The sequence below is a fragment of the Capsicum annuum genome, chromosome 11, assembly GCF_002878395.1.
Source record: "Capsicum annuum cultivar UCD-10X-F1 chromosome 11, UCD10Xv1.1, whole genome shotgun sequence".
NCBI lineage: Eukaryota > Viridiplantae > Streptophyta > Magnoliopsida > Solanales > Solanaceae > Capsicum > Capsicum annuum.
Window position 1 is genome coordinate 34,920,300 of NC_061121.1, and position 72,089 is coordinate 34,992,388.

At 34.8% G+C, this 72,089-nt stretch overlaps 2 long non-coding RNA genes and 1 pseudogene across 3 annotated transcripts; all 3 read right to left on the reverse strand.

The window, feature by feature from the left end:
- Positions 1-7,039: 7,039 nt before the first annotated feature.
- LOC107847607 lies at positions 7,040-48,082 on the reverse strand. 2 transcript variants are annotated; one of them, XR_007046586.1, is made up of 5 exons: positions 47,609-48,082; positions 47,302-47,361; positions 17,562-17,621; positions 8,185-8,328; positions 7,040-7,533 (listed from the first exon to the last, which is right to left on the reverse strand). It is a non-coding gene; the product is annotated as an uncharacterized LOC107847607 (long non-coding RNA). The 2 variants fall into 2 exon arrangements; XR_001667594.2 differs by lacking the exon at positions 17,562-17,621 and having other exon boundaries at positions 47,609-48,081.
- On the reverse strand, positions 11,618-15,923 carry LOC124888451. The gene is made up of 2 exons (XR_007046587.1): positions 12,529-15,923; positions 11,618-11,896 (listed from the first exon to the last, which is right to left on the reverse strand). It is a non-coding gene; the product is annotated as an uncharacterized LOC124888451 (long non-coding RNA).
- LOC124888450 lies at positions 37,886-47,292 on the reverse strand (annotated as a pseudogene).
- Positions 48,083-72,089: the final 24,007 nt, after the last annotated feature.

Genomic DNA, 72,089 nt, shown 5'->3' on the forward strand with positions numbered 1-72,089 from the left:
GGGAATGTCGGAAAGTGTTTTATTTCTTTGGAACAATCTCCGGGAAGAACTCCGTTGATTTCTCCTTACAAGAACTTGATAGTCTTTGGAATAATCTCCGAAAAAAATTCGTTGATTGCTCCTTGCAAGAACTTGATAGTCAATGCTGACATTGCCAATGCTTGTCAAAGTCCTCTTTTCCGAGTCCCTTTTTTTTCTCCCTTTAGAATGTTATGTTACCCCTATTTATAGTTGTAGGGGGCATGCCTAGTTGCTTGTGATTATCCGAAAACATGTCATTTGGGATACTTGACACCTTTTGACTGGTTGTTGAATTTGAATGAAATTTCCACATCATTTGTACATGTGGCGGCATCTCATTAGTCTTGAATTTGACTGGGATGCCACGTCACTTGATGAGTTTGAGCTTCAAGGTGAGATGGACCTTGATGAGGTGAGGAATAAAATGGACTTATTATTTTTTTAAGCCTAAAATAATTTCAGACCCAATAAAATATGGATCAAATTTAAATTTTATATAAATTTGATCCAATAAATTTTACGTGTCTATAGATGCCCCTTACTTCAAGGTTGGTCGAAGTGTAGTCTTGCCGAAACTTTGCAGCAAGACTTGAAGTACTCATGAATGTGTTTTCATTCTCGTGACTTCAAAGATATTTGTTTCTCATTGGTGCATCCTAGTTAGACCAATACTTGCGAGTGGTCTAACTAAAGTTTTCTCCAGGAACTTTCATGTCGTGAAAGTCCTCATCAAAGCAACCAACGATTTGTTTGTGGTGATCCTCATTTTTCGTCCACAATCAAGTACAAACTCGATATTATTTCAAGAGTATTAAAAAAATGACCAACTTGATTTTTTTTACTCTTCTTGGATAAGTATGAACATGATAAATCACTACCTTATTATTTATTTAAGTAGTTTTTACTTGCACAACAATGTGACCCTCTCAATATATTTGGATTAAAAGGATCAATACAACCCCCTCACTTGACATATTGCACATATGAAGTAAAAAAGTTGCCTTGATTTTTTGTACCAAAAGAAAATATTAACTTTCCTTTTGGTTTCATGTACCAAAGAAAAAATATCAACTTCCCTTTTGGTTTCATGTACCAAAGGGAAAAAATATCAACTTTCCTTTTGATTTCAAGAAAGAATTAAAGTCACCTCCAAAGAAATCTCCTCAATATGGTAATTTTTCAACTGATTGGCAATTTAAAATTCCTAGGGATTCTCATCTTCTAATTTTACCACAACATTCCTTGTACACAAACTAAAAATTCTTCATCGGAGCCTCTATAAAAGGAGATGTTATGAAATCACATCAACCACAATCTTTGAAATCCGTAATCCTTGCAAAGACATTCCTTGGCCTCTTTGTAACCATGTATTTATAAAATACTACTGGTGCACCTCAACCTTTTTGGCAGCATTGGTGGACGTCACGCAAAGTATATAACCTCCTCGCAATATTTACCGAAGAAGTACATGGAGTGTCTTTCTAGATTTTTAACTTCAAATACTCGCAGAGTAAAAATCATATCTGACTGTAGGAATGTCCAAATGTTGAACGACTTAGTTCTGGAGAGACTAGACTTGTATTTCTATGTCATATCCAAAAATCAATGTCAAACTCCTTCTGTATTGACAAGAATCAATTTTTGAAGTTAATGCTATAAGTTGTCATGTTGAATACAGATAGCGTGTTCGTGATCACTCCTCTTTACTTCTTTTTTCGTAGGTTCATGAAAAAATGCAAGTGATATTGATATTACACAAGCATATACAAACATTGTCCAGATGATTGATCAGGAACCACTTGAGGCATCATTTTTTGAGTCGCAGTTTTCAATGAGCAACAACTAGGTGCTTCACCCATTTTCTCAAGGATTTGGAGAGCAATATTCTCTCTCGCAACTTGGAAATAGACACTTGAAGCAACTCTTTTCTATTCTTGGCCAGGAAACTTATGCCTATTTCCTTAAATCTTGGCATAGAAAACTCCTTGCATCTCGACATAGAAGATCAATGGTTGAAAACCAAATTTCATGCTAATCAACACCGATATCAGCCATGTCGAACTAAACTGATGTGTTTCTCCCAATGTTAATCATGCCACATCGAAGTATCATGCCTTTGGTACCAACACTTATTGTTAGATTGAAGTTTCACGTAGTTGGCATCAATCCGTATAAAACCGAAAAGCTTCATCCACTCAACACTGTAGATGTGTTCCCTCTTCATTTTTTTGTGCAAGTTTATACAAATGGTCTTGATGTCAGACCAAAAATGTTGACATGATTGATGTTGAACTATTTGGTGCATTACTTCCTTACTGCTTGATAAGAAAGTGACTTAGAATGATCTGATTTCATCCTTGATGATGCTGCAAGTTTCTCTTTTTAGCTTCAGTGAGCATATACTAGGTACACTTTCACAAAAATATTTATTCACTGATGGGAGAATAAAAATATGAGTTGTTTGATTCATAAAAATGGAATTCAATGTCCCAATACGTCTGTTTTATCAGCTTTGCACAGTGTCACGATAAATTCCATATTTTGTCATAGGAGTATCAAAATCAGAAACTATTTTTTGCGTTGGAAACTAGACTCGGAGAGCTATGTCTCATGCTTGAATCACAATCATATTGCACCCAAACCGTCCCAGATATTGCCCCAAAATCAATCCTCTAATCTTGGTTCGCTAGTTTAATCAGCTTTGCGCAGTGTCACGATAAATTTCGTATCTTGACGTAGGAGTATCAAAATTAGGAGCTATTTTTTTCGTTGAAACTAAAATCATAGAGCTACGTCTTAAGTGGGAATCACAAACAGATTGCACCCAAATCGTCCCAGATGTCTCCCCAAAACCGATTTTCTAATCTTGGTTTGCTAGTTTTATCAACTTTGCACAGCGTCATGATAAATTTCGTATCTCGGCGTAGGAGTATCTGAATCAGGTACCATTTTTTTGTTGCAAATTAGATTTATAGATCTATAACATTCATAAAAACTACACTCAACTCCCTTATGGATTCATATAGATACGACATCAAAGTCAGCTTAGTTCATAATCTGATGGCCTATTTTGCAACTTTTAGCAGCTATGATAGAAAATTCATAACTTGGCGTAGGAACCTTTGAATCATGATCCGTCTTATGTGTTGTATAAAAGTCTCTAATATCTATCATATATGTTAAAATAATGGACACCTATATGGATATATACAAATATATTGTCAAAATCCGTTTTGCTTTGGTCTCTTCACCTTTGAACGTCTGTGGTAAACTTAACAAAGGAACGTCTATCCTTATATGATATCCATGTCAATTCAAAGTGTTATTGCCGTGCTCAAATAATGACACACATTTTTCTCTTTTTTTATTTTTTTTAATTCATACGACTGAACTTAGAGTAAAAATACTCTAAGCTGCCTACGTACCTCGGGAGGATCAAGTCATAATGTAGTTCAGGAATGATGAGTTAATTTACTTTTTTTAAAAAATCTTTTTCTTTATTTTGTTTTTCTTTCTAGAGATCCATTCACAGTTTAGACTCATGCGAGCCAGGAGTGACATGCAGTTTAAGCTCGTTCCTTAAGGAGCATTTTGACTTGTAGTTTAGGCTCGTACATCAAGGAGCATTTTTGATTTTGACTTGCAGTTTAGGCTCTTGCATCGAGGAGCATTTTTGACTTGTAGTTTAGGCTCGTGCATCGAGGGCATTTTGACTTGCAGTTTAGGCTCGTGCATCGAAGGGCATTTTGGGGAAGAATTCTTGTAATATAACTTTCCTTCCAATCCTTTGTAATAAAGTATTGTTGCACTTCAATTTGGTATTTATTGCCCCCACTGGTTGAAGCATATTTGTACTTGATCTTGTGTCGACTTTTGAAAGTTGGAGTTTAGAAGTCCTTTGACATTTTTTTCTTTTGCGAGCGATCAATGTCCAAGTATCACCCTTCTTGATACTGAAGAAGTTATTTTGCATGGATTTGCTCATTATTTTCTTCAAGGTTAGAACCCCAATTGGGTCAAAGCTCCCAAATTGTAGCATGATGATTTCTTCCACTTTTGGTGATTTCACAGAGCGCATGGCTTTTAGAGGGTTTGAAAGTGAACCTTTCATATGGTGCAGTTTGGCGCTAACATGATTTGCATCAATAGTATGCCATCATCAATGACGATCTTTCCCTCGTGCATTAATGTCATGATCTTTTTCTTCAGGATGAAGTATTTTATGGTGTGATGACCAACAATGCGGTAAAATTTACAGTGTTTAAGATTGTCGACTTTGTCTAATTCTTCAGGTCGCTTTGACTTAGGAAGTTTAATGACTTCTTTGGCTAGCAACTCATCAAGAATCCCAGGAATATCAGAGTCGGGGAAAGGATATGCCCTTGCTTGTAACTCTTTCAAGGTTGGTTGATTTTTCACTTCTTGCATTAGTTTCTTTGGAGCTTTCTCTTTTAGTTTTTGTCTTGTGGGGACCTTCGTAAAACTCACAAGTGTCGTCATAGTTTCCCCAATTTGGTCTTCAGATGAGTCTTTTAATTTAGTGACTTATTTCCTAGGATAAAAAATAGGTGATACCATTCTATAACTTGTAATACTTAGCTCCATGTTATGAGCATGCGTAGCTAATTCTTCAAAAGTTTGAGCCTTAATTCCTTGGAGGATATACACAAGGCCCCAACGCATCCCTTGAATGCAAATTTCAATCGCAAAAGTTTCAGAAAGTTAATTCTTGTAGTTGAAGCTCAATGTTCGCCAACGATTTATGTAGTCCACTATAGGCTCATCTTTACTTTGTCTTGTGTTTGTCAATTCTATCATGCTAACCATATGATGGGTGCTGTAGAAACGGTTTAAGAAGTGACTTTCTAGTTGCTCTCAATAATTAATTGATCCGTACTCTAAGTACATGTACCAATCAAAAGCATTGTTTTTCAAAGAGAGAATAAACTGCTTGACAAGAAGATCACCGTACGTACAACCATAGCTACAAGTCTCAATGAAATGAGCGACGTGTTGCCTTAGATTTCTCTTTTCATCAAATTACTGAAACTCTGGCGGTTGATATCCAATTGGCATCGGCAAGCCCTCGATTCACTTAGAATACGGCTTTGAGTATCCTACAAAACTTTGTGGCGGGTTACCATATTATGCCTTGATGGTGTTTGCAATCATATCTTGCAGTTGTTAAACTATTAGAGTAGCCACTGAAGCGGATCGGTTATCGTAGTAATTGTCACTTGACTTGATGAGAGATTCACCATCAACTTTTTCTTGCGGTGTTAGATTATAATTTGACACTCCAGGATTGTACAGATCTAACTTGCTTATAAGTCGAGTGATTTGATGATCTTTCTCATCAACAGACTTCTTTAAGGCTTCAATGGTTTGCTCCACCATTCCAAGCTTCTCATCCATGTCAACTGCATCAACCATGAAGGTTTTGACTTTTATTGAAGTTGGAGAGTTTATTAAGTCTTCAGATTCTCCAAAGTTGCAGACAATTTCAGATGGTTCATCTGATAACATAGATGCAAATTTACCCCAAAGGTTGTAGTTGTAGTTGAAATTTGAGATTTTTTCCTTTTCATCATCTCTAAAAAGGTGAAGTATTGGGATCCATCTAAAGCACAAACGTTGAGATTGAGTCGATTGATGGAGCCAAAAAGTATGATCTAAGTAGACATGGCAGTAGTAGACTTCTTGCACGAAACTTTATTGATTTTTCTAAAGTCCATTTTAGTAGTTGAATTTATGATTTTTCAATTTTTAAAAGGAAGAGATGAAAAGCAGAACTGGTCCCACTGGGCGTGCCAAAATTTGTTCGCAATAAATTTTTGTAGTGCTAAAAATTAACTGCAAATAAAAATAAAATAAATAAAAATAATAATTTTATTTAAATGAATCTTGTGAGTATAATTCTGTCGTTCTCTTGATTCCTCTCTCCTAAACTTAGAAATAGTCCGAAGGCCTTTAGTAGCGTGTTTCTCGAATCATTGGATGATTTGGACTCCTAGAGACATATTTCAATCATTGAAAATATCGAAAAGTGTTTGGTCACTTTGGAATAATCTCCGGGAAGAACTCTGTTGATTGCTCCTTGCAAGTACTTGATAGTCTTTAGAATAATCTCCGGGAAGAGCTCCGTTGATTGCTCCTTGCAAGAACTTGATAGTCAATGCTGACGTTGTCAATGCTTGTCAAAGTCCTCTTTTCTGAGTCCCTCTTTTTTTATCCTCTTAAAATGTTATGTTACCCCCTATTTATAGTTTTAAGGGGTAGACCTAGTTGCTTGTGATTGACCGAAAATATGTCATTTGGGACCCTTGGCGCCTTTTGACTAGTTGTTGAATTTGAATGAGATTTCCACATCATTTGTACATGTGATGGTGTCTCATTGGTCTTGGATTTGAATGGAATGACACGTCACTTGATGAGTTTGGGCTTCAGGGTGTGATGGACCTTGATGAGGAATAAAATGGGCTTATTATTTTTTAAGCCCAAAATAATTTTAGACCCAATAAAATATGAATCAAATTCAAAGTTTATATAAATTTGATCCAATAAATTTTACCTGTCTACACAAGTAAATTCCTTAATCAAGCTTCCTTGTTCCCTACTCCCCTAGCTCTAATGATGATGGTACAGAGGATGAGGAGGATGGAGAGGATGAAATGGATTCTGTTAGTTTAGAGCGCTTGAAAGAACTTATTTTGGTACTTTTTTGCATACTTTTTTGATACTTGTTTGCGCATTGTTTAAATTGGATGAATACATATAAAGTTTAGTTGCTTAATTATAACATTTTCGAAAGTATTTTCTCATTGTTTTATTGATTTTGATTGGTTGTACATCGATTTTCTATTGAAATATTTCATTTTGGTGTAGTAAAAAGCTAAAAAGAATAACAGATTAGCAAGGGAGAGGGATATCCTGCAAAATATCCAAATATCAAATTATTTTTTATTCAACTTAGTGAGGGATATCCCTTAATATATTTAAACTTATAATTTTATTAATTTTCACTTATTAAGGATCATCCCTCACTAAATAATAAATTACTATTGTATATATTTTTAATATAGCAAGGGGTATTCCCCACTAAATAATAAATTAATATGATATATATTTGTAATATAACAAGGGAAGTCCTTTGCTACATTATATTTTTCTGGAAATTACAATACCAAAATAGTGATGACTGAGTGTCGGGGTCCTTCACTACTTTATGAATTCTCCCTCACTAATTATTAGCATGACTCAAATTAGCAAGACACCAGGTAATGACGGTTGTCCTCACTAAATCTTGATTAGTGAGGGAACGTCCCTCACTAAATCACATGGCTAAAACAAGACTTTTTAGTAGTACCGGAGGGTGAACCTTCAAAGTGAGGACTCTAGCAGGTGAGTATCATTCATCGTTTCCAATTTCAAGTTAAGGGTATGTTGTTGTACGATCACGAAAGTTCACAATATTTGCGAAGGACTAAAGTTATACTCTCTGTGCTTGAAGACCTGCCAAAGGAAATAAATCAAAAGATAAATTTGATAAAGAAAAAAGGAGTATTACAAGATTTAGGCAGTAACTTTAGAAAATTATCAAAGAAAATACAAAAATATAATTGATAGTGGTTTTTGTATATAACGTAGATGCTAGTCTTCTTTTCAATACAAAAATCCATTCCTGATTTTGATACTCGTACGTCGAGATACAAAATTTATCGAGACACTGCACAATGCTGATAAAACTAGTGAACCAAGAATGGAAGATCGGTTTTGTAGCAATAACTAGGATGATTTAGGTGCAATATGATTTTGATTCTCACATGAGACGTAACTATGAGAGTCTACTTTTCAATACAATAAAATGCTCCTAATTTTGATACTCGTACATTGAGATATGAAATTTGTCAAGACACTGTACAATACTGATAAAACTAGCAAATCAACATTGGAAGACCAATTTCGGAGAAATAACTGGGACTATTTGGGATCAATCTGATTGTAATTTTCATGTGAAATGTATCTTTGTGATTCTATTTTCCAACGAAGAAAATCACTCTTGATTTCGATGTTCCTAAGTCAACATATGAGAATTTTCGTGAGTCTACACAAAACATAAAAAAGTGACGAACCAAAATAGAAAGTTTAAGTTTAGAAGGATACCTGGGCAGATCCAGACAAAATATGAGTGTGATTTTCTCATATAACATAGCTTTGCGAGTCTACTTTCCAGCACCACAAGTTGTTCGTAATTTAGACCCTCCCATGATGCGTTATGAATATTTTTCCACAGACACTTCAAGCTGCCTGAAAATTCAGTTGTGAAAAAGTATTGCCTAAAAATTCAGTTGAAAAGGATCAAAAAAGAGGAGAATACCATGAGTTGTATTGCGGCTCAAGCTGAATTAAAATGAATTAATAAGGCGATCATGTCCTTTTATAGACTCTGAAGGGCTCTAGTTTGATTTCAAAAAGGAATTTGCTGAACAAGTTATTTTCAAAAAGGATTGGAACGTTCAAGTGTCAAAAATAAGTCAAATTTTTAATCCTTTTTGAAGTAGGATAATGTCGTTATTCAATGTTATTGAAATTCGATATGAGACTAATGCTCAGATCCTAAGTGATTTTAAAATATTTAGTTTTAAATAGAATTTACCCTCATAATCAAGGAAGTCACGTTATTCTACTCGAATAATCATGATTTAAAGGAGTCGAGTTTAGAAAAAATGCTCAAGTATTGCAAAAAAAAAAAGGAGCATTCGATGTGTATTAATTAATTGGCTTTAGCACATCATTGAGGAAATTGAGATACAATTGAAGAGTTCAACTATTTTTTTCTTCTCGTCAAATTTGAATATTTTGCAAGGATTAAATTATGCACACATACAAAAAAAGTTTCACAAAGACTTCAAATCTCGTCTCTAAAAGTTCAGACAAACCAAACACCTCGACAAGCCTTGAAGTAGGGGGTATTTGTAGACGCGTAAAAATTTATTGGCTCAAAATCGTACAAAATTTGAATTTGATCCATATTTTCTTGGGTATAGAATTATTTTGGGATTTAGAAATTAATAAGCCCATTTTATTAAAGTCTTCATCGAGATTCATCTCACATTATGTCACGTGTCAAGTGACGTGGCACCCCAGTCAAATTAAAGACCAACAAGATGGGCCACATGTTTGAATAAGGTGGCAAGCCAAGTCAAGTTCAACAACCAATGAAACATCACCAAGTGTCTCAAATGACATATTTTTTATCAATCACAAGCAACTTATAACACAACATTTGTGATAAGCTTGATGATTTGATGGACCAATCAGAATAATGTAGAAGAGATCATTTACACTTGTACTGCGTACCCCTTACGACTATAAATAAGAGGTTGCATAATTTTTTGAGGTCATTCCGCAAGCATTGGAGAAAGAATCTTCATTAACTACACAATTCTTCAAAGAATTGACTAATGAAATTCTGTCCAGAGATCAACTCGATAAGACAAAGTGGTGTCCAACAATTCCTAGAGATCCAAACGCATTTCTAGGAGGTTCAAATCATCTGAGAGTTATGCTACAAAAGACCCTCAAATCACGGAAAAGCTTCGGAGAGAAGAATCAAGAGAATAATTGAATTGTTTCCGCAAAATTCATTTAAATAAATTTATTTTTGCTTGTAGTTAATTTTCAGCACTACAAAAATTTATTGCGAACACCCGGCTAGCGCCATAAATTTAGAAGTAGATTTCAAAATTTTACCTTCAAATATTTGTTTGGTCATGAAATTCAATTAGATTTTTAAAATATGTTCTTCAAATATTTTCAAGTTCCCAAAACTTGGCTTAGACCAATTTTTGTGAGTTTGACTTACAAAACTTCGAATTAATTTTCAAGTAAAATGTATGTCCAAACACATGTTGAAATTCAAAAAAATCGTAAGTTCAAACTCAAATTTTCAAATTTTAAATTTTAGCTTCAAAATCTACGACCAAACGGAACTTAGATTTGAAAACATAAGTAAATTTTGCCATTATTAATAAGAGAAAGATCAACCGAGAATAAAAATCAAATAATTTATAACTAGCATTAGACGTTGTAGTCTATATTAATTGGTGAAGGAATAAATCATGAAATTGATGTTTGAGAATTGAGAAATAATTTATATTCAGAAAGTAGTAAATTAATTTAGGTGAATTGTTAATTTAGCTCAACAAATTAAAGAACTTTAATGTAAAGATTACGGATCAATATTACTAAATAAAGTATAAAGTGAAAATTATTCTAAATAGCTTTATTAGATTATTTATTGCAAGTTATAGCAACATTTTTCAACAATTACTAGACAAAAGAAATAATTGCAAGTTATAACAATTTTTAAGAAAAATATTTTTTAAAAAAATATTAGAAAATCATTTTTTGTCATATTTAATATTCATATTATATTCTTATTTATAGCCTTTACCATTTATCACTCTTCATTAAATCTTTTGATAATTATGGCAAGTACTGTTGTTGGTATCAATAATTATCTCTTTTTTTATTTTATTTTATTAAATAAGTTTAAAATTTATTCACAATTTAAGGAGTCAAATATGGTAAACATATTTTTTTTACATTGACACATTATTTTTGACTTTTTATTAGTTTTGTTAATTAAGTTAGTAGTTCTATACTTATACGATTTCTAGTGTTACTTTACCGATAAAAGGTTTTCTTCTTTACCATAAATTATATTTTTTATCTTATTTTCTTTTCTTTTTTTATATTCATACGTATAAAGTTGGGTTTTTCATCATTCATTCCTTAGGTCAGATTAAAAATTTCTTCACTTTCAAGGATGAATAACTTTAATTTTAAGTCAGCAAACTTGTTATTTATCAAGTTATAAATCATATGTTGTTTATATTAAGTTGATACATAGGTGGTTAAGAACAAAAGTACATGTAGTCAAACAATAATGATGACAAAAGACCATTCTTATTATGATTAGCAAGATAATTTTCCTAACTTATTAAAATAATCCCAGTTTGCCTTTCTCCTCTGTTAGTATCTTGTATTTAATTGATTCGTTCTTTTAGCTTTTACTTTATTTATTTTAGTTTACACTGATGTGGTGTGTCTGATACCATTTTTTCTAGATAAAATTTAGATCTTCAAGTTCTTAGGGTTAATTAACCGGAGCCTGCTAGCTAGTCAAATATTATGGGATAACACAAATAAGATGTTAAATAATCAAACTAATGTATAAATATTGATAGCTAGTGACATATATGAGATATTATAAATGAGGTACATTAATATCAGTTCAATTAAATATGGTAAACAATATCTAATGTATTCAAAATGCATATATATAAAGAAATTAAAGAGCACTACAATATCTTATTAATGAAAAATGCATGATAAAATACACATACACACATATGTGTGTGTGTGTATATTAATTGAGCATTACAAACGTGAAAACATACACAGTAATGGACATCAACTTAATAAGATGTTTCAATATAACATAACAATTGATATAAACATCAATGATAGTGACCATGATATAAACCAAAAAAACATTCACAAAACATCCAAATCATGATACGAACTTTAACGAAAAAAACATATTTTATAAAGTTTAACAAAATCTTTCATGAATAAAAATAGTTTGAACCTATTACATTTAAAAATTAGATAAAAAATTCATGGGTGGACATAAACATTTACTGCATCCTGATTTGTGACTTGTAGGGTTATGAATTTGAAATTTCAGAATAGCTCTACTGGATCTTTTGAGATCACCATATTTGCTTGTAACATTCTAAAGTATTTGTTGTATCACCAATTATTTCAACACGTTCTTCTTCAACTTCTTCAAAAGCTGGACTTAAGCCTATCAAACGAACGCAATCATTTGAAAACATATTTTCCCGTTTCAAAATTATTTCGTTAAAACTTTGTTTTCCAACATAAACAATTGTTCCTTCATTTGGTTGTATTGGCTCAACCGATATATCCTTAGTTGTAACATACAATGAATATTTTATGAAAAATCAGTAATTGTCTTCTTTTATTCCAAATAGACCTTCACACTTTTGTCATTGTGTATGATCATTAGCGGGAATCTATCACTTATTATGTACTTTATTTCAAATTGATTTGAAGTTGTGTCTATCCTCAGTTGTATTGCAATTGCTTCTACTAATCCTTTGTAATTTGTAGTTGCATCATACATAATCTTGTCTACACCAAAGTCTCTTGGTATACCGTTGCAACAACAAATATGATATAAGTTTGATTAGATCATGCATCTCATAAAGATACACAATAACAATTACAGTTAATCTTTCAAGAGTATTTCATTGTCATATTATACAAATTTCAACATTTTAACAACAAAGAATTGAAGGAAAACATAAAAAAATATTTTAATTATTTTATTCCTAAATTATTTAAAATAAAAATATTTAATTCTTTAAATACATTTGAATGCAAAATATCAATTTGCTAAATAATTTAACATACCTGACGAATCTCATCTCCCTCCATGATGTATCATGCTTGAATGCAAATTATCACAATTAATATTTGTATAAAACAACAATAACGTATGAAAACTTTTCTTTCAATAAAAATTTTCAGAAGTTGCATAATACAACAATAACTTATGAAAGTTGTTTACTGAAACAATATAATCTTTTAGAAAAAGAAAAGAATGTGTATGAAGATGCATGGAAACAGAAACGGACTCTTTAACAAAAAGAGAAATAAAAATGATTAGAGAGAAATTGATGGGTGTGATTGATATCAATTATAAGTTTTAACTATATTTAAGGAAGGAATATGTAGTTTAGTTATATTAAATCTATATTTTCCTTTTCTGTAATGATTTTGATATGCTTATTTTAAAAAACGAAAAACATATTTTTTTTAATGAAAGTTTCTATAACTTGAAAACTAAAAAGAGTTGTTATAACTCGCAATGAACAATCTAATAAGTTTATTTAGTTAATTTTTCCTAAAAGCAATCTGCAATTATTTTTTAAGTAGTTCGATTGCACAAATATTATCTACACAATTCATACACATAACTTAAATCAATATATAATCTTACAGGATTCAAGTTTTATATATTGATAGTATAGTAGAAACTCACTACCCGTAAATTATCTTATAAGTAAGTTGATTGGTAAATATTTTTGCACTGCTAGATTACAGAACTTATCATGGTCCAAAGAAGTAAATAAAGATTTCTTATCCTATTGTGTATAGCAAACTTTTTGATACTTACATAAAATTGTTGTTTGACATTAAGAAATATTTTAGTGTAGTGATTGTTTAGGATATACTATGAACCATGTGGCTTATGTTATGCTATTATATTCTCATCCCATATAAAGATAATTTATTTTATTTACTTAAATTACTAAAAATTTTATTTAGGTGGATTATTGTGTTAACATGTGTGTCCTTTACTTATATAGTAGACAATTTTATGTATGGAGTGTTTTAACTCATGCGTGAGAGATTAAAATTGTTGGTTCTTGTAAGTTATACATTAATGTTCACAATCAAAGATGAGGTAGGACAAATATTTCGATGATTGTAGTACAAGATTAAATATAATTTGATCTTAAATATGGGAGTGGTAATACTCCAACTTCTTATGTTAGTACGTTTCGTATGTACTGAACGAGCCAACTAGAGATATTTGTTTATGTTCTGAATATTAATAAACAATTTCTCTAGTCCATTACATGTACTTAAACTCTTAATCTTGATCTAGTTATTATAATCTATATGATTTGATTTATTTTTTTAATATATTAAAGGTAAGACTCTTTTATGGGTCAATATATTCCTAATAGATTGAATGATGACAAATCACTTAGTGAAATAATATTTAGTTAAGAGAACCATGTCTCGGTCTTGAGATAGAAGATACCCCTTTATAGTTGGTTATAAGTTTCCACGTGAAATCCTGTAGGTGGATTTTATATCCGTCATGTGAAATAAGTTGTGCATATTAATAAAAAGATTAAATTAATCAATGAATTAAATTTTTAGAAAATTTGATTTAATTGATTTGTGTCGGTAACTCTAACATGGGGAGTTAAATAAGATGTAATGATAGATTTCAAAATTAAATCTAGGAGTGCAATTACATATTTTTAGTGGAATAATTTATAATTTATTATGATATGATAATTCATTCATTACCGAATTAATATCATGATTGAAAGTCTCACTTAATAAATCTGCGTCCTTACTATACCTGATTAACTAATCAGTTTTAAACAAGAAAAAGAGCCTACTGGAAGAAGTAATATTATTTATTAGTCTTTTATAAAAAAAAATAAGACTTCTGATTGTAAATAATGAAAAACGTTTGGTACCATTAAGTCATCTTAATGGTCAATAAACATGGTCTTAAAAGGTCGAAAATGTTTTTGCTCTTAACAGGGTTGTTAAGGCTAAAAAATGTTTTGTTCATTGTGGTGCAATTAAGTCATCTTAAAGGCTGAAACGTTTGCCTCTTCCCTTCCCTTCTTCAATGAAAGATTGGGATAAATAGCGGATGATTTTCAGAAAGAAACTTATCTTTTTTCAGAAAATAAAAGTTACTTGCCCATACAAGTGTTGATTATAAGGTTAATTAGGAAGTAGTAGAAGGCTACTGACCTGAATTCTATTGCAGAAAATGAATTTTGTGAAAACTTCAAGAGGTAAGCATTTTTTGAATTCGTTTTAGTTTATGTTATCTAGATTCTAAGTAAGTTATTGATCCTTATTGATTGCTTTCATTGTGCATGTTCTAACAGTGACAAATTTCTTTAGGTTGTATAGGTCCAATCAAGTTGTTGGAATTTCTTAACTCTGTCACTGGTCATGATGGACATGGTATCACTTTAGCATACGAGTCATGGGTCATCCGAACCTCAAGTTCTGTATATGCATCAAAACATTCACAAAATTAGTGCAAAAATAGATTTCTAACCATGGAAATTAAATGGATTGTAGAATTTCAAACTTCAACTCATCAAGTTCAAATGTTGAATCTGCCTCTGCATTTGTTGCTAATTACAAGACTCAGATACCAAAAACATTGGGCATGTAAGTTAGTGCACAATGCTGCTTGTCAAAAGGATGAAAGTATTTTGGATAAGTCTATTTTTGTTGTTCTAGTAATCACCAATTTCACATCAATGAGTCCAAACTTAAAGTGCCTCTTATTGGGATGGTTTTGTTTTCTAAGTTGTAAAAAAGGATAGTTTAGTGCAATAAAGCTCCCTCTATGTGTGTAGTTCAGAGATGAGATGAATCACAAAGATTATTGTATGCAATCTTACTCTATATTTCTACAAAAGGCTATTTTTACAGCTTGAATCCGTGACTTACCCAGTCACACGATCAAGAATTCTCAATGAGAGATTTCATCTACTTTTTGTTCTTGCCCTTAAACTCATGTTACTTTATGCTTGTTACTTTTTTTCTTCACAATCATGATGTTCGAACCAACTTATATGAAGCTCGATTAATTCTAATGATACATATCACCCCTAATCAACAATAAATATCAGGTAAATTCTGTCCACCAAGACTATAAGAAAGATGGGAACAAACCACTTGCTTTTTACTTTATGGTTTTGATGGTTCTCTCACTTGACATTTTTCAGACATTCTGCCACACACCAATTAAAAGTTACCCAAAAATATAGGGTAGGAAAATACAAGGTTCAACGCTTAGAATAATGATAAAAGAAGTGACTGAATAGATCTCATTTAATGAAAATATCATGTTACACCGTAGACATATTACGAATATATTCAAAAAAAAAAGAGGAAAATGTTTTATCCCTTTTCGTATTTATCAAAGAGAAGATAAATTATTTATAAGAAAATGGTTTTTGACTTTTTAAATTATTTCAAGAACTTAGAAAAATGTCAAAATAATTTAAGAAAAAGTATAGAGTCGCCACTTAATTTTTATAGAAAAATCAAGAAAACTTAAGTGAATTCTAAAGGTTCAAAAACAGAAATAAACCTTTAAAATTAAAGAAAATGGGTAAGGGTTCAATTAACGTCTTAAGAAGGGTTTCAAGGCACTTACGAACATCCGTTTTAAAATGGTGGACTAAATTATTTAGACTAATTTAAAAGGCTAACTTTGTGAAAATGTCAATTTTTATATAAAATATCAAACTTGAATTGAGCGATTTTGAAAATCATTTTGTTTCGTCAAGTTTTTAGGCTAAAGAAAATTTCAAACAAAAGTCTATTTTTTAACAATATAACTTTAATGAAAATAATAATTTATTTCATCTTAAGGGAGATTATCATTTTTTTTGAGAAAAGTCTATTTTTATGGTTAATGCTAATTTAAAATCTTACCAATAATAGAATTTAAGAGGAACTATTAAGTAAGAAATATTTACTCGATGGAAGAGTTTAAACTTTTTAATTTAAGAAAATCCATTTCTTTTATTGCTTGAGAAAGCTCACTTCAACCTAAATGAGGTCGATTATTATTTAGAACATACAAAAAGTCCTTGTTATTCCATTTATCTGCTACTACTACTGCTACTACTGCTGCTATTGCTACCATGCTACCACTGCTCTACCACTGCTACCACCACTGCTACGTCCACTGCTACCACCACTACTACCACTGCTACGACCACTGCTACCACTGCTACCGCCACTACTACGACCACTGCTACCGCCACTGCTACTACTACTACTAATAATAATAATAATAATAAAAAGAAAATTCAAGTGTCACACCCCTTTTCTAACCAAAAAGATTCATTTTAAAGTTCGAAAGGATTTTGATTATTAAAGTGACAAAAATGAGATTTTGTTTCGAAAAAGAATTATTTATATTTTTTATTCAGAGTTGCCACTTACATAAATTGGTGTGCCAAGTCACCTTTGGGAAAATCCTTTTCAAAATGATTCGACTCTAAAAAACTAATCTGCGAATAGAGATTCCGGCTAAGGAATTTTGTTGACCGAGGGAAAGGTGTTAGGCACCCCTTGATCCCATGGTTCGACCACGGTCGCTTGGTGGAGCGTGTCGACTAATTTGACACTACGCATATATAAACCACACAAAACCACATAAAACAATCAATCAAGCAAACAAAACAAAACAAATCCAAAGTATAGTGTTCAGATCCAAACAAATTTAGGGTTCCATTACCACTTTATACCATACAAAGTTTTCAATAAAAGTTCAGCAATTTAATAAAAGCATTCTCATACACATTTTATCAAACACATTGAGGGAATATAGTATTCAAAACCAAAATAAAGTACCAATTAACCATTCTATACAACCACATGTTGAAACCACCATTAAATCATGAAAAATCATAATTAAGACACGGAAAACCATAACCTGCCATTTATAACCAAAACCCCCAACATATAATTCAAACCCAAACAATACCACAATTATGACATGAAAACAATACATTAAATCTTGCCTTTATTTGAACTAACAATGAGGGAAGAGTAACATGCCTTAGATTACGAAGAAGACAGAGAGAAATCACCTTTGTAATACCCAAATTGACCTTATTGAAGAAACCCTAGCCTTCCTTGACCCAAGATTCCTGAGAGAATTTGAGAGTGTTTAAGAGAGTTTGATTGACTGTAAATAGGTTAATGAAGCTCCAAAAAGGTGTTTTATGTTGTGGGGTCTTATGAATTTAAGAGGGGAAATGTCCAGAATACCCCTAACTTAAATTATATAAAATTTCTGCAGAAGGGTACGACCACCCCCCAAACCGTACCATACCAAACGAGTGGTACCCGCCACCCGTACCCTAGGCCTCACCTTGGACCCCAACACAATCCAACATCTGACCATCAAGGACAACTCGTATCCAACCATACGACAAGTACCCTAGAACCGTACCTTAGGGAGAATAGACTCCTCTATATTTTACTTAGGACACCATATAGTTTGGCATCATACCACTAGTACCCTAACATACGACTAGTATAATCCATTTGTACCTTTGACAGAAACCAACCAAACCACACTGATTAACATACTACCAAGACCCACTAAATAGTACTTTCTCATATGATAAGTACCCCTAGTCTTATGATTTCCAGAGAGTACAAAACTCAGGAAATTTCTAAGGACCAGAACCTAAGGAGTTTCAATTCTCCCCCACTTAGATCATTGATCATCGAATGATAGAAAAGGCCGTATAAGCATGATTTGCATCCTAACACCCTTATTCCAACCTTAACAAAGTAAGAAAACAAAATGCAAAGAAATCAACCTTACTTTCAATGAAAAACCAAACAACAAGGATGTTATGAAGAACACATACCTTAAGCAAGAATATCCAGATTGGAAAACAAATGCAGATACTTGAACTTCATATCCTTTTCCACCTCCCGAGTACCCTCTTCCACATTAAGGTTCCTCTATAGAACATTTACTGAGGCCACATCCATGGTCTTCCACCGACAAATCTGTCGATCTAAGATCTCAACTAGGATTTCCTCATAGGACAGAGAATCTGAAATACCAATATACTCGATAGGAACCACTTGAGATGGATCACCAACACACTTCCTCAACATAGAAACATGGAACACCAAATAAATAGAGCTCAAACTAGAAGGCAACTCCAATTCATATGCAACATTACGAACCCTTCTCAGAATCATATAAGGACTAAGATACTTGGGACTGAGCTTCCCTTACTTCCCAAACCGCATTACTTCCTTCATGGAAGACACCATTAGGAACACCCTATCCCCAATCTCAAACTTTAAGTCCCTATGTATTATATTTTCATAGGAGTTTTAGCGACTTTCGGCAGCCTTAAGCGTATCCCAAATCACTTTCACCTTCTCCATAGCCTAATAAACCAAGTTCAAACCAAATATATCTGCCTCACCAAGATTGAACCACCCAATAGGAGATCTACACCTCTTCCCATAAAATGCCTTAAAAGGAGCTATTCCAATGCTAGAGTGGTAACTATTGTTATAAGCAAACTCTACAATAGGTAAATGCTCAACCCATCTAGCACCATAATCAATCACACATGCACGAAGCATATCCACTAACATCCGAATAGTCCTATCTTTTTGCCCATCCATCTGCAGGTGAAAAGAATTACTCAAACTAACCTTAGTCCCCAACCCTTTTTAGAACGACCGTCAAAAGTGAGATGAAAACTGTGTACCACGATCAGAGATGATAGAAAGAGGTACCCCGTGAAGCTTCATAGTCTATTAGTGTACAACCTCACATAATCCGCAGCCAAAACATTAGTCCTCACAGGTGGGAAGTGAACCAACTTTCTCATTCCATCAATAATGACCCAAACCAAATAAAATTAATTTTGAGACGGGAAGACCGATAATGAAATCCATGTTGATTACTTCCCATCCATATCGGGCCTCATGTGCTCAACTATCACTTGTTGATATACTGTATGCTTCCCTTTTCATAACATTCCACCAACATATCTCCTTAAGGTCAGGATACATTTTTGTCAAACTATGATGAATAATATAGCATAATTTATACGCCCCAGCTAAGATCATTTCACGCAACCCATCGACATCAGGAACACATAACCTCCTTTGGTACCGCAAGGTACCGTCATCACTAATCTCAAATACCATCACCTTTAGCCCGCCTACATCACCCTTAATTTTTGTAAAGACAGAATCTAACATTTGTTTCTTCTTGATCTCTGGACAAAGAGACGACCACACCACTTCCTACACCAACACACCACCATTATTAGAGTCTAAGAGACAAACTCAAAAGCTAGCCAAGCGGTGAATATCCTTCATGAACTCTCGCTTCTATTTTTCTGGATAAGCTAGACTCCCCATGCAAAATTTGCTAAGAGAATTAGCAACCACATTAACTTTACCTGGGTGGTAGAGAAGACTCATATCATAATCCTTGAGAAGCTCAAGCCATCTTCTTTTCCTTAGGTTAAGATCTTTCTAAGTAAACACATATTATAGACTCTTATCATCTGGGAAGATGTCCACGTGCACTCCAAAAAAATAGTGCCGCTAGATTTTTAATACAAACACCATAAGTAACTGTTCTAAATCATGAGTAGGATAATTTCTCTCATGCACCTTTAACTATCTAGATGCATAAGCGGTACCTTCCCATGTTAAACCAAAACACAACCAAGTCCCACTTGGGACGCATCACAGTAAACCATAAACCCCTCACTGCCTTTTGATAAAGTCAAAATTAGAGCTAAAGTGAGCTTATCCTTCATCTTCTCAAAACTACTCTCAGAAGCATCTAACCACAAGAACTTTACTTTCTTATGAGTCAACTTAGTCAACGGGACAACTATAGGCGAGAAACTCTCCACAAACCTTCTACAGTAGCTAGCTAAACCCCTGAAGCTCTGAATGTCAATTCGGGTCATGGATCTAGGACACTTCTTAATCACTACAACATTTTATAGATCCACCCTGATCCCCTCACTAGAAATAATGACCCAAAAAGTGAAAACACTCAACCAAAATCCAAATTTCGAGAATTTGGCATATAATTGTTGCTCCTTCAAGGTCTGCAATACAATACGAACGTGATTAGCATGATCCACCTCACTCTTAGAATACATTTGTATGTCATCTATGAACACAATGAAAAATAGATCCAAAAACTAATAGAAGACACTATTCATCAAATACATAAATGCAAACAGAGCATTGGTTAACCAAATGGTATCACCAAGAACTCAAAGTACCCATACCAAGTATGAAAGGCATTCTTAGAGATATCGACCTCCATAATATTAAGCAGATGATACTCGAATCAAAGATCAATCTTACAAAAAATTTGGCACCTTGCAACTGATCAAACAAGTCATCTATCCCTTGAAGAGGATATTTGTACTTAACTGTCAACTTATTCAACTATCGATAGTCAGTACAAATCCGAAGGGAACCATCCTTCTTACGCACTAATAACATCGGTTCACCCATGGGTATACACTAGGATGGATGAAACCCTTATCCAGAAGATCCTTAAGTGGCTTTTTAAGCTCCTTCAATTCAGTCGGAGCCATCCTATGAGGGGGAATAGGAATTGGATAATTTTTTGGAACAAGATCAATCCCAAATTTAATCTCCCTATCAGGAGGAACAACATGATGGTCATCAAGGAATGCCTTTGGAAATTCATTCACCACCGTAACTGGATGCAAAGAAGGACCTTTAAAGTTAGAATCTTTAACGCAGATTAAATGATAGAGACACCTTTTGGAGATTAATCTCTAAGCTCTATGATATGATATGAGTTTTCCCTTAGGAGCTAGGGAACCACCCTCCCATTCAATAATCGAATAACTAGGGAATCTAAAGATAACCTTATGGGTCCCATAGTCTAAGGATACATAGAACGAGTGTAACCAATCCATACCAGAATAACATCAAAATCCACCATATATAATTCATACAAATCCACCAAAGTCTTCTTACTACCAAAAGATACCACACACACCCTATAGACTCTTTTAGAAACCACAGTCACTTATCAGGGTAGAAATAAAAAATGGGTCTTAAATAACCTCAAGACCAAAAGCAAAATACCCAGCCACAAATGGGGTCACATAATAGAGAGTGGACCCCAGATCAAGTAAACAATAAACATCCTAAGAAAAGAGTTTCAACATCCCAATCATGATATCATGCGATGCCTCAGACTCCTATCGAGTAGTGAGTGTATATACATGGTTCCAACCAGTGCCATAACTAGATGATACACCCTTTAGTGTCGTAGCTGATGTGAAGTAACTAGAACCTTATTTGTTCCCAAATCAACCTTACCAATCAAATAGTTTCTAAGAATATGGCCTGGCTAACTATATTTGATGCACCTGTCCCTTCCGTCATTACAAATACCCCAATGCAACAAACCACAGAACCTATAAGGACGACATAATGAAGCTGACTGGGGCCCACTAGCTTGATATTGGGCAATCATTACCCTAAATTTATTGCCACCCTGCTGGTGCCAATCTCCCAACTACCTCGGGTAAGAAGCACTACTAGTAGAAAAGAACAAGAACTCCCCCAATTCTTCTTTGGCCACTTGCCACTATCTTTACCCTGTCTTTTCCCATCTTAACTAGCTTTTTCTTCTCTTTCTCTACCTGTTGCATATGAATAACCAACCTAGAGAGGCAGTCTTACTTTCAAGGATCAACTCACAAGACAGTGCCAAGGCAAACTTTATCATCTTAAAGCATACCGATCCAATTGGTGAAACATATAGGCATAATCCTTGACCATCATCTTGCCCTATTTTAGATTAACAAATTTCTTCGATTTTGTTTCCTTCAACTTCTGAAGAAAAAAGCTGTCTAGAAATGTATTGGAGAAGGTCTTCCACAAATTTAACTCCTCAACATCACCCCTTGCCCTATCCTATTGCTCGTACTATTGGTATGCCATATCCTTTAGTTGGTAAATAGCAAACTCCACTTCTTCATGTTTGTTGCATGTATAACCATTCAAATCTTTTCTATCTCATCCAGAAAACCCTGAGAAATCTCCTCCATCTTAACACCAATAAATGTCGGAGGATTCAACCTCAGAAATTGGCCAACCCATATGGCCTCAGAAGATAGAGTAGCAGATACACCAAGCTGAACCTGAAAAGCTACCAACTGAGTAATCATATGAATCGACTAAAAATACTCAGCATTCGTCACATAATCCAGAGAAGGACTAAAGGGAACTAGTGTATCTCCAGAGAAATTAGGGATTGGACCCTTACACCGAGTATGCATCCCATGAGTAGAGTGCGTCCCACCAATATTGTCACCAGTTCGGACAGAGAAGTTTCTAGAACTTCAGATCATCGAGGCATGACTTGAAAAGTGAACAAGCGGAAATTGTAGAAGATTTCGAGACTTAGACTCTAAATCTTAAAAATAGAACACAAGAAAAAGAAATAGTTCCTAAATGCCTTGTAGTCTCTCCCTTATGAGTGTGGCATGCTACACATCTTTAAAAGAGACTTTACTCAACACGATTTTGTGGACTCCCAATTGACCATGAACCCCTGGCTCTGATACCAATATGACGCTACTCAAACTAGGGTCTAGCCGTGTTGGATACCTCAAGCCCAACTAGAATTAGAGACCACCACTAATACCCTACCATAACCATCGTGCATCCCCTATTAGATGAGTTCTAAATATTTATATACATATAAGACAAAACAAAATGGAACAATCATAAATGAAATATAGTCAACCAATGTCAACCCTAATACTAATACCAACACCAAAGCTGACACCAATACAGACACCGCCCATACAAACCCATAGTTGTTCCACAAAGTCTCTATCCAAAAATAAAATAATAACCAGTTGGGATATGCCCCTGACCATAGCCAAAACCAAAGTCTATTAAATGACAAGAGCGTGTAAAGAAATCCATGACATAATATGGAGTCTTTCAGAGTTCGGAAGCTCACCACTTTAATCCAACACAAGCTGATCCTGAATTCGATCGCTGAGCAGGAGGAGTAGAACAAATATTTCCTCCATCGCCAAGAAATATAGTTGCCCAATGACGGGTTAGCTGGTTAACACTAGCCATTACTCAGAATAAGGATAAAATAATGCCAACCTTTGGAACCAAGTAAACAACCATATGCATTCACAACCATACATATATATAGATATATATATAATCCATGCCAGAAAAGGGAATCGGGTTTAGCATTCTTTAAAAACCATTAACCTGGATATGTGTAGCTTAACCATCCTAAAATCACCCATGGGCTATATGGGTCCAGTGTTTCCCCTTGAACGAGCCACGATGGGTGTAGTCGCACTAACCAGAGATAGCATAGGAGTAGGGGATTCCCTTATACCATTCACTCTCTATGATACATATATACATATGTAACTTACGGGATTCTTGTGTACCCTATAAGCATAGCATGTAGTCTCTTTGACCAATCATCATGTCGGCAATCATAAGTTTCCAGTGTCCGGTCATTGGACTCATACCTTCACGATTAGCTATAACACTACGTTATTATAGCCCAATTAAGAACATTAGCACACAGCTAAACCACAAATTCAATTTATTGTTAACCAAGGCTATAAAAGTGGAATCATCATACCGACTATAGCTTGTAAACAATGTCCTTAGACAATATTTTTTAAAAAGGGATTCACATATACCCATAGATTCTATTATTAAATTTACTTGGGGGATTCCCATGCATCCCACAAGTAGTTCATTATTATATTTGCTTAGGAGATTCCTGTGTACCCCCCAAGGTATTAAATTATACCTTAGCCATGACCACCAAGACCTTACCCTTTCACCATTTAGAACCATTTAAAACCATCCAAATAAAATTAGGGTTTGATTACCACTTTATACCATGCAAAGTTTTTAATAGAAGTTCAACAATGTAACATAATCATTCTCATAGGCATTTTTCAAATATGTTGAGGGCATAGAGTTTCCAAATTCAAATCCAAGTACCAATTAACCATTCACATGAAACCACATGTTCAACCCACAATTAAAACATCAAATACCATAATTAAAACATGGTAAAACTATAACCAACCATTTATAACCAAAAACCCCAAGATATGATTCAAACCCAAACCATACCACAATTATGCCATGAAAACCATACATTAAATTATGTCTTTAGTTGAACTAACAATGAGGGATGAGTAACATGTGTTAGATTACAAAGAAGATGGAGAGAAACCACCCTTGTAAGCCCCAAATTAACCTTATTGAAGAAACCCTAGCCTTTGTTGACCCAAGAGACTCGAGAGAATTTGAAAGTGTTTAAGAGAGTGTGATTGATTGCAAATACGTTAATGAAGCCCCAAAAAGTGTTTTATATCGTGGGATCTTAAGAGGTTAAGAGTAGAAATATCTCGAATACCCCCAACTTAAACTGTATATAATTTCTGCAAGAAGGTACGACCTCCTCCCCCTCCCCCCCCAAAGATTAAAAAACTGTATGAGTGGTAGGCCACACCTTTGACCCCAACACTATTAAACATACGACCATCAAGGCTAACTCAAATCCAACCATACGACAAGTAGCCTAGAACAGTACCTTAGGTAAAATATAATTATAGGTTATACTTAGGGAATCATACGATTTGTCATAATACCACTAGTACTCTTACATACAACTATATGATCCATTCGTACCTCGAATAGAAACCAACCAAACCACACTGATTAACATATGACCAAGACCCCTTAAATCGTACCCTATCATACGACAAGTACCCCTAGTCATATGATGTGTAGAGAGTTCAAACCTTAGGAAATTTCTAAGGACCAGAATCTAGGGTGTTACATATAGCCTTGAAACTAACCAACTATGGTACTATCTCAAATTTGATACTTTTGATCTAATAGACCTAACAAAACTTTTAGTGGATGCTAAGATCACAAAATGTTGACAAAAGTCAACTATATAACTTTACAGGCTACTCAAAAAAATTCATATAAAACACTTTCAAATGCTTTAGAGACCATTCCAACCATCCTCGCCACTCATAAATGATATAAAGCAACAATGGCATAGGAAAAATGGTCAAAATACAAAAAAACTAAAAATTAGCACAATGATTTTTAAAAAAATAGGATTTCATTGAACTCAATAATATCACTTAATATGTATCATAGTGCACGAGTAATTCAAGTACACAAGTTAACATCATAAAAGACTTAGTCAATTTCATACCTTTTATCTTATTCATACACCATTATCAATCAAGCTCACGCATCACAATTATGCACAAAATCAAATTGACAAATACTCAACTTATGAATAGGTACGAAGTCTAATTCAACTCTCCAACAACAATAAAATCACAACCTTCCTCAAATATAAGCTTGAATGCAACTAATCCACGAGAGCCTAGACTTTCCCTTGAAATTTTGAATCATTCTCAATCTACCAAATGAAAAATAAAAAATATTCAATAACATTCTCTTTAATTCTAGGCTTTAGGGACAGTAACTGACCAATTTTACTATAGTTCATAGCCTAAATCATCACTTCCAAGTTTTTCAGCCATAAAATTATCAAAAATCACCATATTCCATGTTAAAGACAAGGAATCTATGCTAAGAAGTATAATCTAACAACCTAGAAGCATTATCTAGTGATTTACACATATCCAATTCTTACTAGCTTATCAATTTAGCACTTAAACTCTTTTTTTAAGTCAAATATGAGCATCTAGCCTATTTCTAATAAAAAATAAACCCAAAAAAATTACAAGAAGTATTGACATTGGCCTAGTAAGACCAAGTCCATACCCAAAAAATCTAAAACCAAAAAGGAAATATTTGTACACTAAAAAGAAAAACCTGGCCCTATCATATCCACATGCCCTTAAGCTCCATCTCCATCGAGGTGACTTGATTCGGTGAAATCTCAAAGGTAAAACACAAGTGAGTATAGACATTATCCATGAGCTTAAGTGAATGCAATTTGATGCCCAAAATCTCTCATGGACATCATGAATTTGAGCTTAATAAAGACTTCTTCAGCTCATTGCTAGTATATCATCTATATATGGTTATGTTAGATCAATAGGCATCCTATCAATAATAATATCTGAGAGTTTTCTCACCCTTTTCCACACTTTCTATAGAATTAGCTCAACAAGCTAATACCACTGCTAAAAAGTTAGAAATGAGTCATAAACCTTCTCCAACATACAAACTACCTCTTTTCCTAGAAATTGTTTAATTGATTTGGTATTGTTGTATCAATTGATTTGTTATTTGGGTCTGCCTTTGCATTAGGTTAAAAGTTTTGTTGTGGTACTTCATTATTATAAGATAGGAAGCTTTACTTTTGTCTAACATTATAATATTTCTTGATGCCTCTATAACTTCCTGAATACTATTAAAATGAAGATTATTTGTTCCTACAAAATCAAAAATTAGATTAGTAAATAGGTTGGCCAACTGATTCCCTTCTCTGGAAGTATGCTCCACCTTCACTATCTTGTTATTTATTAATTATTGAATCTTCTTGATCTCTAGATATATTGACCAGGGCACCTCCTAAATACCGTCAAGAATTTTCTTAAGAATTAATGAATTTATTTCCATTGTTAGTGGAAATAAACTATGTTCAACATAATACTGTAACCCTAACCTCATTGCTATTACTTCAGCATAAATACATAGACCTTTCTTTATTTTCCTTGATTCAGCATAAATAAACTCCCCTTTAACATTCCGGATGAAAAAACCACTAGCACAAGGACTTGGATTTCCTTTACTAATCCCATCGGAATTACACTTATATCCCCTCTCTAGATGCTCCTATTTGATCATAGTGCTGCATATGAGTGGATAGTACTCTTAAAAGAATTCCACCATCATTGACCATGTATCTTGAATGTCATAAACCCAAGGATATTTTCTTTTATCCATCATCTAAATATTTCTATTGATCTCAAACACCATAGAATTTCTTGACATCTTTCCCCCATTTTTGATTTTGTTTCTTGTTATCCACAATTGCCAAATTATAAAAGTTAGGATAGCTTTGTAAAATGTCTTTAATTTTTCTCCACAATATACATTCCACCATATCACCATAGTGTCTTTAAATTGAATAAATGGTACAGCTATTCCTGCAACCCCAAAAAATATTCTCCACAAATTACTAACCACTAGACTTGAAATAAATGGATGGTCAAAAGTTTTTGGAACATTATTGTTAAAGAAAAAATAGGTAACCACTTAAACTATTTTCATCTTGACTAGTACCTCTCTAATAGGAATTCTACCCCATTATATCATCCATATCAGAATAAAAATTTTGTAAGGTATTTCTTTTTTCCAAATATGCATAATCATCTCCAGTGGTGTACTAGTATGCCTTAGTAAAACTCAAGAATATTTTACAGAGAACATGAAAGAGTTTGTAAGAATCCACCATGGTTTATCCTATCCCTCACTTTTATGAATCTTCCCAATCACTTTTTTCACTTGGTTGATAATATCTTCATTCAACAATTCTACAATCCGTTCATTATTCAAGTCTCCATGATTTATCAATTGGTTTACCTTATCAAAATTTTCATTGATGTTATGATGAATAGGAAGACAGTACTGTACCACACCCAACTAAGTCCATTTATCCAACCAAATATTAGAATAACCACATCTAGTTTCCCATAAAATCTCCTAATTTATACTATCTCTAGCCAACAACATGTGTTTCTGGTATTGAGACCCTCTCCTCCACTCTACTACCTAGGTATATGTCTTTTGCAATATTTAATCAACAAAAAATTATCCCACAAAGATTTTTTGATCCTAAAGTTCCACCATAATTTTGCAAACAAATCCTTTGATTCATCAAACAAAGACCTGAATCCCAGTCCACCCTCACTCTTAGGCAAACAAATATCTAACCAAGCAACCCAGTGTTTTGCTCTTTCTTCCTCTTTAAAATTCCATAAGAATTTAGAAAATATTCTATGGATATCATTGATAACACACTTAAGAGGAATAATAGCAGACAGAAGATAAATATAGATACTTTGTAAAACATGGTAAAGGATAAGAGTTTATCTTTACACACATTTAGATTATTCTGGACCTTTATCATCAATTCAACAAAATCATGTTTCTTGTTCTTTTCATGACTAATAGGACATCTTAAATACATCATCAAAAATTTACCCCTCTGAAAACCAATGACTACTTTAACCTACTGAGTAGCTTCATTAGAAGCCTTGTTATGCATATAAAATAGACCTTTTTCCTTATTAATCTTTTGCCCTGACTGCAATTCATGCATCTCTAGCCAAAATTAGGGTATTATCTACATACTTTAAGTTATTCAAATCATCACTCTATTTGGGCATGCCAAAGATCTTAAAATCCCTATTATAAAATAGTTGATTAAGAGCTCTAGAGAGAACTTATACTGATAAATGAAAAGAGAAAGAGAAAGAGGGTTTCCTTGCTTAACTCCTCTAGTGGAATGAGAAAAGCCACGAGTCTATGCATTAATAAGAAAAGAATACCAATTTTTTAGCAAGTAGCCTCAAGATCTTATCCACAAAAAGTCTGTTGAAACCTATTTTACATAAAAATGCAACTAAGAAGTCCCAATCCACTCTATCACAAACTTTAGCCATATCAAGGTTAATAACCAGATTAGCGGGATTTTATCTATTTCTAATGTCTGAAATAATCTCATGAGATAATAATACCTTTTCTGTAATGCTTCTTCTCTTCACAAAACCTGACTGATGAGGAGAAACAAGATTAGGAAAAAGATTTCCATTCTATCATGAAAATGCTTGAGATAACCTTGTTTAAAAAATTACTTAAACTAATTGGTCTTAAGTCTAAAAATGTTTAAATGACTTCTTTTTTAGGCAGTAAGACCAAGTTAGTATGAGTAATAGATTTAGGCATGGTAGATCCACCAAAAAAAGAATGAACAACTTCTATAATATCCCTACTATATCCCAATAGACTTGATAAAAATGACTAGTAAAGCCATCGGGACCACATGAACTCTAATTATTCATCTCAAAGACAACTTTTCTAATCTTCTTCATTGGGTATAACATTAAGCCTAGTATTTGCCTCATCGATGACATAGGGAGAAATATTCTATAATAATGAACCCTGATCATAAATGAATTCTCTGGAGAACTAATTCTAAAAAAATAACACTACCTCACTAGACATTTGTTCATCTTCTTTAGCCCATTAGCCATCTTGCTTCCTTATTCTTTTCAATTGTATTCTTTTCCTTCTTCCTTTTACCAAATAATTAAATAACTTAGTGTTTTAATCTCCTTCCGAGAACTATTGGATATTATACTTCTGCCTCTATAATTCCTCTTTATAGTGGATATACTTCTTCAATTCGGCCTGAGCTTTTTTGTAATACTCGTTCTTTTTCTTAGCTTGAAAATCATCTCAAAGATATTAGAACTTGATTTGAAATAAGAATTCATTCTTATACATATGGTACTTCCATAATTTTCACTTCCTATCACATGGTAAATTGAATAAGCTTTCCATCGATATATAATTTGCCTAAATCCGACACCCGGGCGAAGAGTTAGAGCCTTTTTAGTGAGATAGTGTTTGACCTGAGCCTTCAGCGCGGTGCGAAGATAGCTCAAATGGCAATTCTTAAATTCCAATGTTGCTCCACGATACTGGCGCATCGCACCAAACTTCCAAGTTGTAGACAAGGTGGCAACACAATAGCTCCACGTCACACCACCATGCAGTTTCCCATTTGTCAATTTCCAGTGACACGGCATTATAACGCCACGTCGTGCCAAGGGCCCAATTCGAGAAATTTTACTAAAAATTAAATTATGTGTCCAGGGTTAAAAGGGTCAATTTGCCCCCTATATAAGCTTCCAAACACAGAATTTAGCCCTTATTCATTCAAAATATTAATGTTTTTTCTCAAATACTCTCAAGAACTCAAGCTAGGGTTTTCATAAAAGGTCCAATTTTAAGAAGCTTTCACTATCAATCTTCACGAAATAATGATCTAAGGTATGCATAGTGTTCATTCATGGACTCCTTTCATCCATGAAGTCCAAGAATCCCTTTTCTAAACTTAAGTTATGGATTTTCTATATGTTTTCATACTTTGGCTGCTCATGTTCATGTTTTATAGATGTGAAATTGGATTCTACTCCATGATTGTTGATAGTTTCTATGTGGGTTTAATTACTATAGCCATAGATTCATGCAACCATAGTATTTAAACCCTTGAATGATGATATTAGAATTGAATAATGATATTTATATGTACCATACCTGTCGTATGTTTGATTAAATGCCTAGATGAAGGACTATTGTCTAACTAGCATGATATCATGAAATCCCCATGTATGTACAAGATCATGCCTATTACATGTTTGATGAAATTCTCCTATGAAGGTAGTATGTATTATGATGATAGTCAAGTTTTCAAGTAAATCATGCTATGTTAGTTTCTTTCTATCCAGTCCTGGGGGTACTCGTACCCAAAATATTAGTTGTGTGCCTAGATCTATGTCATGTTTTCATTATAATCTCAATCAAGCAATGAAATCTTAGACTTCAAATAGTCTTATGACTCAGGAAAAATCTCCATGATCTCATGACTTAGCTAGTTATCAGATATCAGTAGTATTCCGTCAGCCACGAAAATTTAGTGACTCAGTCCATGCTCAGTTCAGTTCAGTAAATCATGTTCAGTGTCCATTCAGATGGGAGTAGGAATTAACATTGAGTGAACCCAAGGATGGGGACTCACCTGTTATACAAGGATGTGATTCCTAGAAGCAATCCTTGTGTTCCAGAACTATGTAGCCAGCATAGGTTGAGACATCGTAGCCTGCTATATGAGGATAGATAAGGTTGATTAACCTATTATGTAAGGGTTACCACCGTTCTCACTAGAGTTACCTATTATATGAGGGTTACTCACATGTTGTCTTTACCAGTGGTGCAGTATTGACACCCTTCCAATCAGGGCATAGATTGGACCCTAGCTCAGCTATCATAGCACCTTTGGGGCATGTCGGTTAGACACTACTTCCCATAGTTTCATGTTATAGAATTAGGACTATCAGATATAGTCAATCAGTCTCAGTAATAGAAATTAGATAGTTCTTCAAATTTCAGGACTATCAGATACGGTGAACTCGGATACAGTACAGAACTCAGATAGTTCCATCAGATTTAGGACTGTCAGATACAGTCACCCATGTTATCAGTATTATTCAGATATAGTCCTTTATGTTATCAGTCATATTAGTTACTAGTATGTCACATTATCAGTATACAGACTCAGAAATCATGTTGTCAGTTTCAGTTACAGTTACGTATTTATGCATGTATTCTCACATTCATGTTAGACAGTCAGTTAGCATTATTCATGCATGGGAACTATTGCATATAGCCTACCTCACATGTATACTCGGTACATATGTACTGACGCATTCGCGTTATGGTGCTTTTTTATTTATGTTACACCATAGGTTCTGAGACACGAGTTCTAGATCAGCAGTAGATTCCAGATTCAGTAGTCAGAGTAGAAGTGAGTCCTCATCCTTCGAGGACATAATGATTTTTTTTGTATCTCATTGATTAGCTTATTAGTTGGAGTTAGTTGGGGACATGTCCCATCAACTCCTTATTCAGATTTTTCAGACAGTAGAGGCTTTCAGACTAGATGCAAACTAGATACAGACTATCATATTTTAGACTTCAGTTTTGTCGTGGGTATTCTATTAGCCCATACAGATCTTACGTTATTCATTTATGTTCATGATCGAACCTTATGGCCTTGCAGTGCATGTTTCCACATTATTATGTTATCTTATGCAGTATACAGGTATAGATATCAGTCATGGGTTAGCTTGTGGTCCTTCGGGGTCATAAGCACCATGTAGCATTCTGGTTCAGCAAATTAGATCATTATATTTTTGTAAGATGATCCTGTTGTTAGTAGAGGGAAATTCTTCAAACCTTAATAATCATAATTGCTTCCCTTATAGTCAATTATTTAAACATTTCTCCAAATTATTTCTTGCTCTACTTAGTTAATACATTTTTTAGTCTTCTTCATCATTTCTTTTAGTCTGCAAAAGAAATCACCAGATCCTTCAGCAACCCAACTTTTTCTTACCACCTCTCCAAAATCATCTCTTCTATCCAGAATTTCTAAAATCTAAGGGGTTTTATGAAATTTTGAGCATCACCACCATAAGAGAGTAATAAAGGAGCATGATTAGACCCTGTTCTGGCCAAGTGTTGTATTTATATTCAAAAAATCCAACAAAGCCTGATTAATGACTATTATATCTAGCCACATAAAAATGTAATCTTCATATACCCTAGCATTCACTAAGTAAAAGGGATTCCAGAGAAACAAATATCAAAAACCTCACAGGAATTAATACAGAATGCAAAATCTTCAACCTCTTGAGGATAAATAGGCAAACCTCTAATTTTTTCTTCTTCACTAATGATAACATTAAAGTATCCCCCACCAACCAAGGCAAAGAAATGTTACTACCAAGAGAGTATAAATCATCCCATAAACCCATCCTATCCAAATCAAAACATTTAGAATACACCATAGTAGAGATTATCTATTTACCATCTTCCAAGGTAAGAAGCAACGTCAATTGTTGATCAGTCCTATAAATCACCCTAACCTAAATTTTCTCTTTAATAAACACCCATATCTACCCATTTTGATTATAATTAACATATCTCATCCCCATTCTCCTCTTAAATCTTTGGATATGTGTAGTATCTTCAAATGGTTTTACCAAAGCAATAAGAAAGAATTTATGATGTTTGTTTAACATTTGAACTCTACGGAAAGAATTTTGAGTTTTCACTGACCTTATTTTTCAAAAATCTTTTTTGTATTTTATTTTATAGTAGATTTAACTCCTCTTCTTGCCAAAATTCTTGTTGGTTAGTTACTAGCTTCCTCTTTGTTTTTACCTTTCTTTCCCTTTCCCAGTGGAAGCCTCTTATATCTAGTTTCCTCTTTTTACATATTTACTGGCTTGGCACCAGCTGTAACTGGATAAGACATTACTTCTCCTGAGCTTGTAGACATTTGAAATTGACATTCTTCTACTACTTGCAAATCTTCCTAGTAAGTTTCTTCCTTAATTTCCTGCAATAATCTACCTTCAGTAATAGCCAACATAGTCTAAGAACCTTGTTCATGAACCTTGTGTACATCATATGTTGCTCCCATATTTTGATTATCATTTTCGTGCAATTTTCCAATCTGGATGTCATGAAGTTGTTGATGACATTGATCACGTTTTTTAGGTTTCTTTATTCCTTTATTTCTAGATATTGTCTCCTGTACATTGTCATTTTGACTTGTCTTCATTATTTATTTGTTCTGCCTAGCCATCTTCTCTTCACTATTTATCCCTTGACTTATATTTTCCTGCTAGCATGGTCCACTTGCTTACCTCTTTGTACAGATATAGCCTTTTGCACAATTTTAACCTTACTTTTTTCCTTTGTGCTATAATATTCCCCACTATTAGTATTTTCATCCTCTTGATCTATATAATTCAAAATACCAAATGTGTTACTAGTCTCTACCTCCTATTTATGTGACATCTTCATGGAAATATTAACATCACTATTAGTGTATTCAGACTACTTTGATAACTTTTTTGCGGGATTCCATGCAAACTACCCACCATTTCTTCCTCTGAAGGCATGGGGATGCAAATCTTTTTTCACCTGTTTCTTCTACTCCTCTTTTATATTTTCAAATTGTTTTTTCAATTCAGAATGAAGAGCTCTACTTTCATCCACATCATGACCTTACTGTTTACAAGTCATATAGTACTTGGGTAAATAATCACACTAAATCTTAATCTTTTCAACTCTGGTTTTTCCATCCTTGGCATTAACCAGTTCAATTTCTACAATTTCAAGCAATTTGGCGAGCAATTCAACTAACACCTTCACTTTTGCATAGCTTGGCCTAGTCTTAAACTCATAAATTCAACTAGAACTCTTATTCTAGCTATTCTGTGGATTCAAAGGATTATCCATACATTAAACGAGTGTAATAAACTTATCTCAATAGTACAAATTGCCAAAGCATGAAAGAAGTAGCCTCTCATAAGCCTTAGTTTAGAAATTTAATTATTTAGGAGAAATAACATCAGAAATCAAAAAATAGGCCTTAAACGCTATATAATGACTGTTGTAATAGTACCTTGTGTTCTTTGGCAGTACCAAGGTAGTGTCCAGAGGCCTTCAATAACGGTCCAACATAGAACTTGTCGATCTCTATGGTGGTACAAGAATTTCTATAGTAGTCCTTAACCAGTAGATCAGGGGACTTTCTAGAATCTCCCCTTTTACAATACTCTCTTAGTTTTCCACAATACAAATTTATCTTATTATGGAAAATGTCACAATGGGAGTTTACAACCCCATTCTCATTCTCAAAATTCCTATGGATCACTATATCTTATATCTATAATGTTATATCCACAAAATTGTCAAACATTACACCTCTTAAATGTAATATCTACACCACCCAACACCTAATTTTTTATCAAAACCCACTCTAACCTGAGATCTTAACAACTCTCATCCTAGGAAAAACTCTACCTAGGTATTTACACCCCAATCAAAGCTATAATGATGGAATGGGTTATTGTACTATCCATTCGAGATAATTCCATATAAAATATCTAGGCTTAAATCCTTTATGGTACATATGAACATAACTATATCTGGATTATAAAATTCACACAGTTGCATAGACCACAAGGAAACCTAACTAATCCAACTTTGAAAAAAGTGAAGTGATATTACATGGTCAATACATCTCTAAGACCTTCAACAAATTCATCTCCAATGATTATATAAAGTTTCATTAGTTGCACCTTTATCATACATAGAGAAACGATGATTTATCTATAATAATTATAGATATTCAATTATAAAATAAATGATTTTGGAAATTCTAATCCTTTGATTTGATTTCAATAAAAAGTCCTGATAATTTAGTGCATCAAAGAAATAATTTAAAGAATCTCAAGCACAACAAATTGCATAGTGAAACCCAAATCCATTAGAAATTAATTTTGAGTCTTTCCTAGGATTCTCTATGTTTCTTCTATTCCCTTTTATGATTCAAAATATGTTTCTTTGGCAAAGCTTTTTGATATTTTTCTATTATTTTATGCAAAGTGTAATGCCCAATAAGTTTCAAGCCTAGGCTAGAACCATGCTTTGACCACATGTAGGGTAAATCATCAAGTTTCAATAGTATGAGAAGATATTTGGCCATGTACCAAGGTAACAAGAACCCCTAGCCCATAACAAAGCCAATACCTTCATTACTGATTTATTCTTAAAGGTGTAATCAGCTTAAAACAAGCATAACTTCCAAATTCAAATGTATATTTGAGATTTAGTCTCATAATATGGTAGATATTTTGATTATCTTTCCAATGCATCTAGTTTACTCCTAATCCGACTTCGGAGTAAAAAGTTATAGACTTCTTAGAAAAGCACTACTCTATAGTATGATACCACTAGTCAAACCACGGACATGGTTACATTGTACGACTTTTTAATGCTCTATTGTAGTCAAGACAACCCAAATATACAAAAGTTTTCAAAGTGTACCCACATACCAGGAGAGGGAACCACAATCGTTCTTTGAAACCATGATCCCCTAGAACGATCGTGAGTCCTATAGATGCCCTTGATGTAGCCAGCAAAACCTATGAACCAAGGTACAATAGTAGGTAGATATCACGGTAGCACCAAGGCTCATCTAATAATGTTCATAGAGCTCTCGTTTACCTTCCAACTATGAGTTCAACCTACGATCATAGGTTTTTCCATGATCGTGGGAAGGTCTCATAATTCCCTCCTCGCAGCTTCTAATTATGAAATTTTAAGGGGTATATTAGTCTTTTCCTACTCTTTTAACAACAAAACTACATAATTTTGTGAATATAAAGGGTCATTATTAGGGTTAGTATGACCCTAAGCTCTTGTTACATAGAATAACATCTGATACTTAGTTTTAAAATAGAAAAGAGGTAATTTTTTCCCAAGGTAGAGCTAGGGTTCATCTTCCTCAGGCATCATCTCTAAGAAATTCTTTAGGGTTCTCATCTCCAAGTATGTGGAATTTTATCAGTGGATTCTCTTTCCCCCATTAAGTCCCAAAGTTAACCAAATTCTCCAGTACAATTCTTTTTTCACAATTTAGGGTTATAGAAATGAATAAATTCATTAATATATTAGTACTTTGGTGTCGTTGAGTTATAATACCTTTTTAGAATAAATTTAATTATTATTACTGGGAGAATATTCCAAACCCTAGTTGAATTGTAAAATCCATGATTGTTGGACCTAATTCATTGAATTCTATAAATTCGTTCAACTTACAAAATTGATGTTGGGTATATTTGTGCACTCTAGTGTGGTTATCCTAGCTTAATAAGCCTTGTTATGAGGAAAATTCATATGCTTTACGCGTTAATAATGATATAAATATGCATCTAAGTTTTCAAGTATGTGTTTACAATGTTTAAAGATGTTTTCACACGAGTTTGTGTTCGAATTGAGCATTTAAAGTCTAGATGAGAAAACTAGTGTTCTAGCTTGAGTTACTATTTCATCGTCTTGAATGTTGTGTTTTTTTGAGCTTTAATTTGCAGTGTGTAATGTTATAGGTTACTTGGTGAGTTGATTATGATGATACGTGAAAGATTTACAAGCCTCAAATCAAGTGGAAACATCATACAAAGGTTTAGAATGGAAGACACAACACGAAAAAGAGTGGTGTGTCATGGTAAAAGACTCATCAAGAATTGTCAAATTCCAATAGCTTAACGTGATTATGCTGCATCGCGGGGATATAGCAATGAGCACATGGGTTTGACGCGATGAAGCTCAAAAGCGGGAAATCTGTGCCTTGCTATAAAAGAAAAATGTGAAATCCTATTCCTACATGGCTTATGACTAGTCTACTATAAATAGAATGTATTAAAGCATATTTTGGAGATCCTTGAATGGCTCGGACAATAGAGAAGGATGCTACAACTTTATTTTTAGGTTTTTCATTCTTTAATTTAGCTTTTTTATGGTTTTGATACTTAGTACAATTATTTGGATGATGATTATAAACATGAGTGGATAAAAAAATCCATTTCCTAGGTTAAATCCAAGAACATGACTACTATAATTTTGAAATCTGATAATTGAATAACTGATAATTGTATGCTATGGTCAATGCAAACCTGAATTGAAGTATACTGAATACTAATTGACAGTGTGGGAGCTATCATCTAACCGACGTGCCACAATATGAGCTATTTGGGGTCCAACCTGTGACCCCAGTTGGAAGGGTGTCAGTACCATGGCACAAGTTTAAATACATGGCTGCGTGGATCCACTAAAGTGTTGTTCTGAAGGACGAAGGGTAACCCTCAACTGGCAGGTACTCATGTGAGATCAACCCTCAACTAGCATTTTAACATCTCAAATTATGCTGGCTACATAATGATGGAATACGGGGACTACCACTAAAGATCACACCCTCAACTGGCAGGTAAGCCCCCATCCCTGGGTTCACTCGGTGCTAAATCCTACTCCCAACTGAACTGACATAGAATACTAAATTATTTTAAGTTTAACGGATTATGATAACTGACAAAACTGATAATTTTTGTAACTTATCTGAAACTATTCTGAAGATACTGAGACTAAGTAAACAGTTATGTTTTTGGATATTCATAAACCTCAGGACTCGATAGCAATAATAGCAAAATAGTACTAAAACTTTGGAAACATAACATGATAGCATTATTAAAAATTCATTCTTGTACGCACTTCATCAAACATTTGCAATGTATGATTTAAGCTAAGTATGGGAATAGTTAAAAGCCTGTAGGAATAGCATATTTCAACACCAACATCACTAATTATGGATTAATCAGTGAACAAAGATATTTAAATATGTGGGTTTAATACCAACAACAAAATTTTATGGAAATGTGATATAGAATCAAAATTCATGGGGATTTATGGTTAAAATCACAATAGCTTGTATAAAGCATGACTTTGAATTCGAAATTGGGTTCTTGAACTCCATGGGTGAAAAGAGCCCATGGATGAACATTTAACATATCTTAAAGCTTTGATCTTGAAACATAATTAACTCTTCTTAAACTTTCTTGGATTGGGAATTATAATTTCTTAGCTTTCTTGTAGAAGGTCTTGAATCTTGTTCTTGGGAGATGATCTTGAGAGGAAACCATAGTTTTCATGTTTTTTAGAGTGGAGAGGATTATGAGTGATGAGAAACTGATATTTTATCAGTTAATAGGGTTTAATGCATGATTTAAGTCATGGGGGTGGGGTTTGAGGTAAGGAAAATACAAAAATACCCCTAAATAAACCAAAAAAATTTGTAGAAACCTTTAGTTTACGACCAAGGTTGACGGCTCATCACCTAAGTCATCACTTTTTGGCTAAAATATCCCCCTACCTCTTTAGGCTGACGAATAGAGTTGATGGGTCATCACTTAGTTGATGGGTTGTCAGTTTGGTCATCACCTAAGTGATGGCTCGTCATCTTGGTCGTCACTCGGTTGACAGATTGATACTTCAAAGTAAAATGAGCATAACTTTCTACTTTAATATCAGATTAAGGTGAAATCAGTTGCGTTGGATAGAAGATTCAAAGATCTTTCTATTGGTATATAGTAAGACAACTGAATCAATTTATGCTAATAGATACAATCATTTAAATTTGATCCTTACTGGAGCATTTATCAAAACTCTATCGATAGAAAAGTCTTTAACTTATCTTTGAGTTAGGAGGATATTATGACCTCGATCAATACACAAAGATATTAACACATCATATATAATAACACATGTATAAACATATAATAATTGGGTTTAAGTTTGTACACATAGTTAGGTCCTGGGTTTCAACCAGGATTTCGTTAGAGTAATAAGCCTGGGATGGACCATTACTAAGAAGAACCAAAGATTATGGTGAGATATTAGTGTGATGAACTTTCAAAAAAGATAAGAAAATGTCATTTTAACTTCTTACTTTCAAGAAAACCCACCATCACATAACCCTTACCAATGCTCCATGTGACACCAGTAGGAAAATGAAACCTAAAATGATAAATTGATTTGTGCTCATCCTTTTACGGGATATGGGGAAACCCCTCTCCCTTTTGAAGTTGTTACTCCAAAATGATGTCTTCCTTGTATTGTATATAATTTAAATAAAAGCTAAAGAACTTTCTTTTAAGAATATATCTGGTTCCATCTTTCTTTTGTTAGTTAAGCCACCTTTTTCTAAAAAGGATTGTAGTAATTCTGGTTTGACAATATTTGGAATGGCTCTCTCATATTGAGAAATTCTTTCTAGTGGCATTCGATCATAGAATCCACTGACAGTTGCATAAATGACTAGAATTTGATTTTCAATTGGTAGTGGTGCATATTGTCATTGTTTTAGTACTTCTATCAGCCTTGCACCTCTATTGAGTAATGCTAGAGTCGCATCATCAAGGTCTGAGCCAAATTGAGCAAGGGCGGCCACTTTACGATATTGAGCCAATTCCAGTTTTAAACTATCGCAGACTTGTTTCATAGTTTTCAACTGAGTAGTAGACCCGACGTAATTGACAGATTAGTCGATGTTAATAGCAGGTCTAATTCTACGATAACATAGCTCTGTTTCCAAACAGATTTGTCCATTAGTAACAGGGACCACATTGGTGGGAATATAGGTTGATACTTCTCCTGCTTGTGTTTCAATGATGGGCAAGGCGGTCAAGATACTTGCTCCTGTCTGTTCCGATCGTTTAGCCACTTTTCTAAGAGGCGGGAATATAAATAGAAAACATCCCCTGGGAAATCCTCATGACCCTGTGGTCGGTGTAACAATAATGACATTTGTTGATATGCTACCTCCTATTTACTAAGATTATCATAGATTATTAATGTGTGCATTCTATTATCGTGGAAATATTCCCCCATAGGACACCCAGAATATGGGTCCAAAAATTATAAAAGAGCAGGATCCAAACCAGTGGCTGCTACAAGAATAGAATATTCCAAAACAATCACTTCTGAAGGAATTTGAACTAATTGTGCCACAGTTGAGCATTTTTGTCCAATTTCTACATAGACACAATGCAATGTCTCACTCTCAGAGGTGGCCCTTGAGTTCAATTGCTTTTGGTTTAATATGGTATTGCTAGCAATAGCCATTTTTCTAGTTTGTCGTTCCCCAATTATAAGTTCTTGTTAACCACAACCTATAGGAACTAGGATATCTACCACTTTAAAACCTGTTTGTATAGGCTCATGCACTGATTTATGTTCAATAATCCCAGGGGATTTCACTTCCACACATCTTCACTCGTGATTTCTTAGAGCCCCCTTCCATTAATAGGTACTCCCAAGCCATCGACCACATGCCCTAGCGTAGCCTTTCCCATAGGGAGATCCAGTGCACTTGACAAGATCTCCTTCCTTAATAACAGCATCACTACAAAGGACAACAATCCCTACATTCTCATTCTCAAGATTCAAGGCTATTCTTGTTACACCGCTGGTAAATCCCACCATTTTCCTAGCTTGAATCTCATTCAATCCATAAACACGTGCAATCTCATCTCTAACTGAGACACTCAACAAATTTTATCCACTTGAAAATTTATGTAAAAGTTGCTAATTCAACTTTCTAATAGACTTGTTAGTTCCGCAACTCAGGGAGAAAGTTCCACAATTCAGAAAGATAAAAGGAAGAATGCCACTAACAAAGAAAAGCTCTACCAATATCTCTTTCTTTTGATTAAGTCAAAGATATCTCTTTCTTTTGATTGAGTCAAAGACCAGCGCTAAATCCTGCCGAGCAATCACTCTCAAAACCCTTTTATAAGGCAAACTGCAGTAGGTCCCATAGTTTTCTATTTGAGATAGGTGGTCTAAGTAAGTGTCCAAGGATAATGGCTTCCTAAACGGATAGAAGAGTTCCCCCCTAATCTGGTGCATTTTCTCAAAAAAAGACTCATCGTGCACTCTATCTGAATGAAGGACTTTCTCTATCTTTAGTTCCATTTTGAATTGAGCCTCGATAATATCAGAGAAAATATGCTTAGAAAGGAGACACCTGAAAGTATAAAAGTAAAGTCTCTCATTGAGCTCCCTTAGCCTCTCTCCATCCTTCTGTAATGGATAATAAGTCTTAGCAATAGGAGGCTCTATGGGTTCACCAGGGTTGGGAGAGTCCAGGGTCAGTTGGTTGAGACCGGATTCAAAATTTGCAATGGAACTACTTCCAAATAAATTGGAAAATAAATCAGTCAAACTGAATCCCCTTCCTCCAGATGAATTATCATCCATGTACAAGTTGCTACAATCGCCAACTAAAGTGAGCAGAGAAGAAGAAGGCAGATAGGCACTTCGGAACCAAAGAGCCTAAAAAGAGCACGTAAGGCTTGGAGGAAAAATGAACATTTGACCCTCTCCATAATAAGTTAGGAATCAAATCCAATCAAATAAAATAAGAGACGAGTAGTAAAAAAAGGATAGAAAGGAGAATTATTGAATGAATAAAAGATAGAGACAAGGGGCAAAGGATATTCATGATATTCAGAAAGATTTATGTTCATTCACTCTGCTTGTAGAGCGGTATACCAAAAAAAAAGAGACTTGTCAAAAATCGCCGGTTGGGTTTGTTTATCCAACCAAGAAAGGCATGGGGATTTTGGGTATGGTAACTAAACACTCAGTTAGCGTTAGCTTCTCTTTTGATTTCGCCAACTCAGGTCTTATATTGACATACGATATTATTTTGCTAAATCACAGGTATAAGCGTTATAGTACAGTGTTGACTGGTGTGCTTTAGTGTAATCAGGGAGCTGGAACCAAAGAAAGACTGTACCCGGGGTCCCTTTCTCTCATTAGGCAGCTATCTCGAGCTCATTGAACACTAACTTTCTTCTTTTTCTTTTCTAATATTCGAAATTCTCTCAATTGTGCCCCCACTGCCTAGCACTCTCTGATACGTGTTCTAGAATTATCCAATTCAGTGGAGTGTGGCTTACCTTTCTCAATTATGACATATTCGGTTAGGTTGCCATCAGTAGTATTTTCTATTTTTTTACTTCTTTCTCTTTCTATTTTTTGGGTTTTTTCGTGTGATGTGTACCTCTGCTTTAAATAAACAGGGAAGGGGGACTATTTTAGGATTCACATTTTTTTGATTCATTCATTCATAAGGGTGTATGATAAGAAAAAGTACTCTTACTTGTTCCAGAAAGAAAAGTAGCATTTTACAAATAGATTTGATTCATTAAGATGAAAACTTCACACAGGAAGTGTATGTCACATATATTTGTTAGTATATTATTTATGGGTTTTATGGCCTCCATGTGTTTGTCTGTGTGTGGTTTCTGAGCTAGGAGCGCTTGGAATTTCAGTCCTACTCTATACTATAAAAAAATGGCTCTCCTTCGCTTTTTAGTAGTCGAAGATAGAGTTAGGTTTCGAAGGAAGAATGTATGCACTTAGCCCCGTCGCTCATGAAATGACTCTAAGACAAAGAGACGGTCTATGGCGTTAACCCTATCCAGTCATGGACAGCGTGACAAAGAATAAGACATCATCCTAGCAAAGCCTACCAAAAGGGGAAAAAAACTTCCCGTCTCCTTTGGATAAGCCAGTCATGCATGATCTACAGCGTCGAGAAAGCATTCCTTATTTTTAGTTAGGAATTTCATGTTCGCATACCTCGGGTAGTTTTCTCCAATCAAAGAACTTCTCTACGCTACTTAGCCAATCAAGAAAGTCCTCAGGATGCAAGGATGCAATCGGCCATGGAAATTAGGAACGTCCACTTTGATCTCACGATCTCCTTGATCTCGATGCCCTTCTAAGACCCGGATCAAGCGCTTCCTTATCATTCAAAATAGAAATTGGATCAAACTTCTTCTTCTTTCTTTTACAAATTCGGCTTCTCTTGAGTGATTGTTTGAGTTAATCTTAAGCCTTCTTGACTAGTTTTGAGTCCCGATTTTCAGTCCTTAGATGATCTTTCGGGTCTTAGTTCTAAGTACAATGGATTCCATAGGTATTTCCCGTGTTCTTTTGAAAGAAGCATCTGGAAATGACTTGTTATGGGCTTATGCGATGAAGAATGATTTGCTCAAGAAAAAAATTCTTGTGTTTATGTGGATGGGTCGCTCAATTTCCCAAGATTAGAGAAGGGGATTTTCCTACAAAAGATGAAAAGTGCTTAGCTTCAAAGGATGACTTGTTTACTTCCTTTGAGTCTCATTACCTCTTTTACGACTGCTAAAGATATTTGGTTTGACGAATGTAATTGCAAGATCTTTCTGGATACTGTCTCTGTATCCTTCCATTAGGTGGAGTCCACTTGAGTGTACTACTGTGCGATGATATGCCGGACTTGTTCAATTGGTGAACTTGAGAATGTCGAGTTATTGTTGTTTATTTTGTTTGAAATCCATTTTCAACCCTCGCAAATTGCGAATATGGGAGTTGCTACTGACTACTGAGTGAATAGGCGAAAGGAGATTGGAGATAAATCCGTTCCACCTTCATCGCATATAAATGGCTTAGAGAACTCAAGAGTACCTTTGTCAGAGACTAGCTACTTTTCAACAGGTATAGTTAGTTTGCAGTCCTATCAAGGGGCCGTATACACTGTTGCAACCTTTTTGTTGGCGATAACAATGTCGTCACCGAGAATGGCTTTTTGAAAACCTTTTCCCTCTATAAAATTTATATACTTTCTCAGCTGCACACTAGCATACTAATATATAGTGAGTTAGTTTAAATGCAGGCGTCAAACCATTTAGCTGGGTTAAGGATTGGTGAAGTCAATATTTATGAAGTAAGAATGCTCTTATCTCCCCTCGCTGTAATTATCTCTGGAAGTCGCCCCTGCAACCCTTTGACTCTTGTAGGCTACATTCGAACGAAATAAGAGTAAGGCTTTCTCCACGAGAGAACAGATTGACTACTTGCAGAGGGGCACCTAGTTAACGGAGTTCACGAGGAAGCGACTTTAGTTAGTAAAGCGAGGCCTCACACATCAAACCATATCGTTATCTTACTAAACCAAGTGAGGTATAGACAGATTATACCACAACTTATGTTGTGGCGAGACGAAGGGACGAAGCTAGAGGCTCTCTTGCTTGCTTTTGCTTACCAGACAAGAAGGATTATTAAACCTATTAATTATTAATAAACTATAGCAAACCATATGAAAGACCCTTGTGGTCTCCCTTTGACTTGCTAGGAAACTGAGATCACACTCTTTCCTACTCTAGACAAATAGTACGAAATACGGACTATAACTCAAGCCTATTGGTCCGTATAAAGTCAGGATTCAGGGATTTTAAACACTCTAATGGACTATAACAGCTGAGTAGTATAAGTATAATAGCCCTGAGTGACTCTTAGCTACCTTCATGAATAGAGACCATAGAGGAAGGCGTTGTCATGAGACCCGCCCTCAGGGATAGAAAAATCAAAAATCCTAAGTGGCTTCTTGTTTGGGGTATCTGAATCGTATTCTTGTTTGGATACTTGAATCAAACTCTTCTGTTTATTTATGGCAAACCTTGACCATTGTTTCCAATATTTCCAAGGTAAATTAATTGAATGCACGATCATGAGTCATTTCTACCGACCCATCATGAGGTCACATCTCATGAGTCTATCGTGCCAAAACTACTAATGCTGATAAATGCTTTGCCCTGACTAGCTAGTCTAGGAAGGTAGGTAATTAAAAAGTAGATCTAGGGCTTGTTAGACTTCTTATTCATCATTGAGATACTCCCAATCTCCATCAATAAGTAGCACCGGAGTGAATCATAATGTTTCGATCTGGGGGTCAGGAGTAGAGGTTGTAGTATCGTAGCTAATTCTCTTTAATCACCATCACGAGATTTGACTATAGCTAATCAATCTCCTACTTTCATGGAGTTTGGAATCTTAATATTATCTTAGAGCGGATCTAGAAATCCGCAGGTAGTGGTAGTTTGCTTGGTGAAATTCGATTTAGAAAGGGAAAAGACGGCTTGCCCAACCTAGACATTGTAACTGAATTTTAATTACCTACCTTCCTAGACTAGCTTGGGAAAGACCCACGGGCTATGGATCCCACTAATAGAATGGGACTATAACCAACCTTCCATGGTCTAGGTTCAAGGACAATACAGATAGTGGATTTGAGTATCTAAGGAAGGGTAGTCGTTTAGTGCAACAACACTCTGGCTTCATGGACCTAATTTTCAGGATGGACTCACTAGTGTCCCAGGGGTGACACTACACACTGAATTACCCACAACACTATTTTTCCACAGGACTGAATCCATAGAAACCTTGGCCATTACTTTAAGAGGCAGAAGATTGGTATGCAGGATCGGTAGCAATGGTTTTATATAAATGTGAATCAAGAGATTAGGTTGAAAGGCTTTCCAACTAGACATAGTACCATTGGGAGTTGTCCTTCTTCTTTAATCGGTCGCACCAACTTGTTCCCACTTTGGGAAGGGAACTTAGTTGGAATTCCAATTTCAAAGAAAACACATACGAAAGGCAAGACATTGAGAAGGGCTTGTTCTTGAATTATATGGAACATTAGCGGTCTTAGGTGATTCTCTAACAAAGGAAATAAAAGAATGACTATTTATATCAAAAGATAGGCTTACTAACCTTCGGGCATAGTGAATAGTAATAAGAGAAGTTGCTTAAGGACCTACGAAAAAAGCGGCCGAAGCAGAGTCAATTCATATTTAAAAAAAAAAAGAGAATTCAATGTCAATCGACATCTCCTTGGCACACGTGATGGATCATACTTTCTTGCCTTAGACCACTATCGAGGCTATGAGTTTTCATAGGATAGATGATTCTTTACCGTGAAGGTAGTTTACTAGCTTACTTGTTAAAGTAAGGCAGAAAGAATACCTGTTGTTAACAAAATAGAGTCTTAAAAGCTCATTTATCGCAGTGGTCTCAAAAAAAAATTATCGTATTTTAGAAAAAGAGGTCTATAAATGTCATTTAAGAAAGATGGCGCCTTTGCGAGGATGTCTTGAATCAGCCAATGCCAAGGCAACAAGGCTAGCATCAAACCTACCTGCCTAGAACCCTACAAAATTCCTACCAAGGTTTCCATCCCCGATGATAGAAGAGGACGTAACCGGTGTTAAGGTTAAAAGGGTAACTGCTCTCGTAGTCGTAGTCGCTCTTGGGACTGATATCTTAAGGAAATGGAATTCTTCCAAAATTCTCATGGAAAGTGTAGATGTTTAGGCTTGCCCCTGCTACTGCTAGAGAATAGGTCATCACTTTCTTTGCGGTTGATATGGTTAAATCAACTAGTAGAAGGAAGGTGGCACAGTTCAACTAGTAGAAGGAAGGTGGCACAGTTAATCAACTGAATCTGCGCTTAGAAAGAATAACATTGAAGCCACGTTTAGAATGGTCAGAACCTTTTGTGAAGAATTTCTCTTTGGAGAGCTAAATATAAGGGTGATAAAAAAGGGAACCTAAGATAATCACGTCAACCACATGGTCATGGCGGAAGCGATTCAACTAGTAACTAAGAGAAGAGCGATAATGTACTACATTTAAATAAAAAGGATGAAATAGAAGACGAAAATAATTACTAACCTTCTCCAGAGCAGCGAACTTAGATGATAAGCTGGAGAACAATTTCACCACATACTTTGACTTTGAGTTCAACCAACGAAGGGAAATAATGAGAACGACGTGAGGAAAATAGAGAAATTAGTGAATGAAAGAGTGAAAAAAAATCCCTAAATTCTCTACTACTTAACCTCTATCTTTTTTTAGGAGTGAATCAAAGCCCCTTTATAGGCAAAATTTGGCAGCAAAATGGTTTCTTTGAGAAGCTTTGAAAAGTTTAAAAATTGAGTGAAAAAAGTGACGGTTTTCAGTATTCAAGGAAGGAAATTACCTTTTTGGAACTGATTTGAAAGACTTAGACTTGGTAGAGATTTGATTTGAACCATTTGAGTTCTTCAAGGTGAACAACTAATTGTTTGTTGAATCAAAGGGACAACACTCCAAGGACCATTGAATGCTTACATATTTCTCTTTTCAGAGGTCTATAATGGAGAAAAGGGAGTCCCTTTTAGGATCTATATTTTCGGAAAAAGTAAGGAAGGGAAAGTTATCGAAGTGATTTTGACGGAGACGGGAATAGAGTAGGGGAGAGAGGAGAAAGAACCATCGGATTTCTCATTGTCTGGTGGTCCGAACGTTGATTGGCGTCGTTGGATGTTGTTGCCGATAGGAGTTGGTTTTTGCCGTGTTGTTGTTATGTGCGTATGTATGTTGATATTGTGGAAGTTGTTGTTTGCTGTAAAGGGAAAAAGGAGAAATAGAGTTGGGTCGGGTCAGCTTGTTGGCTATTGGGCTGGTTTGGGGTTGATTTTGAATCTGCTGGGCTGCTGTTGTTGTTTCTTAAAGATGTTAGACTGGCAGGTTGAATTAGAATTAGGATAAATATCATAAATATCAACCTTTTGGAAGTAATTACACTCTCTTCCACTTTTTTAATTACTTTACTCTCTCTCTATTAATATACTTAATATAGCCGACATATACATAGCATTCTGTGTACATGTTGAAATTATTATAATATGTTTAGGGAGTTGAAATTTTTTGTAATATTGAAATATAAGTAGTGTATTTGTGTAATTTTTAGTTAGAATTAAGGTGGGGGGTTTTAATTGTTGTTGGGCCGTCTGGATCAGCCAAGATTTGGGCCTGGGGTGGATTTACACATTTAATTGGTATTGGGGATTAAACCATTTAAGAGATAGCCTAATGAATTGAAATTTTAACCAATTTTTAAAATCTAGCCAAATTAATAAATCCATTGTCCAATTGCATAACAATTGTGGCCAAATAGATTTCAATTATGACCGAATCCAATAAATTGACTAAGTTGAATCAAAATTCGAAACAAATTAATAATAAATTTTATCCCGAGTCTCTTGACTTAATAATATCAAATAAATACTTTCCGAATAATTAATTTTAAGAACAACTACACGTTTAATTCAAAATTTTACCCGTTTGAGTAAATTTTCAAGGTAGCCTTCTATTAAAAAATTAATTTTTGATAAATTAATTGTTTAGGCAACCAAATTTTTATGATCTCGTATACGTGAATATAGAAATGTATAATTTTTCACCTGAATGACAAAACTTATCCAAATGAGAATTTTTAAAAACATTTATCTGAATAAATAAATATTTTGATTTTATTTAAAATCAAAGAAATTCAAAATTAAACTTAGTCGTGAAGGACAAAAATTCGATGTCAACAGGAAAAATTTCCAATTCTAAGCTATTGTTTACAAAAGCAATAGAATGAAGAACGAACTGAGTCTTATAGTGATCATCTTCTCAACAAAGGCAGACTTACCCGCGTTAGTCATATTTTATTTTGACAATCCCATTTTAATCAGCTTCTCCATGTTTATTTTTATTACCACTCTATTTAGTTTTAGTAATCCTAGGATTTTAACTCTTTTTATATATTTGTAGGCATTAGGATAGGTACAAATTATTTATATTCTTTTTTAAAAAAATAAATTAAATGATAATATGTCTATATTTAGAGTATAATAAGTATATAATTAATGTATAAAAACATGCATATAGATTATACATAAATTATTGTAGTGATTATTCATGAATGATACACTGTATATCTATGTATAAAGTTTTCAAGGAACCTCGATAAATTAATTATACTCTAAATATAGTCTTGTAATTATTGAGTTAAAGAAACTATTTAATTTACCCTGTTTAAATGAATATAAATATAAATAAGATTTGTACATATCTTTATCTCTACAAATATGTGGATAGAATAAAATAAAAATAAATATGTGGATAGAATAAAATAAAAATAAACATGTGGAAGTTGATTAATATGGGGCTATCAAAATAAAGTATGGTTATTTTAAGTTCAAAATTTATGTTGGCGGCAATATGAGTTAATTTTTAAAAATTATTCACACCACACCATATTATTATTGTAAAAATTTCATAAAACCACAACTTAAGTTTAATAAACTACATAAAATTCCTACCATCTATTAAAATTACAAAATTTCTTTTTTAACTCTTTCCACTCAAAACACCCGATACATCTCAATCCCTATTTTCACGGTTATAACTTTGTGAAGCGGAAACTGCTCCAACAACGACACAATTCAAGCATCTACATTGTGCAGTTACTCCACATTATGCATTTTCTTAAATTTTTGTCGTTTCCCTCAATTTCATCTTCATTAACATCTCATCAGAGTTGAACAACTACAAAGTGTTAGTTTCCCTCTTCATTTTTCTCTAATTAAGTTTGTTAAATTGGTGTTAAAAAGTTGTATACTTCAAAAAATTAAACCTTCATCAGCTCAACTTTTTGTTACAATTTCAATTTTTACAATGGATTTAAATTTTCTACGTTCTTTTATCCTTGAAATTTTTAAAATAGACAATATCAAACAAAATGAAGATGTTGTTAATTTTGTTTTCGTTGTTTTTTATAATATCTCTTAATACTTTTATGAAAATAGATCTAAACACGGCAACGATCTAATAAAGATGAATAAGTTGACGGAAAAGTTGGCAGCAAAATCGAAGAAAAGGGGAGTTGATGATGCTAAGAAAAGAGAATCTAGCACTTCTAGATGAAAAGGTGGTGTTTCAAAATGAAAAGTTATTGAAGTCACATCGAGAGACATCATACCAAAGGTATATCAATTTTATATCTGAGCATTTTAATTTGAGATACATGTTTATCAACTAAAGATACATAATTTAGCTTAGTTCTATATGCATATTGCATGTACATATTCTTGCATCTCTACGCCTGATACATTTTTCTGATATGTATCTCTTTTATATATACATATATAGTTAGAATGTTTCTGTATGTACATCTTTTAAAAATACGTATATCTACGTATGATATATATTTATGTTATGAATCTCTAGTTATGTACTTGTAAGGTCCTTTGTTGTGCTAATACATCATGTCTTACATGATACATTTTTAATGGGTAATCAATATTTATATCTCTTTTTCAGAATATGAAATATGTAATTGATGAGATTCCACAATATCCTCTAAGGTTTGGCTGTGATGTACCATGATTTTATTGCACTTTCAATACTTAAAATTGGAAAATTTGCAAGTACTTAGGTTCATTTTGTTAGATATGATGTGTTTTTTTGTCTATTTTACATAAAACTAGGTTTTGGAGGTTAAAATGAAGAAAAAGAGCTAAGATTGCAGAAGGGCACCACTCACGATGCCACTTGCGGCACGTAAGTCCCACTTATAACTCATATGTGGCCTGTCGTAGGTTTCAAAAGATCCAAATTCAGAGAACCTGAAAGTGAAATCTTGATCGAACACTAATGATGGGACACCTATGGCACGCAAGTGCCACTTCCCATGGGGCACCTATGGCATGTAAGTTGCAAAGAATCGAAGTTCAGAAAAGCTAAAGATTGAGGAGATTTCTGATAATGATGATGAGGCAACCTACGGGATGTAAGTACCAATTACTCCCCCTAGGAACCTTTTCAAGAAGAACTAATGCAGATCCAATATTAGAGGCTACTTACGGGGCCTAAGTGCCACTTACGGCTTGTAACTAGGCCCATAAGTCGCCCTAGACCCAAGTTTTCCTGTTCATTTTGGTTTGAATTTTTAGGGTTTTTATGTAATCTATAAATACTCTTTTGATGTTTTTTAGTCAATTTACGCACTAATTATATTCTACAACATATATTTGATTCTCAGATTGACTTTTGTTGGAATCTTTTTGTTCTTAGTTTTTGGTTGATTATTAATTTGAGACTTCGGATTTTATTTTTCAATTGTTGTGAGATTATTTCTATGTTTTCTTTATGAATTCTATGGAGTTTCTTAAATCTATGAGCGGCTAAACCCCATAGCTAAGGTTATGGGAACCCTGGCAGAATAATGAAGTAAGGGAAGCGTGAGGTTCTTCTAGATCATTGATTGCACATGCATTGTGATCTTCTTTATTTTGTTTGCTTCCTTAACTATTGTAGAAGTTAAGGACTTTCTTGTATTCGAGATCATCTTCAAAAGAGAATTTGAGATTGGGAAAATAATATCATAACATTGATTCGAGGCTAACAATCCTAGTCTAATTATTGGGAAAAAAATTACAATAGTGATTTAAGGCTACCTACCCTCGTCTAATTAACTTGACGCTCACAAAGTAATAGTTAAACTGGGATTGAAGACAAGGGTTTGAAACGAAACACTCTTAGACTCATAAAGTAAAGAATTAATTTACTGAAGTGTTCACAAGACGGTTGGTGATCCCTATCTTGTCAGGTTCTGCATGTGTAGCATTGAGATCGTTGGATTGAGCATGATAAACCTATAGAGTTAGGAAGCCAGGGAGAACATAGTCCTAGTGTTCATCTTAGATTGATTACAACTGAAAGCAATCAAGACTTATTACTCTTTACTATTTACTACAAGTTTCCCCTCGTTTAAGTTTCTGCACTTCCGACTACTTCAACAAGTTCATGAGACATATTCGACCTATTCCCTCTCAGTTCTACCCTAACCTAGTTGGTTTAATATAATTTGATATAAACTGCAATGTATCTTCATAAAGGGTATAATTTGGGCGCCATCAAATCTTGGCGCCGTTATAGGGAAATACGGTTATAGATTTATTAACTAAAGTTGTTAAGGGTGTTAGGTTTTACTTTTCTATTTTTCTTGGGGCATACATTGGTGTATGACCAGTACTAGGAGTCAAGAAAATCTCTTGATCCCATTTGATCGAGAGCTAGAAAGAATCCTACAACAAAATTGTAGGATGTCGGAACACGATCAAGAAGCTCACCATGAGGGGCTTCAAGATGATCCACTTGACTTGCCTCCCCCACATCTACGTGGTGTTCAGGATATAGCTACATAAACTACTACGCGGCTACTAGTAAAATAAAATGAAAGAGGGATCATGACGTTGTCCATTGTGCAGCTCAACAGGTGTGACGGACATTGAAAGCACAACGTTAACCAGAACTTGATAGAGGTAGGAGAGATATATCTCAAGTGCTCCCATCTTATCAGTATTTGCTAGGTTATGATGATTTGGAGTATGACTTGGGTATGTTAAGACTATCAAGATTGGAGCCATCATTCCTCCTAAGTTTCCCCAACGGATAAAAATTTATATTACTAGTACTATGATCCTATTGTTGAATCTGAAAGGTGTGTTTACTATCTTGCCGAATGATGACTCCAACGATGCACATCATGAATTTTGTTGGGATCTACACTTTATATAATATGCATAGGGTGAGTCAAAAAGCACCGAGACTCATGTTATTCCTATTTTCTCTATCTGGTAAAGCTATATTATTGCTAGGGGAATTACTTCATAGATCCATCACTATATGGATCGAGTTGAAAAATAGTTCTTAGACTGATTATTTCTGCCTTCGAGGATGCTACAATTAAACGATGACATGTATAATTTCAGGTAACTGTAGTCTGAACCAATGTATGAGGCGTGGATAAGGTTCAAGAAAAAGTTAATGATGGTGCCCAATCACAGGATTTTAGGGTGAAATTTACTTGAAATATTCTATTGAGCTCTGATGCTTAGCCTACTAATCCATCACTGATCGCACCTACTTCAGACTCTATACACGTCTGTTATTCCCATAACTGAGATAAACTCGAGATGGTGTGTAGAAGGGATAGCTTTATTATAGAAGCAGGTTAGCCTAAAAGGAGTATTATGGTTGAGAGGAGGATAGATTTGTTAGGGATAGCAGGGGTACCAGAACTGCGGGCCTCATTTGATCGATACCAGTTAGGGTAGATGGGTAGACCACAGGGTTCCTATAATCAGGCCTTGGTCAGAGAGTTCTATACTACATACCCCTTCTTTATCTATCTGGTTACACCTAGGGGGAAGGGGAATATAACAGCCCCAGTTGGAGCACACTTTGGTTAGAAGAGTTCATGTTGATATTTCTGTGGCGGCCATCCACCGAGTTCTATTTAGGCCTAAGTATGTAGCCCCAAAATCTACTATAGTATGTGATTTTAGGATGAGATTTACATGAGATATGTGTGCCATAAGAGATGTTGAGTATAGACGAGAGAGGTTGGATTTGGTAAGGTCGGTCGCCAATAAGATTTTGAATTTAGGAGATGATGCCCCCCGAATCGAGGTACAGAAAAGATTAAAAAGGAAGTGCTGCACTTTGCAGCCAAGTTTTAGTGGATGGGGGTACACTTTAGATTGAATCTAACTACACCGAATAATATTTTAAAATGGTATAGGGTCAAACTAATTGTTAGTTTGCTTCCAGGGTATGAGATTGACTTTGCCGCCCTGATCAGATTTGAGATACATGAGCATGCATTCAAGTACATGACTATTCTTCCCTTCTCTTGACTCATCTAGAAGCTATGTAATAAGGTAGGGGTGTTAGAGATTCCAAATAGTGATAGAATGCTCGAGGTAACGAGAATAGCATATATTATCTTGATCAAGGATCTGACAAACTTGGTCCTTTCCCAGAGAACTCAGGCACCACTAATAGTGATTCCGATCCATTTTGAGGGACCTTCAGCTCTGGTAGAGCATGTTTATAGGTTGTATATCAATGTTAATATTGATATGGGTGAAGAAAATATGTTCTCGAGGTTGCTATAGAAGGGGAGGGCCCTCTAACTACTTCTACTTCAGCCCCGACCTCCGCTTCTGAAGCGGTTGGGGCATCTTGTGCCCCTTCAGCCCATTCTCACTGCCATATCTATAGGGGTTATTGGTGTACCGTAAGAGTTCTTATAGCTTCTAATGGAGAGGTAGGATGAGGCTTCTTCCCACCTTACTGATGTAGAGTCTGAGCTTGCTTTTTTATATGGACAAATCCGACCTTGGGTTTGGATGACTTTAGAGAGTGGTGAGACTCAAATATGGGATGTGATTTGGGATGAGATATTAGAGTTCATAAGTAAGTTACACTCCCAAATCAATATTTTTTAGGGCTGAGTGGCGGAACGATTTAGAGATATACAGGCTCTTGATCTAGCAAGGATTCGGGAGTAGATGGCCACGCTACGGATAGAGGTATGCACTCTTGCTGAGATCTAGGTTCTGGTTATCCCTACACTTATTCCTTTATTCACTCAGATGATGTCTCCACATCTTCCTAGAAAGTTTATCCTGTTTATTAAGGAGGAGACGATCCTAGTGATTGGGACCAAGAGTGTCACGACCCGAGACTACCCCCTAGATGCGACAATGGTGATTACGATCATAAGTGACCATAAGCTAACCCATGAGCTGGAACCTGTTGTGAGCACTGAATAAAGTAACAAAATACATATGTGCGGAAGTAAACTATCAATGCCATAAGGTTTAAGTACTGATAACATAATGTAAAACTGTATGCTAAAATACGTATCAAAACATGTCTGAATGAGTGAAAACATCTGATAAAACCGACTGACTATCTAATTGACTAACTGTATGTCTGAAAGCCTCTAAACTAAGTCAAAAGAGTTGATTGGACAGTCCCCAACTAACTCCAAACTAAACTAACTGAAAGGAAATGTGGAAATATTGAAATAACATAACAGGTCCTCGACATATGAGGACTCACCACAAATGCTGCTGCTGATAAGCTGAACTATCTATGCGCGGTCAGAAAACTGAGTGTTCAAACTTATGTATAAGACATCATAGCATGAAAAAAAGTATACGGTTAGTACTTTGAATGTACTGGTATATGAGATGAGGTTAGGCTGAAATGCATGGGTTATATGCGTGAAGTAAAGACTGGTTGAATAGCATAAGATTACTGAATATAAATACGTAAAAGCTGTAAAGTCTGAGAATGCATAACCAAGCATATAACATGTTCTGAAATAGTCTATAAACTTAAATACTTAAATTTGATAACTGAATAACTAATAACTGTACGCTATGGTCAAGCAAACCTGAAATTCTATACTGAATACTGAACTGACACTGTGGGAGGTATCATCCAACCGACATGTCCCAATCTGAGCTAATCGGGGTCCAACCTATAACCCTAGTTGGGAGGGTATTAGTACCTACCACGAGTACTAATAATGGCTATGTGGATCCACTAAACTGGTGTCCCAAAGGACTAAAGATTCATCCTAATCAGGTAGGAGTACTCATGAGATATGTATCAACCTAAACTAGCAGGAAGGCATCTCAACCTATGCTGGTAACATAGTTCTGTAACTCAGGAATTGCTACTAGGGGTTAAACCCTAACTTGGTAGGAATGCCCCCATCCCTGGGTTTGCTCGGTGCTAAATCCTACTCCCAACTGAATGACATTGACTACTGGACTAAACCGAGCTTAACTGAGACAACAACTGAACATGATACTAACTGAATGACAAGGCTCATGATTTATTTGAAACCATTCTGAAAATACTGAAAACTATGTAAACTGCTAAGTAAAGGGTGTTCATAACCCTCCAAGACTCAATGGAATCACAATAGGAATATATGAAATCTTTTAAACCATAGAAGGGAATCATTGTTCTAAATTCAATACTTAGGCATTTCATCAAACACATGAGGGTCATGAATTAAAGCATGGGAATGGTTTAAAACATGTAATAATAATGTATCTTCAATATGAAAAACCATGAATCAAGGATTTAATATGAAAATTTCATCATTCCAACGTGTAAGGGTAATTCCCTCGAAAAACAATTGCAAACATAATGTATAACCAACATTTATAAAACTTCATGAGATAATTCATCATATAATTTCATAATTTAAAATATAAAGATGGATTCTTGGACTCCATGGGTGGAAAGGGCCCATGGATGAACATCTCACATACCTTAGACCCTTAAACTTAAAAGGGAAACACAATCGTGAAAGCTTTCTTAAAGGTTCTTGGATTGGGAAACACAAATTCTTGGTTTTCTTGGAAGGACGAGGATTGAATTTGATGAACTTGGGGAAGGAGAGGGTTTGTATTTGAGAGAAATTTGGATAATTAAGGAAAATAATGCCCTAACTGAAGTTTAATCTCGTGTTTTTACGAATTGGGTTGGTGGGGAAAAGACATGGTTGCCCCCTCAGAAATTAAATTCATAATTAGAACGTCGATTAGAAGTGATCCACAATGCGGTAAGTTCCTCATTGTTATAAGAAGCGCAACGTGATACAATCGCGTTAAGCTGATGGAATTAAAATCTAAAAATGACCCAATCCTTGTTCGAAAAATTTGAAACTTCCTCGAGACATGTTCATTACACCCCTGAACATGAATTAACTCAAAAACCTATGTCTCGGTCGGGATAAGAGGCCAAAAATAAGACTAAGTCCCCAACACTTAGTGAAATTTCCAGGATTTAAGCCTGTTATACATGCAACTAGGAGCTGAACTAAGCTAGAAAAAGTATGAGGTATTACAATATCTCCTCTTGGGAATATTCATCCTTGAAAGAGACTGATTAGGCTGAGAATTGAGAGTTCTGAAGAAACAGAGATCATATACTGAACATGCATAACTGAAAGCATGATTACATGACTGATTCTGAAACTTGATACATGAAATGAATATCATGAACTAAAATAACTCCTTTAATACATGCAATGACATGAGAATGGTTATAAGGATGAGATAGAAACGAGAGAGTCGTCTTATGAGTAACTATTGCCTCGGGATGGACCTGGTTTCGTGAAAAAAAGTTGAGAGGTTTAAGACATGAAAACTCAGGGTATTATAACATCCTTGGGATCATGCATCCCCCGAATGATACTGACTTGTCTGAACTACTAAAGAAAGACTGAGAAAATGTACAAGGCACTTATGAACTAAATCATGAATGAATACCTAAATCTGAATCATGATGCATAAACTGAACTGAATTCATAATTTATATGGATGCAAACAAACTATCACTTGGAATGGCAGTATTCATGAAACTTCTGATAGTAAGACTAGATCAGAAGATGAAAAAACCCATAGAAACTTATTTGTCTGACTACTAAACTAAATTGCTAGCTATACAGACTGAATTATACTAAAAGCTTACACTCAACTGGAGTATTTCTTTAACACTCTTTCTACGAAGTTATAATAATAGTAGGAAGCAAAGAACTTAGGCATGATCTGAATAAGATGTATGAGTAAGGACTCTTAATAAGGTTATAACTCTACATCATGGAATATAGGCCTATGAAATATAAACTGAAATTTCTATGCCTTAGCTAATGCAACTGCTACTCTCAAGTTTAGACATACTCCTCAGATACTCCCTCAACTATATATTCCACTTTAATACCGTACTTCACTTGAGGCTACTAAAAATGTTCACATGGGTATTGATAACTCTATCTACTGAAGTCTGAGCTAAACTAAATTCTCTTACTATGCTCAAGCCTACTCGAATCTACAAAGTACATCCATAACATTGTACTACTAGTTGGAATCATTAATTCAATACACATGCATTTCCACAACTCCTCATCTCAATAATAATTCTTCTTACCATTTCAACAACTAAATTTAACTTGTTTCTAAGAATGCACTAAAACACAATGCACCCATCTACTTATATACACCAATATGACATTTAAGCGTAGTATACATGAACTTCTAGGCAAATAACCCATCAAAGCATATTCTCTATCCTCTCTAATACTTCTATCATTAATAACTTTTATGCGCTATTCTTAGGAAAATCACACACAAAATTTCAACTAACCATGACATATATCAAAACTTGGCTTCAATCTTACTCTACACTTACAGCCTTAGCTAAAACAATCATACCACAATATTTCCCAACATGAAACATTTACCCTCTTATATCTAAACAACTATTTATCACCACTACCATTTCATAAGGAGAGGTCACTGAAAGGTTAGAGCATGAGGACCTGAAGCATGAAAGAATACTATGCATAACTTGAACACTTATCTGAGGCCTAATAAATAAAGTATCAATGACATAAATTCATCAAAGAGGTCTAAATTGAGGACATACATGATATAAATCTAATTTTCACTGATCATTGGGAGTGTTGCATGAGTATTGGAATTGAACATACTGTAAAGCATGAGTACAAAAGTCATGACTACATGACCAGAGTTTGGAGTTCATAAATTTCATGGAATATGATTTTTATAGCTGAGAACTGGAACTTCTTATACTAAGAACTCAAAAAGTACATGATTTTCTATAAGGTGCGTGAATATGAGCTATGAGCATAGAGCTGACATGTAAGGCTTGAGTAGACATCATGATAACTAAAGTACAAATACTGAAATAAGCATGGGTCGGGCATCATCCTCCCTAGTGTTGTTCTTCAACACACTAGCTACACTACTAGAATCTGAGAGCTTAACTTGGTTACTGGTCCTATCATCTCCCCCTTAGCTTCAATCCATCCCCTTAAGTTAGTAGTACAATAATATTCATAAGGATAAAGTCATCCTGAAAGACTATGCTTGATAATGTAAGACCCACTGCTGGTACTTCCTTCTAATATACAAATTTCTAGATTTCTATAGCCTATAACTTAGCTGGTAAGAATGCTAATTACTACATTACTAGCCCCATTCAAACCTAGCACTCAAGGATACTACATAAGCACGCCCACTGTTAAAACTTAGAAATAATACAATCCCATATCACCTTAGGTACAGCTCTAGATCATACACACATAGTTATACTTAATCTCAAAGCAACAACTTAAATTCTTGCATGCGTTGTTCCAAGCCTACTGATTCACCTTCATACAACTAGCTCCATGGATACATAATCTGCTTAATTCAGACAACAACATCCCAACTCTACTACTGCTAAATTTCTAAGTTCATGTTTTTAACTCTAGGTTATATGCTATCATAGGATTCTGAGAAGGGATCTGAAAGTACATCCCTTAGATATCATTTTTCTTGCTTTAGGATATGAAACAATCTGACCCCTAAGTGCTGAAGTACTATCCCTCCATTCAAGAACTGGTTTATTTGGAAGCTTAAAATGAACGACTCTATTTTTACAATCAACTAAAGAATAACATGATTAGAGCCAATCTATGCCGAGAATGACATCAAAATTAGTCATCTTTATCTCCACAAGGTCTACTAAAGTTATTTTCTGGGATACTGTAATTGGAAATTTTTTGTATGCCTGGCTGGCTATGATATATCACCAACTGGGGTAGACACTAAGAAAGGCTCTACTAGAGAGGACTGACACGGTATTTGATAGCTATATAGGGGTTACAAAATAAAGTAAAGCTCCATGGTCTAGTAAAGCATACACATGAAAATGAAAGACTTGTAACATACCTGTAACCATATCAGGAGAGCTTTCTTGATCATAACGGGAGTGGAGTGCATCTGGCGCTGATTGCTGGTGGCACTGGAAGTGGCGTCTTACTGAGTCAGGCAACCTACTGGAGATGGCAGATGATTGGGCTGGCCCTGTTGCCATAAATCCTTTCTTCTCTAAGCAACTATTAGACACTCTCTAACTCTATGTCCTCTGCTGGCCATACCTAAAACACACACCACTACCAGCCTTATACACACCCTAATGATTCCTACCATATTTCTGGTAAAGTGGATTAGTATGACTATTTCTCACGCTACTCTAGGCCCTAGATCCTAGTGCTCTATCCCGACTATCATTTCTGAACTTTGGAACTAGTATACTTACGGAAGAAGGAGATGGGGATGAAAATTTTTGACAAAACTAGGAACGGTTACTACTCTTTGACCTAGACTTAAAACTACCTGTTCTGGCCCTCTTATGCTTTCTCTTTTTCTTTCTACTCTTCTCCCCCTTACTCTGCTAAGTATGAACCATAAGCCTAGATAGGAAAATAGCCTGTTAATTATTCTGAGCAACTACTTAATAAGCTAAGGTAGTAAAAATAGCTATAAACTCAGCGTGAGATACGTACTCATTCAGGGAATCTTCCTGAATAGGCGGAGGTGTAGGCTGATTCTTATTCCCCCTTATGTTGTTATTCTTAGGAGGCATTTTACGTACATGAAATGAAGGATGAATTACAAAAAGAGTTTAAATAGAGAATCATGCTCTTTCGCATGACATGAATACTGAAAGAAGGGAAACTTTTCCTAACATATCTTGTATCCTCTTGTCTATAAGTGTGGCACGCTTCACACCCATGCAAATAAATCTATTCAAAGCGGCTTTCAAACTCCCTAGAATATTGTAAAACCTTAGGATCTAATACCAAGTTTTGTCACGGCCCAAGGCTACCCCCTAGTTATGACAATGGTGCTTACGGTCATAAGTGATGAGAAGATAATCCATGAGCTAGTACCTGTTATGAGCACTAAATAAAGTAACATAATACATATGTACAGAAGTAAATTGTCAACACCATAAGGTTTAAGTACTGATAAGATAATGTAAAACCACATACTAAAATATGTATCAAACGTGTCTGAATACTTATAAAATTTAATAAAATTGACTAACTATCTAACTGACTGACTGAATGTCTGAAAGCCTCAAAACTGAGTGAACAAAATTAATAGGACAAGTCCTAACTAACTCCAGACTAAACTAACTTAAAGGAAATATAGAAATACTACAATAACATAACAGGTCCTCGATATATGAGGACTCACCATAACTATTGTTGCTGATAAGTTGAACTATCTATGCGCGATTGGAAAACTGAGAGTCCGAACTTATGATATAAGACATCATAGCATGAAGAACAGTATGTAGTCAGTACTTTGAATATATTGGTATATAAGATGAGATTAGGCTGAAATGCATAGGTTATGTGCATGTAGTAGAGACTGGATGAGTAGCATGAGATTACTGAATATAAATATGCAAAAACTGTAAAATCTAAGAATACATGACAAAGAAATAACATGTTCTAAAATAGTCTGTAAACTAAAATACTAAAATTTGATAACTGTACGCTATGGTCAAGCAAACCTGAAATTAAATTCTATACTGAATGCTAAAATGAGACTATGGGAGGTATCATCTAAATGACATGCCCCAATCTGAGTTAATTGGGGTCCAACTTGTTACTCCAATTGGGAGGATGTTAGTACTATGCCACGAGTACTAACAATGTTTGTGTGAATCCACTAAACTGATATCTCGAAAAACTAAAGAGTCACCCTAATCTGGAAAGATTACTCATGAGATATGTATTAACCCTAAACTGGAAGAAAGGCATCTTAACCTACGTTAGATATGTAATTCTGTAACTCATGGATTGCTACTAAGGGTCAAACCCTAACCTGGCAGGAACGCCCTCATCTCTGGGTTCGCTCGGTACTGAATCCTACTCCCAACTGAATGACACTAACTAATGGGCTAAACTAAGCTTAACTAAGCCAACAGCTAAACATGATACTAACTAAATGACAAGGTTCATGGTTTATCTGAAACCATTCTAAAAATACTGAAAACTATGTAAACAGCTAAGTAACGGGTGTTCATAACCCTCCAAAACTCAATGGAATCATAATAGGAATACATGAAAGCTTTGAAACCATAGAATGGAATGATTGCTCTAAATTCAACACTTAGGCATTTCATCAAACACATGAGGGTCATGAATTAAACCATAGAAATGGTTTAAAACATATAATAATAACGTAGTTTCAACATGAAAAATCATGAATCAAGGATTTAACATTAAAATATCATCATTCTAGCGTGTTGATGTGTGAGCAGATGCTAACACATTTGAGGCTTTTAACTGAGAATAATTGCAAAGTCTTAAGCAACTTTTGTCATTTATGATTGTTTTATTTTTTATATTGCAGTAAAAGTCAAGATGCAAGAGAACTAGCAATAATGGAAGTAAAAGAGTTGATTTCTGTGCAAGTAGAGAGGGAAGCATAGCTGTCAACTTATCTGATAAGTCGCCCTCCTTGTGATAAGCTATCAAAGTTGCCGTCAGGCTTAGGCAGTGTTTGAGAACTTGAAGTGAAGAAGTGATGACAACCTATGATAGGCCTTCAGAGTTGCGATAAGTCATCAGGCTTGTCGTCAGGCTTAGGCAGTGCTTGAGAACTGGAAGCTAAGAAGCGACGATAATTCTAATACGTCATCACAATCTGATAAGCCATCAAGCTTCATCGTCCGCTGCAGACAAGATTTTTTTAAATATAAAGATGAGCTGGCGACATTCTCGATAAGTCATCAGACTCCTGATAAGCCATCACACACATCATCATCTTTCTAAGAAAATACTATGATCTGTGATTTTTTTTCCATAATTAGGATGAAGTACTTAAAGCATATGTTAGGGTTTTTAAATTATGATAGGGTGGAACATCTTGAACTTATTCCAAGGGAGTTTACTTTTCTTTTTGGCTCTTAAAACTTAGAATTCAATTTTCAACTCTTTGATTTGGTTGTGGGAATTTTCTCTTGAACTTAGAAGAGAATCAACTGCAGACTTCATCTTTTGTAAGTTTAATTACTTTGAATAATGAATATAATTATTGTTATCGCTTTTTTTCTCATGTGGAACTAAAATCCACAACTAAGGTTGTGGGATCTATGATTATTCCTCCATAAATTTAATAGTTGGTTAGGGTTTGAGTGATTGTGGGGACATCTTGACAATTCCTTGTTATGATTGTTATTTATTGGTTGTAAACAATAAATCCCGCCTTATGTTGATTTGCTCGAACTAAGAAATAAACTAAAGGTAGTGAATTATCAACAAGAATTTAAGAAGGTTAAGCTCTCATCTAATGATTAATGTTGTAACAAGATTGATCAACTTGAGATAAAATCAGTATGAATAGAATGATTTCCTAAGTTTGAGAGAATTAGGGAGTTCAACATCTAAGTAGGTTGAGAAATACTTAGATGGACTGTCGAAACTGATAATTTTGTGATTCCAATAAGTCATGAGAATTCAGTACCACAACTATTATTCAATGGAGGAATACTAATCATAGTGATCACAACTCTAGTTTATCTATATCATTGATTTAAAATATTGCAGTTTTAGCTTCTAGTTCTAAGGCGAATTGAAGTGTTAATAACTTTTATTCAATCATTAAAAAAAACCATTTTATATTTTCATATCATTTGTTTGAATTCAATTTATAGCTATAGTTTCAAATTAATTTAATCGCCACTCACATTGTTCCTCGTGGATTCGACCCCGACTCTAAAGTTGGGTAAATATATTGACGACGACTGACTTGCACTAAATTGGCGTGTAAGTTGAGCGTTATCAAAAATGCGCTGTTGCCGGGGAACAATTTGGCGTATTGAGTAATTCGGAATTTTAGCCTACTTGCTTGAATTCAAACTTGTAAATATTTATTTTTAGTTTTCTTTTATTTCTTGTGTTAGGTAGATTTTTATTTTAGTTTACTTATTACTATGGCATCATGGAATGAACATGATCTTGGTGGTTGAAAATCTTATCTTGATAATCCATGTCCATATTGGGATGGACCTCACTTTTGGCAAGATTGTAGATATGCTCCCTGGAGATAGATGTGTGCACCATCTCAATCCTACCGGGAGTATGATTGTTCTTTATGTGGTGGTCAAGATGGAAATTAGAGTGATTTTCCAAATGCCCCTTTCCTCTATTGCGCTAACCCAAATTCTAGTTTTTTTTATGAGTTTGATAGGTCTTATGGTCAAGAAAAAAAAGAATAAAGCATCGGTAAGAGTGCCATTAAAGCTATGTTTCAATGAATGTTGGATATCCAGAAAGAAATGTATGATATCGTATATGATATGCATCAAGACATGAAGCCAATCATTCATGAGGATATAGATATAGAGGTCAATCATTTAAAGTATTCTTCTATATTATGTTTAGATGATATCTTATATGTGGAATAATTTAAAATAATAAAAGAGTGTAAAGATGAGGAGCAAGAACCCTATATTGATGTTGATCGTGATGAGGAGCAACCCTCAGTTATTTCCCAACTAACCAAACCAACCATGAGAGATGATACCAAGATTGAGGAAATGGTGCTAGAGGCAAAAGAAGAAACCAAGCCAATCTCTTATAAAGACTCTAGCCCAATTTGGGTGAAGAGGTCGAGAAGGATGCAACTCTAAAATTAGGGAGAAAACCTCACTCGAATCACTTTTCAACATTATTCTTGGTGGATGTGATGAAAGTTGAATCACCCAAGCAAATGATGAACGTTGGAAATGAGGAGGAAAATTCCTACATTTTGGAGTTTGTCTTTCCGAAAGGGTATAATACAACCCCAATCTTAAAGGAAAAGAATCTTAAAGATCAATGTCCATTTAATGGCTTTTTAAGATTCTCACTATTGCCAAATGAGCCCACACGAAAGTTCAATGCAAAATTGGGCAAGCGGTTCAAGTCTTCGAAGTGGCGTGATAAAACTTTCCTTATCATGCCCTCACATTTTCCCAATGCACGTAAAAGATGTAAAGATCAAAATATGGGCCAACAATTCAAATTATCTAAGTGGAGGGATAAAGGATGAAGCACTTTTAAGGTATCTTGATGAATTCGGAGTAGTCAAGATAATCTAGTCGTGCCGCAGCATTAAATCAGGTGTTTCTTAGGAGGCAACCCAAGATATCATGTTATTTGTATTCGTATTATGTAATTGACATCAGAACGTTGCACCCATGGTGCCACGGGTATGTTTCTAACTCTCTTATTTTTGTTTGACGCATTAGGGACATTGCATGATTTTAAGTTAAGGGTGGGGCTACTTATGGGTATTGATGTCCTCTTGGGGTTTTTGTTGTCGTGCCTCTTTTCCCCGGAGTCTTGTTCCTAGTAGAGTCGGCATGTTTAGGCGTATTATGATTTGTTGTAAGATATTGTAGTTGACTAGGAGAAATATAAGTACCTTAGGCAGTTAACATGTTTTTGTTGATTTTTAACACCTCTTCAAGGGTCTGTTTTATAACTGTGTGATATGTATTTATGTGTGACCATTGTGCATCTTGTTATGGCATTAGTACTAGTGGCATGATAACCATTGCTAAAAAATTGCATGAACCGAATGGGTAGTAGCTTGTGATGTACCTTTGTGCCATGTGTGTGTGAGATACTACCTAGTTCCCATTGTGTGTTAAATCCAGAACTTGCCCGGTTGGTCTTGCCTTGGTTGTAGGATAGCGGTTAGGAGAGGATCATAGGCCGTTGTTGATATTAGTTCACTTTTAGCCTAAATGACCTTCCATGTGTGAATAATATTCCTTAATCCTAATTTTGAGCCTGAATACCTATTCTTTTTATTATACCTATCACCTTCCCATTTGTATCATAATGAACCTGTTTTGGCCCTGGTCCTCCTTGGACATTATGTACTTTGACTTATTCAAATAACCTAAGTTTAGGATGGCTATCATAGTGGTGCGTGGTGTAAAGTGAGTATGAAAAAGGGTAAAAAAAAAAAGGAATAAAAAGCTGGATGCAGTGGAAAAAGAATAAGAAAAGAAAAGTTGTGAAAAAAAAATGATTGTCAAAAAAGCCTACCCATCCGGACGATGTGTGATCAAGAAAGGAGAGAATTAGGTAAAGGTAAATAAGTGAGACCCCAAAATTTAGTGTAGTGCCAAGGAGGCTTAGTTACCTTAAATATCATCGAGTATCATACCAGCCTTTAGCCTATGTTACAAGCTGAAGAAAAAGACCTATGGTGATCTTAGCTTAACTGTCTGAAAGCTTCGGTAATGAAAATAAAGGAAAGCTTATGGTATTTGGCATACATTGACGAGAATTTCTTTCTAAGAGTGAGTGTCTCTTGACCGTCCTCGCATTGACATACTTGAGTTCACATATTAGTGAGGAGGGACCTCTTTGTTGCAAGGGCACACTGGTTACATTGTTAGTTGCTAACTTGTTTGGATAGTGTAATCTTGGTACATGCATGGTTGTTGTTGCCGAATTAATGCCATATCTTGATTCTTATGTGTCGCATTGTTGTCCTTCAATAATATGCACAATTGTTTTTTAAATTAATTGACCTTGGAGATGGTGAAGATGTTTTAAGATAATATGGATGGTTGACTGCCGAATGTTCTTTGTATCCTCTTTGTTATGTTTTAGTTGCTTTAGGACAAGCAATTGTTTTAAGTTGAGGGTGTTGATGTGTGAGTAGATGCTAACACATTTGAGGCTTTTAACTGAGAATAATTGCAAAGTCTTAAGCAACTTTTGTCATATTTGATTGTTTTCTCTTTGATATTGCTGTAAAAGTCAAGATGCAAGAGAACCAGCAATAATGGAAGTAAAAGAGTTGATTTCTAAGCAAGTAGAGAGGGAAGTATAGCTGACGACTTATCTGATAAGTTGTTAGCCTTGTGATAAGCTATCAGAGTTGCCGTTAGGCTTAGGCAGTGTTTGAGAACTTGAAGTGAAGAAGTAATGACAACCTGTGATAGGCTGTCAGAGTTGTGATAAGCTGTCAGGCTCGTCGTCAGTCTTAGGCAGTGCTTGAGAACTTAAAGTGAATAAGCGACGACAATTCTGATACATCGTCACATGTTTGATAAGCCACCAGGCTTTATCATCAGCTGAAGACAAAACTTATTCAAATGTGAAGAGGAACTGACAACATTCCTATAAGTCGTCAGACTCCTGATAAGTTGTCACACACGTCGTCGTCTGTTCGAGAAAATATTGTGATCTGTGATTTTGTTTCCATAATTAGGATGAAGTATTTGAAGCATATTTTAGGGTTTTCTAATTATGAAGGGGCAGAACATCTTGGACTTATTCCAAGGGTGTTTACTTTTCCTTTTGGCTCTCAAAACTTAGAATTCAATTTTCAACTCTTTGATTTGGTTGTGCGAATTTTCTCTTGAACTTAGAGGAGAATGAACTTTAGACTTCATCTTTTGTAAAGTTAATTACTTTGAATGATGAATATAATTGTTGCTATCTCTTTCTTTCTCATGTGGAACTAAAACCCACAACTAGGGTTGTGGGATCTATGATATTTCCCCATGTATTTATAGTTGGTTAGGGTTTGAGTGATTGTGGGGACATCTTGATAATTCCTTTGTTATGATCGTTATTTATTGGTTTCAAACAATAAATCCCACCTTATGATGATTTGCTCGAACTGAGAAATAAACTAAAGATAGCGAATTATCAACAAGGATTTGGGAAGGTTAAGCTCTCATCTAATGATTAATACTATAACAAGATTGATCAACTTAAGATAAAATCAATATGAATAGAATGATTTCCTAAGTTCGAGAGAATTAGGGAGTTCAACATTTAAGTAGGTTGAGAAACACTTAGATGGACTATCGAAACTGATAATTTGGTGTTTCCCACAAGTCATGAGAATCGAGTACTACAACTATTATTCAATGGAGGATTACTAATTATAGTGATCACAATTCTAGTTTATCTATATCATTGATTTGAAATATTGCAGTTTAAGCTTCGAGTTCTAAGGAGAATTGAAGTGTTAATAATATTTGTTCAATCATTACAAAAATCCCATTTTATCTTTTCGTATCATTTGTTTGAATTCAACTTATAGCTATAGTTTCAATTTAGTTTAATTGCCACTCACATTATCCCTCGTGGATTCGACCCTGACTCCAAAGTTGGGTAAATATATTGGCGATGACTGCGTTGAACTAAATTAATGTGTAAGTTGAGCGTTATCACGTGTAAGGGCTAATTCCCTTGAAAGACAATTGCAAGTATAATGTATAACCAAAATTCATAAAACTTCATGGAGATAATTTATCATAAACATGTAATTTCATAATTTAAAATATAAAGATGGATCTTGAACTCCATGGGTGGAAAGGGTCTATGGATAAACATCTCACATACCTTAGACCCTTAAAATTGAAAGGGAAACACAATCTTGAAAGCTTGCTTGAATGATCTTGCATTGGAAAATATAAATTTTTGGTTTTCTTGGAAGGAAGTGGATTGAATGTGATGAACTTGGGGAAGAAGAAGGTTTGTATTTGAGTGCAATTTGGAGAAATAGGTCAAATAATACCCTAACTAAAGTTTAATCCCGTGATTTTACAAATTGAGTCGGTGGGAAAAAGACATGATTTCCCCTTAGGGATTAAATTCATAACTGAAACAGTGATTAGAAGGGCACCGCGACGCGGTGAGTGCCTCATTGCTATATGCAGTGCGACGCGATGCAATCGCGTTGAGTTGCTGGAATCAAAATGGAAACACGAACCAATCCTTGTATGAAAAATCCAAAACTTCCTCGAGACATGCTCCTTACACCCCTAAACATGAATTAACTCAAAAACCTACGTCTTGGGGTTGGGAAGGCTTATTTAAAAATCCTCGAAGTTAAGATTCCAAAAATAAGACTAAGTCCCCAACACTTAGTGAAATTTTTAGGCTTTAAGCCTCTTATACATGCAACTAGGAGCTTAACTGAGTTAGGAAAATTACAGGGTATTACAAAAAGAGGTAGAGATAAGGAGCAGCAGGACCCCACTATTCCATATGATCAGACCTGTAAAAGGCCACTCTTGATCTAGGGTGTTCGTGGCTAGTGATAAGGTGAGATTCCATGAGATAGCAGTGGTGCATCCTCTAGCCACGCTCCTCCATTACCACCCCCTCTGCCAGTTGAGATACTAGATGCCTCGAATAGGGGTAAGCATGACACAGACGCCAAGAAAATACCAGGTATATTCATATTCCCTTTCTTTTTTTATAGTTATGCACTGGGGACAATGCGTAGTCTTTTAGTTGGGGGTAAGGGTGTACCACAGCCACTGAAGATTTTTGTTGTCGTGTTTATTTTTCATCGGTCGCGCTATCATAGTAGAACCATTATGTCTAGGACGTATCATGTTTAGTTCATGTTGTTTTATGTTTTTTTGTTTAACTAGGAGAAAAATAAGTACTTGAAGGCAGTTAAATTATTTTGAGTTTGATTTTAAGTATTTTTTAGAAAAATGGATACCCCTCCTAAAAGTTTGTTTTGAATTCTATAATGTGCTTCTATGTGTGATCGCTGAGAATATTACTATCTTATTAGGATTAAGGACACAATAATCATATCTAGCATTTGCATGAATGGAATAGGTAGTAATTTGTGAAACAACCCAGTGTTATGTCGGTTAGGAAAGGATCATAGGCCATTCTTAAATTATTCTATTTTTAGCCTAAATGACCATCCAAATGAGAAGAAGCATCCCTTGATCCCTACTTTGAGCCTGTATAAACCTATTTTCTTATTTTCACCTTTCACCTTCCCAATTTAACTACAATGGACTTGTTTTGGCTCTGGTCCTCCTCGAATACTATGCACCCAAGTTAGCCAAATTGCCTAAGTTGAGGGTGGAAATCATAGGGGTGCATAAATATAATTAGGTATGAAGAAGGGCGTAAAAAAGAGAAAAAAAAGTAGGGTTGGGTCTGATAGAAAAAGAATAAAAGAAAAGATAAGATAGAAAAAAAATAAAAAAAGGATAATTTGAAAAAAAAAAAAAAGAATAAAAGAAATCGCACCTAACTTGAATGATCAATAAAAGAAATAGGGGAGAAATAAAGGCGCAATGAAAGAAAAGTTGGGTGATAAGTGGACCCCTCCCATAACTTTAGTGCCAAGGAGGCTTAGTCACTAAATTCCCAAACATACTATACCGGCCCCTAAGCCTACATTACAAGCCAAATAAAGTCCTATAATGATCCTAGTCCAACTATGTGAAAAACTAAGGTAAAGAAAATAAGGGAAAACCTATGGTATTCTATGAACATTGATTGGAACTTCTTCGTGAGTGCGAGTGTATCGTTATCGTCCCTACATTGACATGCTTTGATTATACTATGGGAGTGGAACTTCTTCGTTGTAAAGGTACATGGGTTATGTTGCTAGATGCTTATCTATTAGGACAGTATGATTTCTACATATGCTTGATCTTTGTTGCTAATTTAATGACATAGCTTGATTCCCTTGACTCACATTAATGGGTTGCATAGAGCTACACAGTCAGTTTTGATAGTTAAAAAAATAGGAGGAGGTGATGGGTTTTGAACTAAAATTGAGATTGACTATCATAGCTACCTTAGGTTTCTCTTGGTTAAGCATTGTGTTGTATTTTTGTTATATTTTGTTTCCTGAGTACATGCAAACTTTCTAAGTTGAGGGTGTTGATGTGTTATGGTTTCATGGCACTTTCGATGCTTAAAACTAGAAAATATGCAAGTAATTAGGTTCGTTTTGGTAGATATGATGTTCTTTTGTGTCTATTTTGTAGGAAACTAGGATTTGAAGATTAAAATTAAGAAAAAGAGTTAAGATTGCAGAAGAGCACCACTTACAATGCCACCTACAATATGTAAGTCCCACTTATGTCCCATATGTAGCCTGTTGTAGGTTTCAGAAGATCCAAATTCATAGAATCTAAAAGCAAAGTCTTGATCTAACACTGATGATGGGATACCTATGGCAAATAAGTGCAACTTATGATGGGGTATGGCACATAAGTTGCAAAGAATTGATGGTCAGAGAAGCTGAAGATTGAGGAGTTTTCTTATACCTACGATGAGGCAACCTATGGGACATAAGTACCACTTATTCCCCGTAGGCACCTGTGCAGGATGAACTACTGCAGATTGAAGATCAGAGGCTACTTACGACACCCACTTACGGGGCGTAAGTGCCACTTATAGCCCATAAGTAGGCCCGTAGTTGACCACCATCCCATATTTTTCTATTTATTTTGGTTTGGATTTTTAAGATTTTTATGTAATCTATAAATACTCTTTTGATGCTTTTAGTCAATATACGCACTCATTATATTCACAAACATATATTTAATTCTAAGATTGACTTTTTTTTCTTGGAATCCCTTTGTTCTTGGTTTTTGGTTGATTATTAATTTGAGACTTTGGGTTTTATTCTTCAATTGTTGTGAGATTATTTCTATGCTTTCTTTTATGAATTCCATGGAGTTTCTTACATTTATGAGCAGCTAAAACCCTTAGCTAAGGTTGTGGGAACCTTGGTAAAATAACAAAGTAAGGGAAGTGTGAGGTTCTTCTCGATCACTATTTACGCATTCATTGTGATCTTCTTTGGATTGTTTGCTTCCTTAACTAGTGCAAAAGATAAGGAATTGTTTGTATTCGAGATCATCTTCATAAGAGAGATTGAGATTGGGAAAAGAAGATTACAACAGTGGTTAGAGGCTACCAATCATCGTCTAATTAATTTGACACTAATAATGTAATAGTTAAATTAGGATCGAAGACAAGGGTTTTAAAGGACACACTCTAAGACTCACAAGGTGAAGGTGAAATTTACCAAGATGTTAACAAGACGGTTGGTGATACCTATCTTGTTAGGTTCTTCATATGTAGCATTGAGATTTTTGAATCAAGCACGATAAAT